The following is a 72,089-nucleotide window of genomic DNA, read 5'->3' as shown; positions in this document are numbered from 1 at the left end:
GCAGGAATCCATTGAGAGCCTGTAGGGGTGGAAACACATACATAACCTCTTCCCCAGTAAAGAACCTGAGCAGGGCTTTGCCACACACCAGTTTTAGGGTCTTTATATGTAACATATACGGGAGGGACAGGTGCGGGGTCCTTCTGAAAATGCATCATGACAGGGGGCACATCCCTGTCAGCAAACAGGCAAAGATGATTTAATACAAACAAAGCCCTAAGCAATCTTTCTGCTGGAACGTGTAGATCGGTATATTTTTCTAAGTACCGCTTCAGGGTGCCATTGGCTCGTTCTACTACTGCCTGACCTGTAGGGACATTAGGGATTCCCCTAACATGTTTAATGTTCCAAAAACTAACTAATTTTGCAAATCTCTGACTGGCATAGGCAGGCCCATTGTCTGTTTTGATTTCTTTAGGAACACCCATAACTGCAATACAGCTATGCAGGTGTCTCTCAACGTGCTTTGCTTGTTCTCCTGACTGTGCGGTTGCTCAAATGTAATGACTATAGGTGTCAATTGTAACGTGAATATACTTCAGTTTCCCAAATGCTGCAAAATGAGTTACATCCATCTGCCATAATTGATTAGACTCCAAACCTCTGGGGTTGACTCCTAGGCCAATTCCTTGGCCTCCATTGTGGAAACTACAAGTGGGACATGCTTTTACTATTGCTCGAGCTTCGTTAAGTGAAATTTTAAACTCGCGAGCAAGTCCTTTGGCATTCTGATGAAAAATGCTGTGACTTTCTTGTGCTGCCGTCGTGCGTGGGAGAGGAGCTGGTTGTTGTATTGCTACTAGTTTATCTGCCCTGGCATTGCCTTCTCCTAAACCTTCTTCCAGTTTATGGCTTCGGATGTGTAGTATGGAGTATGGGTGCTGTCGATTCTGTAGTGTTCTCTGTAGCTGCATGAAGAGTTTTCCTAGCTGTGGGTTGTTGACTTCCTTGATGCTCGCATCTTCTATTCTTGACGCAACTCCAACAGTATACATTGAATCTGAGATAACATTTACGGGCTGTGCAAAAGTTTGAAAGGCCCAAATGACCGCCACTAATTCCAAGGTTTGCAGGTTGTCTTGTGGAGTGGCCTGAATAATGTGATGATGCCACTGTTCTTGGATTTTCCATGTGACAACTGCTTTTCGTGATCGTCGTCCAGCATCAGTGAAAACAGTAAGCGCATTCGGGATAGGCTTATCCTCCCGAAGAGGTTTAACAATCCACTGCCATTGTCCTAACTATTGCAAATGCTTCGGGGCCAGCGGTGCTGAGGTGATGTGGCTAGGAGCATTAAGCAGGGCTTCCGCAAGTTCTGAAGAATTAAGAAGATACCAGTCCACTGTCGCCTTGTGTCGCGGTGCACTCCTGACGTATGTGTCTGGTACGTCCACATCGAAAATACTTCATCCGAGCTCCTGTGGGAGCTGGACGGCGCTGCACTGCCGGGGCCTGAAGGGGTGCAAGGGCAGCTAATACCTGTTGCTGAGCCTGTGCCTGATTATTCAGACCTTCACTTATCTTTTCCCCTATTTTTTCTAATGCCTGTATCATAAAAACTTGACTGCCAGCCGGGAGTGCTGCAGCCTTGTCTAACAAGTCAGGAACAGTCCAATCTCCTGGTGCAGTCGAGATAAGGGACCGGGTGGATGAATTTCCGTTCTGAATAACACATTGTTTCAGGATTGCATCACGCATGTGATCAGCAACGCCTGCTTTGGATAAAGCAGTCATAATCTTATCTACAAATGCACCAAGAGGTTCCTCGCGACCTTGTTTAATTCCCATATAGATGGGGAGACCTCCCGGATCCCGAACTTTATCCATGGCTCTTTTTGCAACCGTCATAGCCTCTCTAAGCTTTTCCGGTCCTAACGCAGCCTGCTGTTCTAAAGGAATGTGGTTACCATCGCCCATGAGCTCATCTAATGTAATTCCCTGAAGAGGATCTCCCGCAGGGCGCGGCAAAGCAACAGAAGCGGCTGCTTCTTCTTTCCAGCGCGCCTCAAAAAGTATTTTCTGGTGGGGGGTATATATTAAACGAGCTATGCCTTTAATATCTCCGGGCAACAAGACCGTAGAATTAAAAAGATAATCTAACATCTGTTTTGCGGGCTCGCTGGTGACCCCAAACTGAGCTACGGTGGCACGGAGCTGTGCTAGCAGTTTCCAATCTAACTGTGTCACGTCCGCTCTTGGGGGCGCCCCTTGCCGCTGGTGAAAAATGACAGGGAACGCCAGCGACATTGCTGGAACTTGTTCCTGGGCCGCTGCTGCCAGATCTAAGTCGCCGTCATTAATGCCTTGCTTAGCCAACGCTGCCCATGCCTCCCTTCTCTTTTTTGCCTTAGCCTCCGCGATATCCGACAGGGCACCGGGGAACGGCTCCGTGGCATTACTGGGAGGGGGGGGTGGTCCGAGCGGAACCGGAACGGCAGATGGGAGTACCGGCGGCAAGCCGGACAAGGCTGACGGTGGGACCGGCGCGGGAACGGCAGGATTATAAGAAAAGGGGGGGGGCTGACGGAGAAGCGGCACGATTATCAGGAAAAGGGGGAGCTGGCGGGGGAGCGGCAGGAAAAGGGGGAGCTGGCGGGGGGGCCTCTGGGATTTCTACCGACGCGAACATAGGGGGATTAGGTGCGGAAGGATCGTAGTCCCGGTTTCGCGCCTGCGCTAACCGAGCGCTTTCCGCCGCTCGTTTTTCCGCCTGAACCAGAAGTAACGCATTCTGCACTACTTTCCAAAATTTACTCATCTTTTTTGCTGGCTTATCATCATCTAACACTAAATCCCACAAACGATCTCCGTATCTGCGCCACTCAGCTAAATCATGAACACTATGAGGGTCTGAAAAGAACCCGTACGAGAGCGCATGCGCCAAAAGCGCTGGCAGATCTTTATCTAAATCTACACCCTTAATATCCCGCTTCCTAAGAAAAGTAGTAAAAAGTTCATACGCCGCTTGCCTGTCCATGCTTACTCGGTACCGTTGCAACCCTCAGGCTTCGGCAGCGCGTATCGGCAGAGAATACCGGTGTATTCCTCTGGGCGAAGTGGCCTGACGACTCCTTCCGATGAAGCAAGGCGCAGCGCCGAGATCCGCCGTCTTAGTGACCCGAACCCAACACAGCTCTTTTAAGAGGGAAAGGGGAATTGGCTATTCGGGCGCCAATTGTAAGGGATTTATTGAGCCGTGGTAGACATGCCTCATGCTTTCATTCTAAAATTATAAATAAGCCTTCTATAATTCTAAAAAACACACTGAACACAAACTCTGTTTGACAATTGTCATGCACATTATTGAGAGATTTGAGGTATTTCTGAAGAGAAAAGGCACCAGCAAAGTTGTTGAATCCAGAGGCACTGCACCGTAGGAACATGTTAGCGGCCTATGGAAGAAAAAGATACATTTCAGTGCAACTATATTTTCTAAAGCTCTAAATTGGGTTGGCTTCAAGATAGGCACATATTCGTACTGCCTGAAATCCCTCACTTCACTGTCACCACTTAGCCATCTCCTTGGAATTTGAAAGGCAGGAAGCCAGCAGCTGTGCAGCAGCAAACTGTCTCTTGTGTAGGGAAGGAAGCAAGTTTTACTACTACAGCACTGGCCACAGTGAAGACAACCACCGGAGAGAAACCATGACAGTGGTCCAAGTAGAGTGAAAAAACAAATCAATCTCCAGGTCAGAAATCTTAGCCTTTTTCTACATATAAAAAAGGGCTACCCAATTTAAAACTAAGACTTGGGCAAGTATTTTGGAATCAAGGACGTTCAACATGTTATTTTGTTCCTTTGTTCAATCATTCAAGGGCTTAATGTGAATATCATGAGTCCCTAGGAACCAAGTTACCAACTTACACAAAGGTTTGAACCGCACTGTTGAAAGACTGCGGCTTCGAGTCATCTGCAAGATGAAGAGAAAAGGAAAATCAGGTGTGCTAAAGAACTGTACCCAAGAAAGCCATCTGGGGACCCATCAACATTCAGAAAATCTGCATGTATCTATCAGTGCAGCTCTACTGTTACAAAGTTCAACAACTTTCTAGGGTTTTTTTCACAGCCTGCACACACACAAAAAATTGGGCCCTACCCAAAGCCTCTCACATTTCCAATATTCCCATTTTAAGTTGAGGGCACCTATCTCCATTTAGTAAGATGGGAAAAGAACTAGAAAAATATACACATTTTTTACAGAAATAATTAAAAATGTTGTGTAACCATACCATATGCAGAACTTGCTAAAGTTTCATATAGCTTAGTTGTACCACCTTCCCTTCCTGCTCACCCTACACTTATTTTCCACTCCTTTGATGCATTTAGAAAATTAGGAGTAAATTTAGGTTACTAATTCTAGGAGGTAGGACCTATGTGTTGTATATGTACTCCAAAATGACTGAACTACTTCTAGATGATCCAATTATTTATTCAGAAGGGCACTAAAACAAGGGGAGTAGGCAGAAACCATTCCAAGATACACAGTTGATACTTTTGAGAATTTAACTATGATCTGCTTCTCATACAGTATCTCTACTGATCATTATACCAGGCAATAACTACCTGTAAGTTCAGCTTCACCTCATTCAAGATCATCGAGCAAAGGCATTTATTCCCAGTGTTGAAATGAATATGTGGCATACCAGCATTTTGAACAGGTTGCCTATATTCCTCGTAAAAATACTTGATGCTGTTAACACTACAAACATTCAGCTGAGGCTTACTTGACCAGGCACAAGACGACGGCCACAGCTGCAGCTTCTGCTTCTAAGTTTGCTTCTGCGATAACACTACAAGAGAAGAGTTTGAAAAACCTCTTCTGAGAGAGAAGGCTTAATAAAGACAGACTCTGCAAGCAGACTTGCCATGCTGGAGACAAAGTTTGAGGAAAGAGAGGAAACACAGTAAGCTTTCTCCTTAGAACAGGCTCTGACAACAACCATACATCTGCATAATTAATACACTAGGGAAAATGGAACTGTTCATCCTATGTACAGGATAAGGCACTAAAACCTAATTGATATTTGATATACTACTCCACCCATATAGGGAACAGTTAAAAACTTATATTTTTAAATTTTAAAAACAGTGTTGAAATCCACTGACTTCCCTTAACGTATTCCTTTAACAAAATACATACCTGAACCATTTTTCTAGTGACTACTTCTCCCTTCACAAGTACAGTACCATTTTCCATCAGAGCAGGCCAGACCACAAAGGGAGCTGTGAAATCTGAGTCACAACTACGATAGTACCTGTTGAAACAAACAGTACAACATATGTCTGCATACAAGTGCCAAAAGACAAGTACGTTTCAAATCATCAGTGCTGATAAAAAGCAGCTACAGTGCTAGTGTCTTTTCACATCACAAAAATACGTATTCTTTATGTGATCCTGTAAAAGAAATGGACTTGGAAGACAGACTTAGCAGAACATACTATTTACTTATACTGACAGACATTCTAATAAAGCCATCTCACACTTCAGAAGGCCACTAGACCTTACTTTTTGCATAAGCCTCACACAAACCAGGGCCTCTCTGTCCACTGACAGATTACACCTTCTGAGCAGCAATTTGGCAGACAGAGTCATCCCCTCTTCCTGTAATACCTTGCTAAAACAAGCTCCCTATAAAGGACATTGCAGAAATACTCAACTATAAAGTTACTTCCTAGTATCTTATGAGACATGAGGCAACTTGATTAGCAAGATCCTCATATATTGATAATGAAACGGTGACATTTTAGCTATGAAAAATTAATTCAGAGGTATGTATACTACCTTTCCAAGTCTGGAATATTGGCTAAATAACACATCTGGCTTTATGGATTCAAACTCAGAACAAATACCAAATAGCAATTTTTAAAAAAAGTTAAAAGCCGTGCATCTATACTTTAGTAATGTATTACAATAGCAAGTTATATAAAACAATGTTGTACCCTGAGGCATGAAGCAAGGCATAGGGTACAATGATGTTTACCTGGCCCTTTATAGAATGCTATCACACAATAAACAGAGATATTTTAATTTCTACAAGTTTTGCTCCATCTCTGTGTGCCATATATACATGCTATACATGTAAAGATACACATATGCCACATTTATCTAGATAGATAGACAGAAAGATGGGAGTATGTGTCTCCCACAGCAGCACACAAAAACATATTAGATGTGTTTTTTTAAGGCCATACACACCAAATAGGTGGAGAAGGCATCCCAAGACTATACCACAGTGTTGGTGCTTTTTAATCAGGCCAATAGCTTTGAGTGTCAAAAGCTAACTTTCCCATATTTGAATAGGATCTTTGAGTAGTCCTGTATGACTTTGCACTCTCCTATCAAGAGTCTACTTTCATCTTCTCTCTTTCTCTCCTTGACTTCTCAAGCTCTTCACCACCTGGGTCCCATTCTATTCTAAATTGTATTACTGGAAACCTCCTTAGTGATGTAAGGTTTTTTGCTTTTGAGAGCCATTTTTTATGACTTATCAATCCCATGAATTTTCTAGACAATATGGAAGCACCCTGTTCTCTGCCTGCTAAAAAAGCAGCTTGATCCAACAGAAAAAAAAACAAACAAACAAACCAAACCTATGCCATGGTGTGAATTTTTTTAAAACAAAATTCACATTTTTAAAAGGCAGATTTGGTTTTGCTCAGCTCTTAACCAGAAGAGGTGGGACCATATTAATACTTGTATGTTATACAGCAGCTGCAGCCTGGAGGTTGCGGCAAACATGTTGATCCCAGTAACATCAACTGCCAGATCTCAGTAAATATGACTTTTACAGAACAGGCCAGTAAGGAGGAACAAAGATGCAAACATCTTTAAAAAGGCAGATAGAGACTAAACAGGGAAATCTGATGATCATTATCTTCTTAAATGATAAATTAAATATGCTCTTGAGACTGAAGTTTATCCAGAAAATTGCTCTGCTGTTCACTAAAAAAATTGTTAACACTTGTGTACATGCTGGCATTTATACACTATCCTAAACCTTAAAGATATACCAAATTCACTACAGGCCAGGGGTTTTTGCCCAAATTAATGTTTAGAAATCTTAAATTTTTATATTAATTAGGAAACAAGTAGGCTACACAACATTTAATGGTAAGAGTCTGACTGAATATAAAGATTTCTTACATTCTCCTGTTGAAAAGTTCTCTATCAACACCGGAGGCAACATCCAGAGGAGGACAGAGTGTCTGCATTTGAAATGCCAAACAGTCATCGTCCTCGGGGAGGAAATCTTCTGGGTCGGGGCTGTCTCGGTCTTCCCAGGGTGGCAACTCTTGCATCTCAATCTCTTCCAGTGGGGGAACTGTTGCCCACACGTTGTTGATGCTGAGGGATGACGTTGCTGCAGTGATGGCTTTTCGGGTGTAGCGGCGAATTATTCCAAATGCGATTCCAATTAAAAATAATAGTAATAACACCAGGAGTGCAGTCTTTATGGCTGAATTGACCCAGCCAGAGAGTCCTCAGTCTCCAAATAGTTGATCAAACCAGTCCTTGGTCTCCTGCTTTATATCATGAACCATGTCCTGGATCTTCCTGATGGATTGTCGGACATTCTCAGCCCTGGAGGACAAATTGAAACAGCAAAGACCCTCAAACTCCTCGCACGTGTGATGGTGGAGGAGTAAGAGGTAGTCTATTGCTGCCCGATTCTGCAGCGTCGCCTTCCTGGTTATTTCCTCGTCGGCTAGGAGATCAGACAAAGCGGAAGACGTAACGTTCGCCTGCTTAGCAACCCAACACTCCAATCGACCTAATTCTCCCAGTGATTTGGCAACTGATACCCAGGGCAGAAAAATAGTGATGGCAGTCGCCTTTGCCTGGGACCAGTGGATTACGTCAGATTCACAATCCGGGTCGAGGTCGGTCAGGTCTCTTTTTTGGATTGTGTGAATTGAGGTATTCTTAACAATCCAATCCATAATCATTGTTTTGTTTGGGGCGAGCAGGCTCAATCTTCCAAGGGTACAAGGACCTCCGAGAAGGCGAGAGGGGATGCCAGTGAAAGCCCTGTCGCCGCATATGAGGAAAAGACCTTTAGGAAGGGTGAGGGGCTTATGGGACAGGGTGGAAGCCATTTTCACATGTGCAGTTTGTTTACACCATGGGTTAGTATAATACACCTTTTTTTCGGGCAAAAAATGATAAAATCTTTCTTCTGAGGGAATGGGAACATAAACAAACTGAACGCAAAATGTGGCCGGGGAGGACCCCAGGAGTTCCAGCTCCTGGGGCTCATCAGGAGAAACGGGGAGGACATTTGACTGAATCCAATTTTTCCAGAGGGTAAAGGGGTTGGTTATTGGGTAGGGAAGGGAGCGATCAACGCTATAATGGCGGCTATACTCTGGGAAGGGCTTCTCATTAAAGTTGGTCTTCCACCACAAGAGTTCAGGGGGGAGCTCTGACTCTTGGGACGGGATCCCCACCAGGCACGACGCTATCGGGTCCTTCGCCGAGCCCTGGGACAGGCAGATGTGATCCTGTCCCATGGCTCGGGCGAGTGTCCTCCAGACATTAGCCTTGGGCTGAGGGACGACCCAGGATAGGGCCGGACCAAGGACTGCGAGGACTGTGGCCAGATGAAACAGGCGTTGTCCTCCTGGGGCTCTCAGGTGGAGGTTGGCTGGGTCCTTCTGCAACTTAAACAGACAAAAAGAAACAAATTAACCAAAAAGCCATTGAGGAATGGGGAAGTTAGGAGCGGACCCTTCTCTCCTCACCGGACGCACGGGCTTTCTCTTCCTCCTTAGGGCTACATGTTTCACTTGCTGGTCCACTTTTTCGGAGGCCTTGGGGATATAAGGACGTACCCACTTGGCCGGAACCCATTTGGGTCCTCCAGGCGACGCAACACAGGCGTATCCGCGCCCCCAAGTGATTAAATCCATCGGTCCTTCTACCCTCATGGTCTCCGGGTCTTTGACGAGGACGGGCGGTTTTGATTCCAATTTCAAATTTGGACTCCCTCCGAAATGTCGAATGATCGGGGGATTCATACATTCAAATGAGCAATTTAGAAAATTTATTGTGTAGAGTGCCCTGGCAAGTCGAATTTGGGGCGTTTCCAATTTAGCAATTTGGCCCTGTTGGTTGAGGACTCTTTTGATATTTTGGTGTATCCTCTCCACAATTGCTTGGCCTGTCGGGGAGTAGGGGATGCCGGTCTTGTGTTCTACTCCCCATTGCTGGAGGAAGTTGCGGAAATCCCGTGAAACATAACTCGGTCCGTTGTCTGTTTTGATGACTCGCGGAATGCCCAGAAAGGAGAAGGCTTGAAGGAGGTGTTTGATGACATCCCCTGCTTTCTCCCCTGCGTGGGCAGAGGCAAAGACTGCTCCGGAAAACGTGTCCACCGAGACATGGACGCACTTCAGCCTCCCAAACTGGGAGACGTGAGTAACGTCCATCTGCCACACCTCGTTGCTGCTCAGCCCTCGGGGGTTGACCCCGGCATGCAAGGTGGGTACTGCATGCTGCTGGCAGCTGGGACAGGTCGCCACTATTGCCCTGGCCTGATCACGGGTCAGGTGGAATCCCCGGACCAGACCTGGTACATTTTGGTGAAACAGCTGATGGCTGAGCTTGGCCTGTTGAAACACGTCAGGCAATGGGGCCTTAGCGACAGGGGCAGCGAGAGCATCCGCCCTCCTGTTACCCTCCGCTATGAACCCCGGTAAGTCCGTGTGCGACCTTGTGTGAGCCACGTAGAATGGTTGCTCTCGGTGGGAGACTAGCTTTATCAGCTTCGAGAGCAAACTAAACAATGCAGGGTTGGACACCTCTTGCAGTACTGAATTTTCCGCTCTAGATACTACCCCGGCAACATAACTTGAATCTGTAACCAAATTGAAAGGTTCAGAGAACCTCTCGAAGGCCCTGACGACTGCGGCCAACTCAGCAATCTGAGGGGATCCCTCCACCTCAGCGACATCACACTCCCACTGCTGAGTTTGAGGATCCTTCCAAGTCACTACCGACTTATGGGATCCTCCGGACGCGTCTGTAAAAACAGTCAGGGCATCGAGCGGCCTTTTGCTCTGAACACTTCTTAAACTCAATTTGAATTGTGAGTCCAAATTGAAAATTTTGTGGGCTGGCCGAGTTATTGAAATTTGGCCAGTGTAGCTGTCTAGAGCGAACTGCAATGCTTTGTTGTCCTGAAGCAGGTGCTCCAACATTGCTTTTGAAATTTGGCCCGTACTTATCCGAATCGGCACGTGGATCACTTCAAAGTCGCATCCGGCCAGGTCTCTAATCCGGACTCTGGCCTTCCGGATCAGCTCCGCCATGAGCTCCTGTGGGCGACTCATCCTTTTGGACCGGTGGTGGCTAAGGAAGACCCACTCAATGATGATGAGTGGATCCCTCCCGCCGCGGTCCTTCCGGGGCATGTTGGTCACCCCGCTGTCCCACTGGAAGATGACTCCGTGGAGGTGTGGCAGGTTACCTAAAATGATAAAACGAAATGGCAAATCAGGACGGTACCGATTTGCTTGTCTGGTGGACAGTAGTTCCTGAACCTTTTCCAGGGCTTTCCGTGCCTCCGGGGTGAGGGACCTGGGGGAACTCAGCCCCTCTCCCCTCTTCAATAAATTGAAAAGGGGCGCCAGGTCCTCGGTGGTCAGACCCAGCCAAGGCCTCACCCAGTTCAAAGCCCCACACAGCTGGTGCACATCCGCTAGAGTCTTGATGTTTGTGTTTATAGCCAATTTTTGCGGAACAATGGTCCGCTTATTAATTTCGAGACCGAGGTATTTCCACGGTGGCACCCTTTGAATTTTGGCTTCCTGCAACTCAAACCCTGCAGCAACCAGTGCAGTCACTGTCAGGTCAAGCGCTTGTGCCAACAGGTCGTCGCTGGGGGCGCACACGAGTACATCATCCATATAATGGTAGATGATGGCCTGGTGTGCGGCTGCACGTACGGGGGTTAGCAAGGAAGATACGTACCACTGACAGATGGCGGGAGAATTTTTCATTCCCTGCGGTAGCACCTTCCAGTGGTACCTCTTCCTTGGGGCCTCTCGGTTGATGTTAGGTACCGAGAATGCAAACCGTGGGGCGTCGTCAGGATGCAGAGGAATTTGAAAAAAGCAATCTTTGATGTCTATCACTGCCAATTGATAATTTTGGGGCAACATGGCGGGGGAAGGCATCCCTGGTTGTAGAGAGCCCATGTCCTCAATTACTTCATTAATTTGGCGAAGGTCCTGGAGAAGCCTCCACCGGGTCTTATCCGCTTTCTGGATAACGAACACCGGAGTGTTCCATGGAGAGTTGGTTTCCTCCAAGTGACCTTTGCGGAGCTGCTCCTCCACGAGTTCGTTCAGCGCCTTCAATTTTTCTTTGGACAGCGGCCATTGCTCCACCCAAACTGGCGAATCAGTTTTCCAATTCAGTTTCTGAGTGGGGCGCTGCTCAATGGCCGCAGCATAAATACATTTTGGGGAGTCCGGTAATCCAATTATGGCCCCCCATTGGGACAGGACATCTCTACCCCACAGGGGTGTCTTGTATTTCAAAACAAAGGGCTTAACATTCGCCAATCGCCCTTTGGACCCCTTAATTTGTACCATGTGCTTCGATTTTTTAGCCAATTGAAGGCCTCCTACACCCTCAACTTGCTCTGCCACAGTTTGTAATGGCCACTGTGACGGCCACAGGTGTTCGGGTATGACCGTCACGTCCGCCCCCGTGTCGAGGAGACCTTTGATGGTGGTGGTCTCCTCACTCACCCTTAACTTGCATACCTCCTCAGGTCGGTCCTGTGTGATATGCATGACCGGTCTTACTTGGGGGTAGCAAGTCCTGCAATCGCCCTCCGGACACACTCTTTCTGGCAGCGATGGTATGGCTTGGGCGATTATTTGTCCCTTTGACAGATATGTGGGTGGGTTCGTGCAGCGAAGCCAGAGTTCAAACCACTCGGGATCCGAGGGAGTGGTTTGGGGTACAATCTCTATCTCTGGCGGGGTGAACTTGCAGTCCCCAACGACTACATATGTTGTGCCAATTTTGTGCCAGGTACCTCTATTCTTTCCGACTGCCACGCGGCGCCACTCGTCATCCCGGATCCACTGTCCTTCCGTAACTTGAAGATGGAACGGGACGCCATCGCTTGTCGTCGTCAGAGAATTGCCTGCAACAGAGATAGGCACATCGGTGTTATTACCAGCAGGTGAAGAACTCCTCAAGGGGGAGTCTTTTGTCACGTCCGGTGAAATCTCCTTCGGACTTTGCAGAGCACTGCCCTGCTGCCCTTTAGAAGAGAAAAGAAAGTCTGTTAAAATGACATGTCCGGTACAGCTCAAATCCGAATTCCCCATTCCCCCTTCCCCGGCTTGGACCGCCCGATTGGGGTCTTCGCACTGGGCGGCCCCGTGCTCCCTTCTTAGTTTTTTTGATGGGAGCCTCCTCCCCTTCCGCCTTCCCCTTCTCCCCCTTTTATCTGTTTAAATTGTTGGAATTCTTGTCTCAGCGGACAAGCCTGCCACCAGTGGCCACGCTTGCCGCAGAGTGCGCACGTTCTGTCCGCCGCACTCCTGGACGGCTGCCTCCATGGTTTCGGTGTTTTGGGTGTTCTCTGCGCATCAGCTGCATTGTCAGGGTTGGTAACGACATCTGTAGCGTTGATGTTCTTCTTTCTGTTCTCCTGGCGGTCAGGCTTTGATGTTGCCATCAACGGGACGATTTCGGTGACCACTTCAATATAATCTTGAAGAGACGGCCTGGGCTTTCTGGGCAGGGTCAGCATGGCCTGCTTGCAAATCTGATTAGCATGCTTAAATGCTAAAGAAGTTATTAACTGCTTTCTGGCCGCCTCCTCCTCTTCCTGCTGCTCGACGGCTATTGTAAGCCGTTCCACGAACAGCAGAAAGTTCTCTTGTGGCCCTTGAAAAATGTCTAGATATGACTCCATGGGCCCTGACGGCCTCATAGTGGAGAACGCTTTGACCGCTAGCTGTGCAACTTTTTTCAACAAAGGCCTTGGGAGACCTTCTGCCTGTTTCTGAGGCATTTCCCAGTCCTTCTCTCCTAATAGATGCGCCAGTGTGATTAAATTCCCCTCGTTATCCAGAGCCGTGTCGGAATCTTCCAACAAACCTGGGAGGGCGTCCTGCAAACACCTTTTCCATGTCGCAAACCAGAGCTGAAACTCAGTCCTGGAGTGCAGGCATCGAAAAAGGTATTTGATGTCGTGAGGGACGACATCACTCCCGGTGATCTGGCCTTCCAACATACCAAGGAAGTATGGACTGTCACGTCCATACTACTTGAGGGCCTTCATTAGATCCCGAACCACGTTCTGAGATAGCTGTTGCCATTTGATCTCTTCATGCCCTCCCCTACCCTTCCTGTACGTCACTGGGGCCAGGGAAGGTGTATGCGGGTCGTCTCTTCCGGAATCCACTTCCTCCTCTTCCGGTTCCAAAGCGTGGGAACCGGAAGAAGGGGCGTGGGAACCGGAAGGCGAGGGGCGAGACCGACTGCGCGTTATAAGGGGGGGTGGCTTGCCGGAGGGAGGCGTGTCGGAGTGTGGGAATGACACGCCCTCGGGGGAATGGTCTGGGGCGGAGATTTGGGAGGAGCGGTAGCTGGGAGGGTCCTGGGAAAGGGGTGGAGACTTGAGTGGAAGGGGAGGAGTTTCAAGAGAGGGGTGTTCCTGAAGGGGAGTGGGAGGAGACCAGAAGGGATTGGTTGGGGAAAACTTGGGATGCTGGGAAGGGGAAGGGAAAATGGCGGGCAGGGAGGACACCGATGAGGACCGCGCCACGCGGTCGGCGCCATCTTGTCTTCTCCCCAACCGGACGCCATCTTGAGGGAGCTCACCACCCGCAACTGAAAATCTAACTCGGGGCTTATTAGGATAACGGGAAAAGGAAAAAGCCTCGGGAGCCTGGCCAGGGCTCCTTCGGTCGTCTCGGACAGACGGCTTTGTCTGATCCGGGCGGGGGACCGGCATCTTGAGGGGGCCAGGGCTGGCGGGCTGGGGTTTGCCCGCTGCACCCCTGAGGATGCCGCGGCGGGGAGAGGGGGAGCGGGACACACAGCGGGATGAACAAGGGGAAACTGAACGAGAACGTGGAGGCTGCCCTTTTTGCACTCCCTTCATTACCATCATTGCGGTCCTAAGCTGACGGGACCAAAATAAATATTTTGCCGCTTTTTCTTCTCCTGAGGCGGCCAAATCTGTGAATTTAAAAATGACAGGCTCCCAATACCGGGGCTCTGTCACTACCTCGGGGGTTGTTTTTGGGAAGTGCAAGAAGAGCTTGCGGACAAACCGCTTGAGCTCTCCATTTGAAAACTTAACTTTATTAACAGTCAAAACGCCAACAAAACACCTATAGACACCTTTCTGTTCCGCACTAAGCCTTGCACCCATCCTTTTCCACCGGACTTCACCACAACGTAAAAAACGAAAGCAACACACAAAAACACAGCACTAAAAACCCCGGTCAGGCAGCGTCCCCGTCGCCGCCTCCGCCCCGGAGGTGCCGGACCCTTAACACAAAACTCCCGTTCTTAACAAAGCCACGGCAGATACCCAATCTGCCAACAACCCCGTCCGCGCCCGTGCACGGACCAACGGGACACCAACCGAAATACAGATAAATAAAACAACACAAGCTCAGGAACCAACAACACCAAAGACCCGCAAGAAGGAGAAAAGCCCCCCTCCGCGAGCACCGCGCGGTTAGCTCCTCCAAGCCAGCCACCTCATACGAGGGCGCTTGGACTGAGCTCCTTGAGGGTAGGGGAGGGTTCAGGGGACTCCTACCTACCCTTTCCCTGGTTCCTGCGTCGAAGGCAGATTGGTCCGGGAACCCACACCTGAAGAGGACCTCCCTGGGTGCTGGAGGCTGCCCTCTTCGTCCTCCCGGGAGCGCACCCGTAAGGGCTGCTACCACCGGGGAGGCGCGACACCAATGGTATATCCAGCAAGGGTCCCGATGGACCGGACTGCCGCAGAGCTCTCAATTCGAGGGCCCTGCGCCAGAGATGTCGCCGCTGAGCTGTACGGTCTCAGCGCGTCCTTGGCTGCCCCACGTTGGGCACCAATCTGCGGCGGTCGGCTTCTTGCCCAAGGAAAGCGGCTCCGGCCAGCCCTGCCGCCACCACAATCCGGGGGCCACTTAGCCAGAGGGACGGGCGAGCGCAGCAAGCGGTGTGGGTGAAGCGGAAAACAGAAAGGCGGGACTCTCAGGTAAGCGAACCAAGGGGATGCGTGTTCCCGAGGCTGCGTCCTGGAGAGACAACAGCTTGGGGGGGTGCCACGGCTTTTTATTGAATCAGAATAGGGGGTGGGATCGAGGGTGGTCTCTCAGGGAACAAATCAACAACTTGGAACAAACTTGAACAGTGGGGTGGTCAAAACTTTAAACCAATGGGAAAGGGGTAGTTATGTAACAGGGGGTGGAGGGATTATATAACTCGGAGATTGACAGTTAACAGAAATGGGGTAAACAACTATTCTGGGATGGAGGTTGGCATGACAACTGGGGAAAGGCGGGAAACTATGAGGGAAAAGGAGGCCATCTTGAACAATGCAAACTGCATATAACTTTAAAAAACATAACTGTATAAACTTCAACAGGAACGATAACGGAATAATAAAGTCGAACTGGAATCACTGGAATCACACGCCACCACATGGAAGCTTTGGGTTCACGTTCATGCAGCAAATAACTTCCTGAAAATAAAAATACAGGGGTAATTTGCACTCGCTAACAATTTTATTCACAAGCAAGTATAGAAATCACCCCTAAGTATGCCTCTCAGCTTTCTACATTTAAAAATCGGTACAAAAAGCTCATGTTGCCCTAGATTATTCCAGAAAACAATAACTTCAGAAAGAATGTGCTGCTACAAACAAACGAGCTTTTACTAAGTCACACATACACTAGTCCTAGCAATGTTGTTCTGGAAAGTAAACTGCTACAAGACAAAGTCTATACAGTAACTTTTTTCTCCTTCAGTTTACATATTCTGAATTTACTAGCTCCTGAAAGAGATCACCACATCACTTTCCCACCACTGCCCTTGACTTACCTGGACACTGCAACAAACATCATACAGCTCCTTGTGGCAAGCTATAGAATTCAGGGCAGAAATTTCAAGTGCTGCAGGTCCCCCGCAGTGATCTATAGCCAAAGTCTCTTTTACATGTATTTTGATCTTCCGGAAGGCTTTCTTTGCTGCACGGAAAGATTCCTGCAAATATAAAGAACATCTAGTTAAACACAGGAGGCCTAGATTAATTTTTATCAGTTATCTGCAAAAATTAATTTAACCCACTATCATCATAATAAGGAGGAATATAATAAACTGCTGTAAAGGAGAAAGTTAACTCATTGGGAATGAATTCTTTGATTGACTGCAATTTATTTGCAGAAGGTACGATTGAAAATCTTCCCACCTAACTTTCTATATTTGCACAGGATTCCATCACACACCCATGATCAATGCAATCACATTCAAAGATATCATGAGTAACAGCATTTTATGTCCCACAGCCCTACATGTAAGACAGGAACACCTCATTTTTTGGGAAAAGAGGATGAATTGGAGCGTATAAACTGAATGACTGTTGAAAGAAAAAATCTTCAATAAGTTAAATGTGCTTGGGATCACACACATTAAGATATGCTGCCTCTCTAACACATGTGTTACATCATTTTTATAGAAAAGAAGATTAAATACAGAAAAAATGAAAACAATTTTCTTCAAACTGAGTTCATGGTAAACGTGGGGTATCTAGGTGGTTTCAAGGGACCCAATTAAATTAAAACAGCACATAGCTACAAGCATAAGGAAAGCATGATATGGGAAGATTTTTAGCTTTGTAGTGTTGTAGTATTTAATGCAGCATTCCCAAAAGAATTTTTCTAAGGCAATGTTGATCACTGCAGGCAGCATCTACTTTTCAGACCAAATTGGTCTTCTTTTAGCACCTGTATAATAAATCACTGACCCTGTTCCAATCTCGGAACACGTCAGGTAGGACACTATGTAAGGGATTTATAGAGCCGTGGTAGACATGCCTCATGCTTTCACGGTCAGCAAGTCTCGTTTTATTTCAGTTGAGTTACATTTTTATACACTTCATAACTAGTTCATACATATTGCAAAAATATAGCTCCTTACTGGCTCTCAGCCAATGACGCACACGTTGCTAAGTACTAATCCCACTGTTAGTGTTATCCTTATCTTTATGGCTCACTCTACATTCCTCAGGAAGCTTCTGCATTTTGTTAACTAAACCAGATCTGCCTCAATGACACTTTGACCTTTTAAACTTTTACTAGCCGCATAGTATATGTCCTTTGGAACGCAGCCATTCTTCAGTCAGGCTCTCTACATCTCCCCCGTTTTCTTTCACAGCAAGTAAGGCAACATTTTTTGATGTAAATGCTGACATTAACATGCGCTGCAAGCATTGCAAAATACAAGGCAAAAGTAACAATAACATAAACAGAATAACTATTCCTACAAGTATAAATTGAACCAAACCCTTAAGCCATCCAGTAAGTCCCCAATCCCCAAGATTAAGTCCAAAAAATGTATCATCCCTGCGTAACAGTGCAGTATGCTGCTGCAATTGTTTTATCTTGGCATGGATGGACTCAGAACTATTATTTAAGTTCATGCAACAGGGGAATGACGTGGAGCTGCACGTCCTCCTCAGATTCGATGTGGAAGGAGATCCCAAACTGCTTCTGTATTGTTAGCAGCAATGGTGCAAGTGTTGTCTGAAGCCTGTGTCGCCTTCTTTCCTCCGGACTGCTCTTGTGGATTTGCAGGACGTGTCCATTTAGCAGGAATCCATTGAGAGCCTGTAGGGGTGGAAACACATACATAACCTCTTCCCCAGTAAAGAACCTGAGCAGGGCTTTGCCACACACCAGTTTTGGGGTCTCTATAGGTAACATATACAGGAGGGACGGACGCGGGGTCCTTCTGAAAATGCATCATGACAGGGGGCACATCCCTGTCAGCAAACAGGCAAAGATGATTTAATACAAACAAAGCCCTAAGCAATCTTTCTGCTGGAACGTGTAGATCGGTATATTTTTCTAAGTACCGCTTCAGGGTGCCATTGGCTCGTTCTACTACTGCCTGACCTGTAGGGACATTAGGGATTCCCCTAACATGTTTAATGTTCCAAAAACTAACTAATTTTGCAAATCTCTGACTGGCATAGGCAGGCCCATTGTCTGTTTTGATTTCCTTAGGAACACCCATAACTGCAATACAGCTATGCAGGTGTCTCTCAACGTGCTTTGCTTGTTCTCCTGCCTGTGCGGTTGCCCAAATGTAATGACTATAAGTATCAATTGTAACATGAATATACTTCAGTTTCCCAAATGCTGCAAAATGAGTTACATCCATCTGCCATAATTGATTAGACTCCAAACCTCTGGGGTTGACTCCTAGGCCAATTCCTTGGCCTCCATTGTGGAAACTACAAGTGGGACATGCTTTTACTATTGCTCGAGCTTCGTTAAGTGAAATTTTAAACTCGCGAGCAAGTCCTTTGGCATTCTGATGAAAAATGCTGTGACTTTCTTGTGCTGCCGTCGTGCGTGGGAGAGGAGCTGGTTGTTGTATTGCTACTAGTTTATCTGCCCTGGCATTGCCTTCTCCTAAACCTTCTTCCAGTTTATGGCTTCGGATGTGTAGTATGGAGTATGGGTGCTGTCGATTCTGTAGTGTTCTCTGTAGCTGCATGAAGAGTTTTCCTAGCCGTGGGTTGTTGACTTCCTTGATGCTCGCATCTTCTATTCTTGACGCAACTCCAACAGTATACATTGAATCTGAGATAACATTTACGGGCTGTGCAAAAGTTTGAAAGGCCCAAATGACCGCCACTAATTCCAAGGTTTGCAGGTTGTCTTGTGGAGTGGCCTGAATAATGTGATGATGCCACTGTTCTTGGATTTTCCATGTGACAACTGCTTTTCGTGATCGTCGTCCAGCATCAGTGAAAACAGTAAGCGCATTCGGGATAGGCTTATCCTCCCGAAGAGGTTTAACAATCCACTGCCATTGTCCTAACCATTGCAAATGCTTCGGGGCCGGCGGTGCTGAGGTGATGTGGCTAGGGGCATTAAGCAGGGCTTCCGCAAGTTCTGAAGAATTAAGAAGATACCAGTCCATTGTTGCCTTGTCCATTGGCAACTGAATGATTGCTGGCTCTGATCCACTCATAGCAACAACACGTAGTCGACCTTTCATGATCAAGTTAGCAAGGCGTTCGATTTTTTGGGTTATTGTTTTTCTTTGTTGTAATTGAGGTCTTAACCACTCCAACACCTTTGTCTCTACAGGACCGTCCTCCCCCGTTTTCTTTAACTGTGTGACTGCTCCTAATAAGTGTTGCTCACTACCCCATATAGTCAAACAGATGGGAAGGTGTCAGAGTCTGTCCGAGGATGTGTTATGCCTCACAACTGCCTCCGATGGTTGAAGACCAAGACCCCCGGAGAGACTGGGGAGAGCCCCTGGCCTGGCTGAGGTGGGGCGCCTGCCGAGGACTGATACGCATCTCCACGAGAACGGAATGCAAGAACAATAGCAGCTCGTTACAGTGGACTGAGCTGACTATACTGACCGTGCTAGAAAGGTACAGCTTGCCGCTTGTTCCTGAGCACCCAACTTTGACGCAGGTGCCTGCACTGGCCCAGTGCCCTCTTTGGCTCCGTTCCACTCGCCTTGGTCCTTTTCCTGACCAGCCTATAAAGACTCTGCAGATCCCGTGCACCCTTTGTGATCACCCCACTGGAGAAGATCGCGTCTATGGGCATCTCTACGTCTTGAGGACCTCCGACTCTCCACGTGGTAGCTATAATCCCCCTTCCCCTCTTTCTCTATCTTTCTCACTATTCTCTATTTTCTCTCCCTACTATCGCATTGTGGGCACTAAATAAAAGTGCATTTTTTGTTTAAGCAAACTGGTTTGTCCCCTGTTGTGTCTTTTGCGCTTTGAGATCTCCAAAACGAACCATCAGGTTCCCCACATATATTTGCGGACCCTGACATTTAAATTGGTGTCACGGACAGGATCTTGATAGACTGTGGAGTTGCGGGTTTTATATAGTTTGTAGAAGGGGAAGGACCCTCGTCTCAGCCGCACCTAGCACGCCACTTCGGTGAGCGCTGTTAGAAAGCAAGGGGGGCGAGGGAAAATTCCCGCAAACTGTATACACCCAGGCGAATAAGCACTCCCTGTCATCAGGATATTTCAGAAACGATCTCACTGTGCAAAAGATGGGACTCTGTGTTTTAAGCTGCTTGGTGTAGTTGAGGAGACAACAGGCGTTTTTTGTGAAGAAGTGCCTCCCAAGCAGCTGGGTCTCCTCTCCCATTCCAGGGAAGCGAAGGGAAACACAGTATTAGCTGTGCCATTGTTTGTAACTTTAAGAATACCTCCCTGAGAGTGGTTTTTGTCCCTTCACAAAAAAATGAGTGAAAATTCTAGTACAAAAGATAAGGATATTCTTTTTGCTTTGTTAACAAAGCATGGTGCTAGACCTTCTCCAGCCGGAGAAGAGTGGGCACAAGATAATTGGTTTAAGTGTGAAAACACTGTAGATAGAATATATTCTATGCAACATGATGCTAAGTATAAACTGGGCAGAAATAAAACCATTCTTTGCTCAGTTTTGGGGGCCTGCCTTTCGGCAGCCATAAAAACCCATTTTAAACGGGTAAGTGAAGAGAGAGCAGAAATAGAATCCCTGCAAAAACAATTGGAACAGAAAAGAAATCAAGAGGGAGAAGTAATAGAATCCCTGCAAGATTTGGTAGAAGCTTTGCAAAAACAATTAGAACAGGAAAGAAGTCGGATTTATTTGCTGGAGATTTCCCTTGCAGAAGAGCGGAGCAAAAATTTAAAACTTGTAGATTCACCAAAGGAAACAGGAGGAAATGAGACATACAGCATTAAGCAGATATACCCTCAGAAAGAATTAGCACACATGCAAAATTGTGGGGAACTCTGTTGCTCCAATTTGAGACCTCTTGTCAAAACAGAATTTAATTGTATAAATGAAGAGGTTCATGACCCCCACATAACCACCAAACAAACACCCAACACAGCCACTGAATTAGCTAAATTAAAAAGAGAATACTCCCGACTTCCTAGTGAATCAGAGACGGAGTATGTCTTTAGAGTTTCACTTACTGGTGGTGACCAAATTAAATTAAGTGAACAGGAAGCAAGTGGCTATTGGGGCATGGAGTTTTCTTAACAACAGGGAATACACGTGCTCCATGGTCCCTGACACAGCGTGCAGCTCACTGGGCAGGGGGACTAAGCCCCCTTGAAAGGGGCGACCCCCTGGCAATAGTCAGCACCTCAGACCAACTCCTAGAAAACATACACAAAGCTGCATGCTTGCAAATGATACATGAAAGAAAATTGATTTCTGACTATGAGTCACCCATGCAACAGCCTGTCAGACCCGAGATTATGACCCCCCTAATTCGAGGTTTGCCGGAGTCTCTTAAACCAACAGCAATTCTTTTTCAAGAAACAATAGCATCTATCACTCCGGTAGATAGGCTTGAAAGATTTCTTGGACACACAAGTGATCAAACCGGTTCCACTGACTCCACTGACTTCTCGCCTTTTGCTACTCCTAGCACACAATCTAACAGCAGTCATAACAGTGGAAAATATGGACCAGTGAAGCACTCAGAGGACAAACCTGAAAAACCCAGAGAAGTCAGGCACATTGCTTCTCCTAATGAAAAACCAGAAAAGGAAAAACAGATCTCTAACCAGCAGCAGTTGTGGTTGCTAGGGCTGAAAAGGGGACTACCTTGAGAAGTAATGGCCAAATTGCCTTATGATAAATTGGTTAAAATAAAATTGCTGCTTTTTGAAGCAACTGCTCACCAAGCCCTTGGCCCTATTCATCCTACAGATCCTTTTCAGGCAGAATGGGGATTTGCCACCTCAGGATTGTCATTGTATATATGGCAAAGGGGTCCTGAAGGCCCAATCAGATCTGTCAGCTCTCGCTCTTGTGGCTTTAAAGATGCTGAAAAGAGGTACACTACCTGGGAAAAAGGCTTGTTTGTGGTTAGCTTAGCTCTCATAGAAGTGGAGAAAATTGCACAACAACAACCAATTGTTTTGAGAGGCCCCTTCAAGGTTAAGTCAGTCACTACTGGGACCCCCCCACCTGCCGGGGTGACCGAGAGGACCTCAGTAAGACAGTGGTCTGCTCAGATTGAACATTATTGTAACATCTTCTCAATAACTGAAGGAGCTGTGAAAAATCTAGCACTACAAGAAGCAGAAAACTTGGATAGCATCCAAGACAAACCTGCCTCAGCCATTACCCCTCCCTTTTCCCCCGAACAGCCAGCAAATCCTTGGTTTACTGATCCTTCTGCCTTTTGCCTGACAGCTTCAAGCATAATTCCCTCACTATGGGGACCAAGTGATTCCAGCAATCCAGCACATTGCCCTGGACAACCTGTTTTGGTGGACCTCCCTACTGTAGGGGAAGTACCACTAGTGCAGAAAACCCCTCTGAATAAATATACATGGGCAGCCTTTGATGCTCTAGGGAAAGAGCATCAAATAAATACAGGATGGGCAACTTTCATCATTTTAACCTCCTGCCTCCTCGTGGCAGATTCTGTTGTGCTTACTTTCCACAGGAGAACTCCGAGGGACATGAAGGCCGTATAAACCATGATAAATATCTTAAACAGAAATTTTAAATAGCATTGATTCAGAAATATTAATGAACAAATTTGTTACCACAATCAAAGATTTGACCAAATTATAACAATCATTATAATTGTCCTTATTGGCTTTGGGGACACTTCAGTGATTGCTATTAAACATATTACCAAATTGGGAAAAGATAAATGTGAATGATAGCAAATTGGTAATTGATACACCTGGTGCTACACAAAACAATGTTTCTTTGGCCCTTAAGCTGCATCCAGGCACAGCTTTGGATGCAGATGGTTGTTGCCACAATTATAAGGCAAGAAGAAGAAGGAATTCTTCCTACTGAAATTTGGAAAATAATTTGGGACAATGCAAATTATTTTCAAAGAGAATTCCAATCCTGGTGGAAATTAGTGAACTTTACCTATAACCCCAATACTAACACAGTTACAGCCTTTGTGTTAACAATAGGTAATGCTTCAGTACATTTGATATTCCCTATCATTGCATTAGGTATAAATCATGATGGAGCTATTCTCTATCCTTCCGAGCATAGAGAATGGGCCCGTCAAACTGGTGAGAAATGGCAAACTGTCAATTTAGAATCTTGTGTTGTTAGAGAGCAGCAAGGTTTCATTTGTGAAAGTAATGCAATCATAGCTCAGGATATTTGTTTAGACACAGAGCAAAATATTTGTCATTTTGAAGTGCATCCTAACGAAGCTCCTGGAACAGTGCTCGTGTATATAGGCAATGGGTGTGCATGCTTTAGGACTGTCTGTGATGTTGTAGTTGTAGAAAATGCAATGGTAGATACTAAAAATCACTCTAATTTTTGTGTCTGTAATTTTACCACAATTACAGGATGTGACTTCTCTTATAAAGCCCCAGTCACGTCCTACCATCTTTTACAATCCAATTTCACACTGATTCACCAGATAATGCCTGTCCCCATTGGAATGAACCTGACCCTAGTTAAGCAATTGTTGCTTCACCAGGACTTAATAAAAATTTTGAAAAAGATCAAGGAAAATGGACAGAAAACTTTGGTAACAGTCCATCATGATGTGAAGGAAATACATCGTGTTATGGAAAGGGTAAAAAAGGATGCTGAATACAGGTGGTGGGATACCCTTTTTGGGTGGTCACCTACTGCTACAGGTATCCTGAACAAAGTGTGTCATCCTATTGTTGTCCTTCTGATTTTGGTTTTGATTGGCCTTGTTTTATCAATCATTTTATACATCCTAAATTGGAAAATGATGAAGCAGTTGACACATTTGGCATCTATAATGAGAACATATGGTTTAGTTAACATCCCCTTTGCAAAAGACACTCCTAAAGTTATTGACGTAAAATGCACTACCCAGACAGCGAAAGTTAAGCCTGTAACAGCAGTTTGATTTGATTAATGTTGCTTTGTCTTAGTCATGTTAATTAAAAATTAAGGTCTGTTTTGTTTTCTTTTCTTTTTGTTTTTGTTTGTTTAGAAATTATTATCATTTAAAAAAAAAATTAAAGAATTTTGTGAAAGAAAATTGTTTTAAATTAAGTATTTGATTGAAAATTGTAATTGTTGATTTTAATTGATGGTATTATATTAATTATTTAGTAATTTGAGTTAATATTTTGAAAAATTGTTATATTAATTATTTGGTACTTTATGTTGATTACTTTGGAAAAATTGTTAAAAATTGTTAAATCAATTTTTTTTTTAATTTTTGTTTCATTTATTGCTTCTATTCCCTTTCCGTATTTTTCCCTCTTTCTGTCTCTGTCTCTGTCTCTGTCTCTGTCTCTGTCTCTCTCTCTCTCTCTCTCTCTCCTACACCCTCTCTCTTGTTTCTGTTTTTCTGGGATATGCTGCCAATGTGGATGAGTCCTGAAGACTTCACGAGACTACGGAACCTGCTGATGGAAGAACACCTTCGTCGTCAGTCGTGAGTCACGGGGTGGTGTCAGAGTCTGTCCGAGGATGTGTTATGCCTCACAACTGTCTCCGATGGTTGAAGACCAAGACCCCCGGAGAGACTGGGGAGAGCCCCTGGCCTGGCTGAGGTGGGGCGCCTGCCGAGGACTGATACGCATCTCCACGAGAATGGAATGCAAGAACAATAGCAGCTCGTTACAGTGGACTGAGCTGGTTATACTGACCGTGCTAGAAGGGTACAGCTTGCTGCTTGTTCCTGAGCACCCAACTTTGACGCAGGTGCCTGCACTGGCCCAGTGCCCTCTTTGGCTCCATTCCACTCGCCTTGGTCCTTTTCCTGACCAGCCTATAAAGACTCTGCGGATCCCGTGCACCCTTTGTGATCACCCCACTGGAGAAGATCGCGTCTATGGGCATCTCTACGTCTTGAGGACCTCCGACTCTCCACGTGGTAGCTATAATCCCCCTTCCCCTCTTTCTCTATCTTTCTCACTATTCTCTATTTTCTCTCCCTACTATCGCATTGTGGGCACTAAATAAAAGTGCATTTTTTGTTTAAGCAAACTGGTTTGTCCCCTGTTGTGTCTTTTGCGCTTTGAGATCTCCAAAACCAACCATCAGGTTCCCCGCATATGTTTGCGGACCCTGACACACGTCATACCACATCTTATCACTGTTAAATCTCTTCAGGTGTCTCAAATTTTTACACTTAAAGTGCAATAAATGCCCACACTAACTAGACAGGATTTTTTCAACTGTATTTACAACAGTTACTGATCTATCAATATGGTATGAAAGCCTATTAAGTGTGACACCAAAGAGGCCTCAATCAAATCTTTTAATCCTACAAATACTCACTGGCACACTTTCAAAATACTGCTAATCTCAAACTACAATTTTTTATTACAATAATTTCTAAGTAAGAATGTATTTAAACAGGGACTATTACTGCCTTGCTAAAGGATACGTGTGCATTCATCCATAAATGTCAATAAAGCCCAGAGGATTGCTGTAGTATTGGCAGTTTATGACTGTTCTGTGCAACTTCTACACTGTAGTTAGAAAATTCAGTTGATCACAAGGATATATTTAAAAGGCTGCTGTGTGAGACTGGCACATCCTATGATTATAGCTATTTTCTAAAATCGTAAATAAGCACCAGTTAATTACATTGCTTTCAAGTAACAGCTAACCTCAACATTCTGCAACATTCACCATTAAGGTTCTATTAAGCATCCTATCAAGATAAATTGCATCATTTGGAATCTGTGGAAGGCAAACGTTCTAGATGCAGTAATTCTATCTCCACCTGCAAGATTACATCATGGGTTCCTGAGAGCTTTGCAAATTTTGCCAAATGATCCTGTACTGCATGAACTTTCTTCTTTTCTTTATATCAAAATAGTTCAGTTTCTAAAATTATAAATAAGCCTTCTATAATTCTAAAAAACACACTGAACACAAACTCTGTTTGACAATTGTCATGCACATTATTCAGAGAATTGAGGTGTTTGTGAAGAGAAAAGGCAGCAGCAAAGTTGTTGAATCCAGAGGCACTGCACTACAGGAACATGTTAGCGGCCTATGGAAGAAAAAGATACATTTCAGTGCAACTATATTTTCTAAAGCTCTAAATTGGGTTGGCTTCAAGATAGGCACATATTCGTACTGCCTGAAATCCCTCACTTCACTGTCACCACTTAGCCATCTCCTTGGAATTTGAAAGGCAGGAAGCCAGCAGCTGTGCAGCAGCAAACTGTCTCTTGTGTAGGGAAGGAAGCAAGTTTTACTACTACAGCACTGGCCACAGTGAAGACAACCACCGGAGAGAAACCATGACGGTGGTCCAAGTAGAGTGAAAAAACAAATCCTTCTCCAGGTCAGAAATCTTAGCCTTTTTCTACATATAAAAAAGGGCTACCCAATTTAAAACTAAGACTTGGGCAAGTATTTTAGAATCAAGAACGTTCAACATGTTATTTTGTTCCTTTGTTCAATCATTCAAGGGCTTAATGTGAATATCATGAGTCCCTAGGAACCAAGTTACCAACTTACGCAAAGGTTTGAACCGCACTGTTGAAAGACTGCGGCTTCGAGTCATCTGCAAGATGAAGAGAAAAGGAAAATCAGGTGTGCTAAAGAACTGTACCCAAGAAAGCCATCTGGGGACCCATCAACATTCAGAAAATCTGCATGTATCTATCAGTGCAGCTCTACTGTTACAAAGTTCAACAACTTTCTAGGGTTTTTTTCACAGCCTGCACACACACAAAAAATTGGGCCCTACCCAAAGCCTCTCACATTTCCAATATTCCCATTTTAAGTTGAGGGCACCTATCTCCATTTAGTAAGATGGGAAAAGAACTAGAAAAATATACACATTTTTTACAGAAATAATTAAAAATGTTGTGTAACCATACCATATGCAGAACTTGCTAAAGTTTCATATAGCTTAGTTGTACCACCTTCCCTTCCTGCTCACCCTACACTTATTTTCCACTCCTTTGATGCATTTAGAAAATTAGGAGTAAATTTAGGTTACTAATTCTAGGAGGTAGGACCTATGTGTTGTATATGTACTCCAAAATGACTGAAATACTTCTAGATGATCCAATTATTTATTCAGAAGGGCACTAAAACAAGGGGAGTAGGCAGAAACCATTCCAAGATACACAGTTGATACTTTTGAGAATTTAACTATGATCTGCTTCTCATACAGTATCTCTACTGATCATTATACCAGGCAATAACTATCTGTAAGTTCAGCTTCACCTCATTCAAGGCCATCGAGCAAAGGCATTTATTCCCAGTGTTGAAATGAATATGTGGCATACCAGCATTTTTAACAGGTTGCCTATATTCCTCGTAAAAATACTTGATGCTGTTAACACTACAAACATTCAGCTGAGGCTTACTTGACCAGGCACAAGACGACGGCCACAGCTGCAGCTTCTGCTTCTAAGTTTGCTTCTGCGATAACACTACAAGAGAAGAGTTTGAAAAACCTCTTCTGAGAGAGAAGGCTTAATAAAGACAGACTCTGCAAGCAGACCTGCCATGCTGGAGACAAAGTTTGAGGAAAGAGAGGAAACACAGTAAGCTTTCTCCTTAGAACAGGCTCTGACAACAACCATACATCTGCATAATTAATACACTAGGGAAAATGGAACTATTCATCCTATGTCTGCAAAAATTAATTTAACCCACTATCATCATAATAAGGAGGAATATAATAAACTGCTGTAAAGGAGAAAGTTAACTCATTGGGAATGAATTCTTTGATTGACTGCAATTTATTTGCAGAAGGTACGATTGAAAATCTTCCCACCTAACTTTCTATATTTGCACAGGATTCCATCACACACCCATGATCAATGCAATCACATTCAAAGATATCATGAGTAACAGCATTTTATGTCCCGCAGCCCTACATGTAAGACAGGAACACCTCATTTTTTGGGAAAAGAGGATGAATTGGAGCGTATAAACTGAATGACTGTTGAAAGAAAAAATCTTCAATAAGTTAAATGTGCTTGGGATCACACACATTAAGATATGCTGCCTCTCTAACACATGTGTTACATCATTTTTATAGAAAAGAAGATTAAATACAGAAAAAATGAAAACAATTTTCTTCAAACTGAGTTCATGGTAAACGTGGGGTATCTAGGTGGTTTCAAGGGACCCAATTAAATTAAAACAGCACATAGCTACAAGCATAAGGAAAGCATGATATGGGAAGATTTTTAGCTTTGTAGTGTTGTAGTATTTAATGCAGCATTCCCAAAAGAATTTTTCTAAGGCAATGTTGATCACTGCAGGCAGCATCTACTTTTCAGACCAAATTGGTCTTCTTTTAGCACCTGTATAATAAATCACTGACCCTGTTCCAATCTCGGAACACGTCAGGTAGGACACTACATTGAGAGTTCAAAGTAGAAGTGTGAGGGGAAGAAAGAAAAATCAAAATAAAAAAAAGGAAGAAAGCTTTTCCTCTCTGGGCTTGACAGAAATGCTAATTTACCCACCATTTAACCCAATGCAGACATAGTGTTTTACAATACACCCTCCAGCCTGTAAAATAAGAAATACTATTTCTTCCTCACCAGAGCTGCAACATATATTATCCTCTGCACCATCTCTATGTCACAGATATATTTCTTCAACAAGATCTCTGCATCCAGGCGATCTTTAGCATAAATGAAGTTAAAGCGAGCTATGAGGCAGGCACGACGAGAAGCATTGGCCCACCTGCACTGGGCAGGTGAACAGATCTTGACAGGAAGACTGCAGGGGCTGCAGGGTTTGCAAGGATTGCAGGGATCACAGGGATCACAAGGATTGCAGGGATCACAGGGAATGCACGGATTGCAGGGATCACAGGGGTTGCACGGAATGCAGGGTTTGCAGGGATTGCAGGGGTCGCAGGGGTCACAGGGAATGCAGGGTTTGCAGGGTTTGCAGGGACTGCAGGGATTGCAGGGGTCACAGGGAATGCAGGGATCACAGGGGTCGCAGGGAATGCAGGGTTTGCAGGGACTGCAGGGATTGCAGGGATCACAGGGGTCGCAGGGAATGCAGGGTTTGCAGGGACTGCAGGGGCTGCAGGGATTGCAGGGATCGCAGGGGTCGCAGGGAATGCAGGGTTTGCAGGGATTGCAAGGATCACAGGGGTCGCAGGGAATGCAGGGTTTGCAGGGTTTGCAGGGACTGCAGGGATTGCAGGGATCACAGGGAATGCAGGGTTTGCAGGGTTTGCAGGGTTTGCAGGGACTGCAGGGATCACAGGGGTCACAGGGAATGCAGGGTTTGCAGGGACTGCAGGGGCTGCAGGGGTTGCAGGGATCACAGGGGTCGCAGGGAATGCAGGGTTTGCAGGGACCCATAGAATGGCCTACTAGAACTGGAATTAAATAAGTAACTGAGCAACAGGGTTTTCTTTAAATTTTGAATGTCACGTGCAATGACAAATCTGTAATTGGTATGCCTGGTGTACTGTCATTTAATTACATTGTTATTTTGTGTTTTGGGGACGTTTTGGCAGAACCCTTCTACTGCATTATACTAGACTCTGACTCTTAAAGGATATCACTTTTTATTCATCTTATTTTAATTGTGAAAGGTTTTGACAGAGCAGGTGTAAAAATGAGAAACCAAAGAACCTGGAGACATCACTCTCAAATCTCAGGATCTTGAAGATCCTCCCCTAGCCTGAATTAGCCAACTCTCTTATTTTTTTCAAAGCAGAAAGCCACAACAGATCTGTCTTTTCTGCCAAACTGTTAGTATTACAACCCCTTCAGTAAACACCAAATACATACGAACTCCAAATATCATGGCAGGAGCACGATGGTATTACAACACACATGAACACTTCTCTTTTTTTAACACTCCAGGAAATAATATAGTGTTAAGATAATCTTAGAGGTTTTTTTCTTTAAAAAAGAAAATAAAAGGAGCTCACAAATTAATGCATAGAGTTTATGCACACCTTCAGTTTACACATGTATTTCCACAGTGTCATTTTTTCTAAAAGAGATATGGCACAAATATCTCATAAACATTTTAAAAATGGCATTTTTATGATGTCTCTGCAAATGTAAATGTAAATGTAAATATCAAATCTTTACCTAGGAGAGGAAAGCAGTATAATAACACAGACTTCTTCTCATACAAAGCAAATTCCTCCACAAGCAACTAAGGATATATTTCATTAAGTAAAATCTGAGAGAGAGGCTAATATTAACAGAAAGTCATTAAAGATCTTCTGCTGGTATCAATTCATGTAGTTCTATTCCCTTAAAATAAGTTTCTTACACACCTGACCTCCTGAAGCAGAACAGCATACTTTTGGCAGGAGACAGCTTTTTACTGCTGGACAGTCTTCTAAAAAAACACACACATTAAGAAATGGTGAGAACACTTACAGAAAGAGCCAGAGTGGGAAAAAATGCCATATGTGAAACATGTTCGTAATTAGACAAGGCACTGATTTACCTTCTTGAGATGTTTCATTGAGAATTGAGAAGAGCTGATTTTGAATCGCAGTGTTCAGTTCTAATAATTTACAGCATCGGCTCAGATTTTCACCACTGGAAATCAACTGTAAATGAATGTGCATTTGCCGCCGTGCGCTTGCCCTGTGTGGCTAGCCCGGAGCGCACGTAGCAGTACACCTGATATTTGTGGTCCTCCACCTAGGCCAACGACCTGAGCTGCAGCCACGAAGCCGGTGATAAATGAGAGAAGGACTCTCCGGGAGCTTGGGGTCAGAGAAGTTTATTCCTGCCCGGGCACTCCAGGGAGAGCCCCGAGCAAACAAATGCACCGGCTTAAATACAACACAGAGTGGGTGTGGGGAAAGCGCAGAACAACCAATGAGCAGGAACCAGGGAGTGGCAAGGGTGAGGGGTGATCCAACCAGGAGTGACCAGGGAAAAGGCGGGAAGGGACCCAGCCAATCCCTAGGCCCAGGCCTCAGGGAGATTGGCATGGGGGGTGAGGGTGATGGACAGGGCCTGTGGCGGGAAGGACGGGCCAATCAGGGACTATCTCCGGGGAGGGTAGGCAGAGGGTTATATAACTTAAGTGGTAAACAACAAGATGGAGTCAGGGGAACAGGGCCCAGGGAAGCCATTTTGGGTACATAAAACTGGGGTACACTAAACTGAAATGTACATAAAACACAGACAAATGTACATAAAACTTTACAAACCCCAACATGCATTACTACACCTGTGTGGGCTTTCTTACTTAAAGCTACAATCACGACGTTTTCCCCCCTGTAATTACATCTTTCCAACCTTTCCTTACTGAATGCATTAGAATACTCATTTTTTAAGGTTCACATTTTTAATAGGCAAATGAACAATGCATCAGGACTTCTATCACTCAGATAATTCACTACTTGAGAAAACATACTCCTTTTCAATTATAAAGATGCTGCAACCACAAGTATCTCTAAAAGAAGAATCATAGAAATTATGAATCTGGGTTAAAATCTTTCAACAGTTATTAAAATAATAATCTAGCAGATTGTCGGATTAAAAGAAAAAAAACAAAATCTGGTTTTCCATATTAGCTGAAATAACACATACAAGGAAAAGGCTCTTATCTTGCTTTGTCAGCAGTCACATGAAGTCTCCACGCAATTTCACCTGATTTTTAAGAGTTACAAACTGAAACATATACTACTGAAGGAGCAAAACCCAGAACTATGCCTAGGAAACAACAAAACTACATCACGTTCAGCAAATGCAGTTTTGAAAATTTTGCAATTTAAACTACACCTGCCAGAAGAATACACACTTTTTTACTTCCTTCCTTAATCTTTATCTGTAACCTGTGTATCACCTTCCACATAGATCACTCTCTAGGTCTTCAGGTTTTAATGACTCCGTATGGTTTTTACAAGCTTCCAAAAGAGCTGAAAATCCCACCCATGTGCCCATCAGCTTGTGTTTTGATCGCTGCAATATGCTCTCCTCGGGCCTTGGGGAGCACTGTCAACCTGCTCACCTTCACAAGAACACAGCTACAAAAGTGCATTTTTCCAGCTCATTACAGCAACATAACACAGTGTTTCCATCTGCCAGCTCCTCTTTTCCTGCAACAGCAGCCTGAAACTGTTCATCTTCATTTTCCAAGACCTGAAAGACTATTCCCAACCAACTCATGATGGAGGGGTCAGCCCCCACTGCTGCTCAGCCCTCCTAAGGTCTACCTCACCATCCATTTGCAAGATTTTGAAATGCACGGCACTGTTCCTCCTCTGTGGTAGCTTTACCAGCTACTCTCAAACTCCCTAAAATTGTCCTTTGTCATGAATCCTGCAGAGAGTTACACTGGCTATGTAACTGTAACTCCTATCCAACCATAAAGTAAAAGAAAATAGCTGATTTTCCCTGGAAACGCTGCATCTCTTTCCTCACCAAGCACAGCACACAGCAGGTGGTTACAGGCTCCTGACCTGAGCACAAGCCCCATCTACATCCTGAAGGTACAGAAACCTGGGGATGCAGGAGTGAAAACTCTGTCACGATTTTCCACTGAGCAAAGTCACACCTGACAAGTTTCATGTTCCTCTGCCTCATCTTTCCCTAATTTCACACCTTCTCTATTTCTTCCACTGTTTCACCTCCTCAGTTTCCTGTCACTCCCTGGATTCCACTACATTCCCTCTGCAGCCGAAACTCTTCCCTCAGTCCCGTTCTGACCCCTCGGGGCCGTGTGGCCTTGCAGCAGCCTCTTTCCCCTCCCAGAAGGGCTGGGGTGCTGGATAGCCCGTTCTCCGCCTCAGCACCTCTTTCCCCCCCGTTCTCCTGCCCGTTTCTGGCCCACGGCCGGTTTCTCCTGAGCACAAGCCCGCCCCGGGTCCTTTTCACCTGCTGCTCTTTTACTCCAACGCTCTCTCCTGTTTAGAGCCAGTGTGCCTCAAACCTCACTTTCAACCTCTGGCCCTTGTTTTCAGGGAGCCTCGCCATGGGCAAAGAGGCAAAAAGCCGGGGCTGGCACTCAGAGGTGTGTGAGGGGCGCCAACCGCAGGGGCGCGGGACGGGGCCCAAACCGGCCACTGCAACGCCCGGCGCCGGCCGCCCCGGCCCGGGAGCGCCAGCACCCACCTCGTAGTCCTGATGCCAGCTCTCCAGCTTCTCCTGCAGCTCCCGGGCGCTCCCCGTGCCCACCAAACTCTTTAAGTCTCTGGCCATGGCAGGATGTTAGCTCGCTCTTGGGGGTGTTGCGTTGACTCGATGTCGCTCCGGGAGCGCTCCTCGGGCGGCGCGGGTCTACCAGCGATGGTACAGCCGGCCCGGTGCCCCTGCCCCGGGCCCGTACGGCCGTGATGGTGATGTACGGCCGGCGGCGGCGGCGGTGCCACGGTAACGGAGAGGGGCAGCGAGGAGCGGGTACGGCCCGCGGCCGCCAGGTGACGCTGCCGGGTAACGGCAGCGGGCGCGGGGACCCGCCGCGCGGAGCGGCACCAGGGGGCGCCCGCGGGCCCCGCGCGGCGGCGGCGGGGCAAGATGGCGGCGGCCGGCCCCGAGCAGGTCCGTACGCGGCGGGACACGGGCACGGGAGGGCGGCGGCGCCGTCCCCGCCGGGGTCAGGGGGGACCGGGCCCGCGGTGAGCGGGCGGGACCCGCTCGGCCGGGGAGGGGAGAGGCGGCCCGAGGCTGCTGTCCGGGCGGGGCGGGGCGGGGCGGCCCGCAGCGGCGCCGTGCTGCCCGAGGCGTGGGTGTGCCACAGACGGCAATGGTGCGTGCCCGGCACTGCACTGAGGCGCAGGGTTCTGGCCGGGGCGGGAGGCGGCGGGTGCCCCGGGGCCCGCAGGTCGTGTGTGCTCTGCAGGGCCACACGGGGCCCGAACATTTCCATAAACTTGTCAGGTCAAGCACCTTTCTCAGTACTATCTCTTAGCTCTTCAGCAGCAGAAGAAAACACGGTGTTGCTACTTCAGCGTAGACGTGCAAGTGCAGTCACTTAAGTGTAGTTTTAGGATTCAAGTGAACAAACTTAATTCCGTCCAAAAGATCAAGCTTCTTCTTTGAACATGTGAATCCCTAAGTAACAAACCGTTCCGTTTTGGACAGCTACAAAAATACATTAAAGATTTATTTTCACTACGAATATGTACAAGAGTTTCCTCTATTAATTTGTTACATTGAGAGGAAATCCCTTACAATGTCATAACTTCAGATTATTACACGAAAGCCACTCCGGCCAAGTTCCCCATGCCAGGTGTGAAGCCTCACAGTATCTTTCTCGATGCTGCATGCAAGCAACAGGAGTTGAATGCAAACCCTGTACTGTCAAACTAATTTAAAAACTGTATCCACCATGCTCTTCTTGAATAGTCACTGAGAGTCTATCACATATGAGCACGGAGGGAACTAAAATCCTGTGTACTGGCAGATGACGTGCAGGATTATGTCCTGTATCATCTCTGAGAGGTAAAAACTTGATGAATTTCTTGGTAGCTGGTTTTAGGTTTTTAACTGTAACAATATAATTAATAATTCCCATCTGCCATGATAAATATTAAAGTCATATATTGTCTGAAAGTATCTGGATTTTAAATTTAGTCATTATGTTAGCAGAGGTTGCTGTGGTTCTAAGTGTGTATTCTGACAGCAGGGTGGCAGACGGAAAAATTATTCTCAACATAATATCCAGTATATTCCACCAGTCAGTTTACATTGTTTGCATACATATGTGTGTGTCATTGTAGCTAATTTACGTGCCTTTTGAAGCTAACCCATGCCCTGTGTTACAGCAAAGCTCTAACGGCCCGGTGAAGAAGTCTACGCGAGAGAAGGCTGTGGAACGCAGGAACGTTAATAAGGAGCACAACAGCAACTTCAAAGCAGGATACATTCCAATTGATGAAGACCGTCTCCATAAGACAGCGTTACGTGGCAGGAAAGGCAACTTGGCCATATGTGTGATTGTTGTTCTTTTATTTTGGCCGTCATCAATCTGATTGTGAGTATAATAGCTATAGCGTAAGTAACATTAGGTCGTGTTTCATTCTGACAGTTCACTAAAAAAATAAAACTTCCAGGATGGCCAAGGACTTATAATGTACTGAAGGAGATTCCCACTTTTCTCCTTTCTTTTTAGTTCTTTTGTAGTCTGAGCAAGATTAGATGGAAGAATGGTGTAAATTCAGGCACGGTTATTTCGGTTATCATGGTCACCCCATGAGAAGTGTTACTAGTACATATGAATTCAGGATATATGGCATATAAAATATGGTTATATTTTACATTACAGAGCTGTATGTGAACATTTAGAATTAACTAGGTACTGCACTTTAAAACTTCATTGTTCTAATAACCACATTTTTATTGCTTGGTCAATGAGAAATAATAAATTATTTTTTGTAATTGCACATCCATCTCTGAGGATGCATTCTTGCAGTTCAACGTTAAGTATATACCAAGCTGAACTGTTCAGGAAATCTGTTTAGTCAGTGGTTACCCTTAAACAAAAGAAAGATGTAACTGTGGATGCAATTTAACATTTTATATATATAGAAATAATTTTAGCTACTGTTTCTAATAAGTCTAAAAATAATTTTAAATGCTTTTCATAATTAAATGTGTTATGATGTTTTCAATAGGAACAGACTACAGTAAACTCATACTTAAACCTCACTTAAACATTGACATTAATAATTGTTCAAATAAAACATCTAATTAATACAATAATTGTGGTAGGAAGATCCGAACAATCAACATGATGATTGAAAATGTGTTTCTCTTTCAGATTACCCTGGTTATCTGGGCAGTGGTAAGAATTGGTCCCAATGGTTGTGACAGTATGGAATTCCATGAGAGTGGCTTACTGCGGTTTAAGCAAGTGTCTGACATGGGTGTTATACATCCCTTATATAAAAGCACTGTAGGAGGGAGACGGAATGAAGACTTGGTGATCACTGGGAATAATCAGCCTGTAAGTTATAACATGAATTGAAAGTTTGTGAGCAACACTAGAGAATTACACTCACATTGCTAATTTGAAACATCATTAAGTTCATGACTTTGTTTCTGAAGATTGTATTTCAGCAAGGAACAACCAAGCTTAGCGTGGAAAAAGACAAAACTTCTATTACCAGCGATATTGGCATGGAATTTGTTGACCCACGAACACAAAATACTTTGTTCAGCACCGACTATGAAACCCATGAATTTCATCTGCCAAATGGAGTTAAAATATTGAATGTACAAAAGGCCTCTACAGAGAGGGTATGTCTCTTATCTTTTGTAAGTAATAAGAATACAGCCCATTGTTTGTTTGTGTAAAAGTAGAGTTGGGTTAGTGGTTTTATAGAGGGTTGAGTGTGCCTTTGGAAACACTGAGCAATCGTGTTGCAGAAAAACCACTCACAACTATGAATACATAGGAGGAACAGGTTAAGTGAAAATGAGGGGTAAATTTACATCATCTGTCTTAACAGGAAGCCTGTATTTGGTACAAGTGTTAGCTGTGTATCTCATAAAATTGTCATATAAATTGGGTTTTTTTTATACAAGAAAAATTAATTTCACATACCTTCCAAAATTCACTGATCTTGTTTTGAAACTGAACGTGGGAAATAACAAATATGCAGAAGCTAATGGCAGAAGGGCAAAAAGTACATTCAAGGTTTTTATTACATTGCACAGCACTACTCTTAAGGTAATTAAAGTTACTCAGACAAATGCAAGTAGCACATTTTCATTAAGGTGTAATACAGCTTTTTTGGTTATGTTCTTAGATTACCAGCAATGCAACCAGCGATCTAAACATAAAGGTTGATGGTCGTGCCATTGTCCGGGGAAATGAAGGTGTTTTCATCACAGGCAAGACAATTGAGTTTCGAATGGGTGGAAACATGGAACTTAAAGCAGTAAGTATTTCAAATTAAAGCAATTCTTCTAACAGCTTAGTTTCAAATCTAGGCTGATAGTAAACTGATGTAGCTTTATGTCATTTCAAATTTTATAAAATTACTCATGCACAGAAGTCATTTGGATTTAAATAGATGGTTTATTACTTTGCAGTTAAGTAGTGGTTGAATAGTTCCAGGTAATATTGATTTACCGCTATTAAGACACCAAAAACCTACAATGCAGTTAAAGCTAATATATTGGCCTCTGTACTGGCATGAATACCAAAAGGAAGTTAATCTCCTCTGAAAGCTTAACCAGGGATGGCAATGTTTGCCAGAAGAGCAGAGCATATAGTTTGGAGCATTCTGTGCTGCTGCTCTAAGATTCACTGGCATTTCTTTAAGATTTTTGGAGATTAAGATGGTAGTATATATAGAACGATGGAAAAAAATGATAAAAATAAAGGTATATGCACTTTCAAATGTGAATGAATTTCATGCATGAATTCAAACACTGTTTCCTGTTTCATGTCCATATTTTATATTTACTGCATTTGCTAATAAGAATGTCAAGTGGAAAGTCACCCTACTGCTGTCTTTCTCAATATCGATACACCACTGAAATAGCAAAGTACATTGCTGTATATAGTCAAGAAATCCACAGGCATTGCTGTAATTGTTATTAAAAAATTAAACATTTGCATACATACCTTTTTTTTACTGTTGATTCTACAGCCATCCTAGACGTGTTATTTATCCATTAAACCAGCTTGTCCTTCTCAAAAACAATATGCCTTATTTACATTAGAAGTTGTAATTCTACAACTTCTTTTTTTTTTTCCTGTCTCCTTACTAGGAAAACAGCATCATCCTGAACGGAACTGTGATGGTCAGCCCGTCACGACTGCCAAGTTCTTCTCACGGGGAACAGTTCAATAACGGCAACTGGCTGCGCTTCAAGCTGTGCATGTGTGCGGACGGGACGCTGTTCAAGGTTCAGGTGACAGGGCACAACATGGGCTGCCAGACCTCTGTCAACCCCTGTGGAGCCACGCACTGAAAGAAACTGCTGCAGGGACAGGTCTCCTCCGTGTTTACACATATTTGTATGAAGTAATTGCATGCCTTCAAGGGTTTCTTCTTTTGCAGCAGTTTATGCTAACATTTCTTACACTGTATTTTTAAGGAAAGGCTGTTACAGTCAGCAGTATTAGGTCATCATCCTGTTAGCTGCAGTACTGGCACTGAATCTATAAGCTTTCAGTGTACGTGCATACTGAAGTACCTTCTCGAATTGGGATCAGTAGAATATATGTAAAAGAACATGATCTTGGCAACACCTCTACTGCCTACAGTAGTCTCTTGAGGAGGTTTTTGTCCTGTCTCAAGACCTTGAAGACTGCTGAGAATATAACCACAGTCTGAAGTACTTCAACACGAATGTCAACTTTTTGTTGAAAATAGATTCTCCTAGGATGGCTGAAGTGGCAGACTTTTCTCTGCTTTCTTGTTGATACATTGATTTACCCCAAACTTAGGTGGTTTACCAGATGTGTACTGAGGGGTAATGCCAGATTCACTTAAAAATATCACATGATTTCTGCCATGTATTCTCATGTTATTAAAAAAACTGTGCTATCATAAATAATATTTGCAAAGTAATACTGAGTATGGAAATGTAACTTGAATTTTGAAGTAGTCTTGCAGTTATTGAAGTGTTGCTTGAACTTCCATTCTGTCTGTGCAGTTAATGCATTCTGCAGTTGTTTAATTTATGTGAAATACTTACAAAATGTGTTTATATTAGAAGTACGTTTTTAAAGATGTACTTACAACTTGCTTACTACCCAAAAATAGTGTTTTCCGAGGTGCTCTAATGTGAACAGTGTCTGAGTCCATTACTCGATAGGTAATAATCTAAGCTTAACTGTTGCAGCAGTGTCTGAGGTCAGTTCTCTCCTTCCCCATAATTTTCAGTACTGATGCATTACTGAAACATCGGAATTAAATTCTGAAGTTAAACTGCAGTTTTGTAATTCTAAACGTGATGGGAGGACATCAGACTATGTGTATCAGAATTTGTCAACAGTGAAACTATGGTGAACTGGGGCCTGCTGCAGCCTTCCAGTGGCATTTGCAGCAGTGATGTGTTTTGAGCTAAAAATAAACCAGCTATTTATAAGATTCTTTCTTTCCCCACCCCATGTATTTCTTCAGTTTAAAATAGCTTGGTTTAGCAGTAGCGTCAAGTAATCTTAATATTGGAGGTCTCAAAAAACTGTTTGTAACAGCTTTTTGACAAGATTTTTGATAAGCACACCCTTCATTACCTTCAAGTTGCATGAGTTTTGCACATTAACTTCAGAACTGATTATTTGTTACATGAAGGTAAACCATCTACCCTTGTTTTACAGTGCTTAAAGTACATAGGATTCCATAAAATACAAATCAGCTCCTGCTGTAACAAGAAATTCAACTCTAAGGCCCCAATTTCTGAACTTCATGGAAGGCAGTAAACGCTCATGCAGAACGTGTATGGGTGGAAGTGGTTGCTGGAGGGATATTCATAAGTCAGGCATTACAGCACATGGGGGAGGTCAGAGGAGTTGTATTTCTCTCACTGCTCAAAGGCAGATTTTGATGCTCAGTAGTTGTTGGGGGTTTGGGGCTGGTCAGCAGTGGAGCCGTTCTGACAAAATCAGAATAAGCAGAATATAATGTAGCAAAAACCACTGAGTTCTCACACTAAAGATTACGGGGAAGTACTAACATTTTGCATACTGTCTTTATGGACCTCAGACTTTTATCAGAGATAATAGTTACTAAACACTTTAACACACATTTTGCTGCTTTACACCCATCTTTGCTGCTAAGCGGTAACTCAATTTCTGTTACAGTTAAAAGGAGGAAATAAACTAACATTTTTCAAATTGTCACTCATGCTAATGGCAGCTTGTCACTTTCTGTATACAAATGGAAACACAAAATATAAAGAGCAGTATCCTCAAAGCTGACATACATCTTGAAAATGCCTTGGTCAACTCGATTACACACGTATTAAAGCTCTTCTCTGATTAATACTGACATGTCTATATGCTAGTATTGGATTCCCATAATTATCAAGAGTTCTTTTTAAAATACTGTGTGCAATGTACAGCTGAAAGATTTTGTCACAAAGGTACTCTTAAATCATGATCTGCAGAATTTTTTTTCAAGTGTGGATTTTTTTTTGTCAAAATGTAGCAAAACCAGTCATAAAAATACCAAATGAAATAAATTATCAAATTTGCTAGCCACTATGTATTGTTAATATATTTTACATTTATATTACGCAGTTTGATAAACGTTGGCACCACACATGCCTTCTGTTGAGCATTTATTTATCTTCTAACTGCCTAAGGTACATTTTTCTGTATGTATTAAAAGCATAGAGTAGAACACTGTTTATTTCAGTCCCACAGATGCACTTAAGATTTTTTGTGTATAAAGTGCATTCTACATGCCTGTGTAAAATGCTATACTGGGTACGCTGAAACAACTTGCATGTGAAGAGTTCTCACCATCTCTAAGTGTGGTGGTTGTTCCAATGGGTGAAAGGCTGTAGAATTTCAAACGTTTGTTTTGAAATAATAAATTTTACAATGCAGCTGCTGTTCAGAAGTGTTTATTTTAAGAATATGAAGAATGTGTAAGAAACTGGAAGTATAAAAATTGTTCCACACCCCTTTGTCATAGATTGTATGTGGTGGACTTTGCTTAGTGTAATTGTGTGCAGTACCTGAAGCAGAGTTCAAAAGTCTCCACTGTTGTTAGATCTCAAGCTCCCAAGAAGCTGTGTTTCTCGACAAAAGGCTGGAAAAGAAAAAAAGGTTCTAATTGTTTTTTGGGATAGATGGAGGGAGGGGGAGGTTACCAGTTTATTAATGTACTTTTTGAAAATAAGACTCCATTCTATTTAATGCAGAATGTTGGTAATGCTGTGGTTATTTGGTGTTGATTTTTTAAAATGTTTTTTTAAATGTCAAACTACATTTACTTTCTGTTCTTGTTGTGCTGAATTTAACCATAATTCTACATTTTAGATTTAGATACTATGGATAACCTTCACTTGCATGTCATAGCTGTGGTCCTTTACTTTAATCTTCCTGGATCAGTGGGAACCAAGTCACAGCGTATTCTTCCTGCTACACATCACCGTTCAGAGTGCCACTGGGATGGGCAGTTCTTACTGAATTGCTCTTTTACCAGAATATCTACTATTCCAGAAGATACACCAAAAACAGCAGTAACAGCTGATTTGAGTTACAGTAATATTAGAACTTTTGTGTGCTCTGATGGAAGAAATGAAGAGTGGATGCTAAAACACCTGAACCTCAGTAACAACCTGCTTTCCGAACTCACTTTAACTACTTGTACAAATTTACCCATTTTAGAAACTCTAAACCTCAATGGTAATGCCATCCACACCCTCACACTGGATATGCCTACACCTGCACACGGGTCTAAAAAGTACAGCATTGTTGATCGTCTCCTGCCTGCTTTGAAAGTACTGTCAGTTGAAAGAAATAATCTTAATACAGTTCCAAGAGGTAAGCATTTCAAAAATCTTTAAGGACTTGACTCCCAAGGGGTAGGTTGGTTTTGGATATAATTTCTATACCTTACTGAATCTAGAGTGTGACTTTCCCAATTTATTATGCTTAAGGTGAGGGAAAGTTTCGCTGGCAAATATAGAGGTAGAAGTAAATCAGTTGTTTGTTTACTTTATTAGGTTTTTTAATAGTCTTAGCAACTGTACTGTGTTAATAGTAGTCAAATATAACTGGAGCAGTATTCTTGCTTGTTGTATAGAAAGGAGAATAAGGATCTTTGGAAAAACATCAGCCTCCACATTCCAGTTGTGAACCTTAAAGGTCAAAAAAATTACAGACTATGAATTTCATACTACCCTTCAGAAGGAAATCAACACTATTAAATAAAACTTCCTGCAGTTTCAGTATTTCAGAGACAGGAAAATATATTTTGTTCATTCCAAACAATTTTGCTCAGTACCTTTAATACTCAATCACAGTGACACCTTGGTGTAACAGGAGAGGGCTGTAAGGTTTCAAGAGATTTTGAGAAAGGCTTTGCTGGTCACTGAACTATGCTGGGAGCTTAACCTTTATGCAGGGATGATTCATAGTGGCCAAATTATTTAAATGAAGCAGAAGCTACCAGATGAACAATGCTGTCCTATACAATATGTTGAATTTATTGATGTCTGATAACACCATCAGATTCATTAGAGTTTGAAAATACAGGACAAGTGATGACAAAAATACCACTTATCCCACAAAGTCACGCAAAGATGATAATATATTTTCCCCTACACAGGGTCATAAAAGTTCTGTTCTCCTTTTATGCTGTTAAATAATTCTCTGGCACAAAGAAAACCCATATCACTTAATGATTTTGTAGTGCTTGTACAGACAAGGTATCTATATAGACAGTATAAAAACCTTACATTATAAAATACATTGATGAAGATTTGATTTGGTTTTATAGATAAATATGACTGCCCATTAAAAGATGCCTTAGAAGGTCAGTCAGATGAATCCTCTTCTATAAGAGACTCAAATTTTTTAAGTTCAAATTGCTGTGCATGGTACCACCATACTTTAAGTTATACTTTAATCCTATATTCATTTAAATACATGTTCAAAACATTCTTCTTGTCCAGAATACTTCACTGAAATTCTGAGGTTTAAGATCTGGAAAGAAAACACAAACAGCAGTTCTACAGCAGAGGTTTCCCACAGAGAAACCCTTCTCCCAGCTCCCCAGGAGTGAGGCTGCTGCCATACCAGTGTATATTTTTGGCACAAGCTTAAATTCAGGGAAGTAGCCACAGTACAATTCCTCACACAGGTGCAGTGATGAATTTATGAACTTACAGAACTTCTGTATGCCTTTCCTATCACCCACCTCTAGTTTTATACCAGGAATGAATCATTCCCTCTGCTTTTCACAATAAACCCGAAGATCAATTACTCTGCAAACAGAGCTGCTGGCTGAGAAAAGCTAGTTCTGGTAAACAAGGTGACACCAAGGGCAAAATTGTTAAGAAGTAGCAGCTTCTCAACAATGCCCAAAAATCACTTTAGAGTGACACTGTGGTGCTGAACACTCATCATCAGTGGGAATGCTGAGTGTTCAAACGTCTGCCTCTCCCTTGGGCTTTGCAGGCTGGAGCTTCAGGGCTGCCTTCACAGCACCTCAGAAAAATGAGGTGTCTCCAGCTATCAAGTGTTCTGATGTAACGTGGATGTTATTGTAACTAGGATACACTGAAGATTATACTGCCATGCTTCATAATTCACAGGCAGACGGGCACAAGCAACAACATGGTTTTGTTTTCATTTCTTTTACATCCTAAGAATATAGTTCAAATAATTCCACAGATGAAAAACTCCCATGAAACCACCCATGCAAATGGATAGGAGATACTGTATCACCTTTTTCATCTTTATCTTTTACTTACAATTAACATATTAGGAACTTGTCAACTCAATATATTTTACCCTTTTCACATTCCTTTCCTACCTCTAGTTCTCCAGAGAAGCTTGCGCAAAGTACGGAGATCAAAATAATTTTGATAGCACAAAGAAATGCTAGTGCTTTTATGAAAGTGTCAGTTTTTAAGACATTCATTAACGGAATATTTTAATGTGCTAGCTGTTGATTCTATGCAGCTTTTAGAATGGGACAACCACTGATCAGGAAAGGCATAACACAAAGGCTGCAGCTACTCATTGCAATAGTGGAATGGAAGGAATTTTGTTGCAAAGCATTTTATAAAGACACTTGATGCAGTTGGGAAAACAAGACTATAAAATGTAAAATAGGTTTTTTTTCTTCCTAGGACTAGGCCTCCTGCAGTCTTTACAAACTGTCCATATGTCATCCAATGCCATACAACATATTGACCCAAAAGATTTTCAAAACCGTTCACAGCTGAAGGACATTGACCTGCGAAACAACAAGATAACTAAAATGCATCCAGATGCCTTCAGAGATCTCAACAAATTACAGGTTGTAAAGCAATACAACTGTTAGAATATTTTATTTTAATCATTAAAGATATTATTTACCAACTATTAAGCATGATTATATGATTCTTATTATAATACTAGTGTATAAATAAAAAACTAGAGCAAATGGTGAAAATATTTTTTTTATATTTGCTTTTTACATGTAGGAAAACACATGCTAAAATGTACAAGATACAACCATAAATTCACAATTTCTCTATGCCACAAACCAATCTATAACTGCCTTAAACACATACATGTCCCCTTCTACCTCCATCCCTTCCATGGCAAGAGCCCTGCAGCTCCCTATTCACACAAAGGTAAGTCTACAATGGGAGAATTCTAAACACCACAATTTAAACTTTTCATCTGCATTAAAAAGCTTAGATCAACATTATTGAAATCCTAAGCAGATGTATTGTTCATAGAACTACAGAAGTGCTTGTACACTAAAACACTGTTGTAAGATGTTGGAATAAGGATTCCATTGTGAGCCTTATCAAATTAATTCTGAATTATTTCCAAATAGGTTTTGGATCTCCGTGGAAATGCTCTGACAATCCCTCTACCACAGATACTACTCAGTTTGAACTTTTTTCAACTTGAAGTGTATTTGTCAAAGAATGCCTGGATATTTAACTGCAGGCTAAATGCTTTTAAACATTTATTTCATTTTGTCTTTGACTCCACAAGGAAAAAATGGAGCCTTTCATACAATAAGTCTGCCAACAACTCCCAGAAACCTCTGCTGTATCTTTCAAGTTTCCATTTAAACTGCAGGGACGAAGTTTTGGTCAAAAGGGCCACAGTCCCAAAAGGGACATCAGTGCTGACCTGTAACTTGGACAACATAAGAGGTATGTATATCAGGCACTCCATCCAAATGCTGCTAAAATCCAAATGAATGCAGAATAGTCAAATAAATCTGGTTTTTAAAAGTATGTTTCTAAAGACACTGTTTAAAAATTACTAAGTAACAGTTTAACATGCAAAAATATTTCATAAGAAAGTAGTATTCTGCTTAGAATATTTTAAAGTTAGGTTTACTGACTCTTGATCTCCTTCCTTACATCAAAGGAGGAAGTGATGCCAATTAATATACAAGTAAGTTTCAGTAAGTAATGCATTGCAAACGTATTGGTTCATTTTGGACTGAACAAAGGGCCAAATAATGGGATGGCACTTCTGAAGCATGTAGAAAACCAAGAAGGATGCAACAGTTTTCAGTGTTCAGCTAGAGCAAAATAAAATGAAAGTTTATTTGCAGAGAAAAAAGATTTCTATTTCTTCTAAAAACATACAGCTACCGTAGCACACACTTCGCTTACATTTAAAATTAATAGAGATCATTGAGGGTATAAGTAACAAAACCTATAGAGCCAAGACTTACCACACAGATTGAAAACTAAGACCAAACTTAGACCAGAAGGTGTATTTGTCACGAGCCATAAGGCAAAATGGTTTAACTTTAAAGGGCTAATAGCACTTGGAGGTGGTAAGGCTTTCCCCTGGGAATACTTCATCCCCAAAAGAAAATATCAGAAATGCCACCTGCTTTGTCTGTTTACAAAAAGAGTCACAAAAACCTGGATAAACATCAGCACACTGGACTGCAGCAAAACTTAGCTGGGAACAAAAGCTGTTCCAAAGACAAAGCCAAAAATACAAATTGTAAAGTCTGCAATTAAGACCCCGTATGTAGTGTGTTTTTAGATGGCAGGCAGTGGGCACAGGCCCGCGATATGGTTTAACAGGCTTTGTACCATGTCAAATTATTCGGGATGGATAAAAGGAAAATGGGGTTTATAATAAACGGTTAAAATTATGAGAGATAGTCCAGTGTACATTCTTAAAAACATCACTGGACCCTGCAAACCAAGTACACTATGCTTTTAACAAAGACTGAGTTTGTATTTTCTTTCATTTCAGGCAATGGAATCTCTTGGTGGACACCTAAGGGCAGAATTTCAAAAAATCAGAGTCTTCCTCATATGACACTGGATAAAATGAATAATTTAGTGATACACAATGCTGAGAAAACTGCTGAAGGATTATATTTGTGTCTTTTCAACACAAGAAAAGAGAAGTATCTCATTTACAGTATAGAGGTGAACGAAGAAGTTTCAGCATTGTTGGTTAGAAAAGCCAGGGACACTAACACTGGTTTTAGGCAGAACGAAACACAGCCAAACTTTGCACTGGCTGTCTCCCTCTCTGTGGTCATTACATTTCTTTGTGCTTTTTGTCTGGGTGCTTTTGCTAGACCCTACCTGGAAAGACTTTGGAGACTCATGCGCAGGAACAAAAATTCAGGTTCAGAACAGACATATTCTAATCAGGCTTTTTCAGATGAAACCTTGAGCAGAGAGCCTTCTGCAAGCAAGCCAACAAATACACAGCATAATACATTGTTTTGTGATGAGCATTCTTTAAGAAACACACAGATTTTTCCTACAGAAACTTCTACTGTGTATCAAAATTTTTCTGGCAATGGTGTACATTCACCAAATCCCAAAGCAGAGTACCAGAAACCAAGCAATATTGAGATCAACATGAAGAAAATAGCAGTGTTTCCAAAAGTCCAAACTAGTATAGACAGTAATGAAAGTACAGATATTTATGATACTGGACTATTTTTTTTAAGGACAGATTACCGGAACAGCAATGCACAAACACCAAACAGGAAAGTAAGAAACAACTCTGGTCTGCTGCAGTCTGAGATCACAAAAGCTACACCAAGTGCTCCAGAAAGAAAAGGTATTGTTTCACATAATGAACCCAGGCACACGAGAAAATTTAGGCAGGGAATGCAAAGCCGTGAAGAACAACTTGGTCTAAATGGCAACAAAAGTATACCTAGTGATATTGTACATTTTATTTCACCCAGTAGCTCCAGAAGAGATGCAGATATTGAGAATTTAAGCATCTATGAAATAATAGAAAACTCTCCCCTTACAAAGCATGACTGTAAAACGATATATTCAGATGAAAAAAATGCTTCAGCTGATGTATTTGGTGACAGCTCTTCAGCTGAAGGGATTCCATTCACAATGAGTGACTGTAGTTCTTTAGCAGACTTTGAACTGGAACAGCCTGATGTTAGTGACAACCTGCCAGTCTATCAGTCATCACTAGATGAAACGAATACAGACAGTGGAACTGAGAAGTTCGCAACACCGCCAGAGTCTCCAACCATTACTGCTGAACTTCAGCAGATTTGGAAAAATCAAGAAGAGAACAGTGCCTATTTTGAAACCACTATTAATTATGGATCAGACACCACCATGTATGAAACAGCATCCCCTCATTCTGATAAATGCAGTGGTCACATAAGTGTGTCAGATCCAGATACAGTCAGTTCTTCAAGTCAAGAAATTCCAGATACATTTGATTATTTTACTAATGCAGAGTCAACAGCACAAAACTCTATTTCTGATTCTCTCTACTGTCAAAGTACAGATTTTGGTAACACGGTACTTAAGTTAAAACATTTTCCCACATATGACACAGAGAAAACTTCTGAAGAGGATGGACTGCAGCTGTCTCTGCTTCCCAGAGAACCACAGCATTCCCTCAGCTTCAGTCACACGGAACAGAAAGACAATGCACCAGCAGGAAGTACAGAAGACAATGCACCAGCAGGAAGTACAGATGAGGACATAGCCAGGAAGTCCCCTGAAAAGAATGATGGCGAAGCAGACATTACATTAAGAAGAAACATGAGTACATCTGAGGACAGTGGCTTTATTTTTGCTCCTATTGATACTGGCTTGAATGAAGTTGTAAAAGAACCATCACCGCTACATTCCAGCAAAGAATCATCTCTTCAATTGCTACCTGAACACACATTTGAAAAACATTTCATGTTTGTTACAAAGCAAGATGACTTGCTACCACAGGTGAAGCAGGCTTGTGCAGATAAAATGCAAGGAGGTTCTGATGAGAAAAATTCTGATGGATTCACAGAATTACAGGATACCAGCAGCTGCAGTCTGCCTGATGAAATGCAGACTTGTAATCCTACGGCAGATCTGCTTCATCTTTGTAATTCTTCAGAATTCACAACAGATGATCACTTCCAACTGGATCAGAGTGATGATGAGGATACATATTCGTTCTCAATCCCACAAGGTTTCTTCAATGAAAGTACACCATACAGTTCATGTTCCTTCCCACAAAAGCCTACAGGAAATACAATCTCTGAAAGCACTGATTCCAGCAAGATGAAGGATCATACTACTTTGACAGAACTGGAGAACCATTCTGATACAACTGTAGAACACATCCAAAATTCCAGTGAAAATCTCAACCAAAGAAGTCAGACAGATTCAGGACAGGAACAGTTTTTTGTTAAGAAGAAAAGAGCATTTGATGGATTTGCTAATATTTTGCAAAGCAGAAGAACAAACTTCAATAGTTGAAACACAAAATGGTAATACTAAGCTCCCACAGTGTTTATGTCATTACAGCAGGTGCAAACATTATTTTGTTTTAAAGTGAAATTACTTCTGTTTAGAAGGGTACTCGTAAAAAACCCAATAACAGACTTTATAAAAAGCTACTCTAGAATATTAATAAAGCTGTTGCTGAATTATATTTACTTTCTCATTATTGGTAGTTGATACTAATATATCACTTCCCTTGGAATTTTCTTCAGATACTCACTCTTTTGTCCTTTTGTCTAAAATAAATGCAAATGGAAATATACATTATATACTATTGTGTTTTCTTATGGGACTCAACCTATACAGTGAAATGGTACATACTACTGTCTCCTGCTTTTTGAGACAGATTTGTGGATTGTCTCTGAATTCCCAGTGTTGCAAAGATAAATAAAGTCCAATAAGTATTCAATTACATTTCAAAAATTTCTTTTTAATCTGGCAGAAGAGAGAAAACCACCTTTCTCAAAGAAACAGAATAGAATTCAATTCTTGCAGAAACATCAGTTATAGAAATGTAGCTATAATGAGACATCACCCAAAGTTTGCAGATGTGGTGACATAGGCAGGATAATTTAAAAAAAAAAGACAAAGGATCCTATACCCACTTGAGAATTTTACTTAAGAGAGGAAAATCAAGAGCAGTTCAAAACTGCTATTTTAGAACATCAGTAGCCAAAAGATAGCAAATGTAAGGTAAAATTATCTCTGTATATAGCCCAAGGCCCTTTCAACAGACTCAGTACCACTGATGCAGTCCTTGAAGGGAAATGTCATCATGAAAGGGAGCAGACTCAGCTCTAGGAAAATGCAGGAAGCTGGCTACAACTCTGGGAAAACTCTCACAGAGACACAATTAACTCCTAAAACTCCAAACAAAAGGAACACATTTCAATTCCATCACAAGACGAGCAAGTCCAATGGCACACTACATCACTGAAACTACCTTTAAAGAAAAAACTAAGAACAAAGAGCCATTGCCAGCTTTCATTAAAGCTCATTATACACACTAATTCTTTGTGGTCAAAACAACTTTAAAAACGCAATGCTTGAAAAAAGCACTGACTTGGTATTTTGGTATCTATGGGTCTTCAAACACCATTAACAGTTTTCCAAGGCCTGTCACCTTTTGGCTGTTGCAGCTGCTAACATGTTAAGAAATCTAACTATACAAGTAAGGCAATTTTGTGAATCACAGGGGAAAAAAATCCACTCTAGTGCTCTATTGATATCTCATATACTGAAATGTTTTGTCATTTCCTTGTGCAACAGTCCAACAGGATTTCAAAATATATACTGGAATATTATTTTTCTCATCTTTTTCTGACCATGAGAATGCTTCAGAGGTGAGGCAGACAGTACACCACTTGTGAGAAGCTGCAGGATTTCTAAGATTCCCTTTATTCCATAAAGTTTACTTTGTCAGACAAAGTAAACTCACTCCTTTATAGTCGGATTTTAACATGTGGCAAAGTATTCATTCGTACCTGTGCCTTATCTTGCCACTGTCCTTTGCTACTCATCTCTCCATTATTACCACCACATCTTCATTCAAATCCAAACATTCCGCTGCTTCTCCTTCATATTAGTTCATTTCATTAGCAACTGCTCTTTAATACAAAACCTTTGTATTTTTTGTGACTTCCACACAGTATTCATCATACTCTGCTCCTCCCTACCCACCCCATGTTCGCATGCCCTTCTATATCAATTAGTTACACAGTCTCACACAGACGGACCCCAAGACTGTATCCTCAGTTTTCTTTCTTTACATTTCATCCACTGTATCTTGTTCACACTGAAAACTGGTTAGCTTATTTGGCCACTGAGAATTTTCTAGGACACCTATACTAGTAGGAATCCCATGATCCCACTGGTGCTACTACCCCAGTTGACTGTGGGTAAAAAGTCACAAATAAGCTCAATAAAAAAAGGTGCCTGAATGTACGCTGTATATATTTGTAAATGAAGCATGAGGAATCAGCCAAGAGGATGTTGGCAATAGTCTGAACACACCCTTCTCACAGGGCAATGGCCTGCCGAGCTCCACAATCAACAGGACACAGAATCCCTCATACGGTGAATCAGGACAGGAAAAAATACAGAAAAGCATATCAAGAACTTCAAATACAGTAATCAGAATGAAGTAAAAATCTCATTTTCAAACACATACTTATAATAGTTTGATAATCATCAAGTTACTTGCTGTAGGTACAAAGCATTTCAATCTTTCCTGAATATGCTGATAATTGGGCTGGAAAATAACCCTAAAATAAAAGGAGAAGACAGGTACATTTAACCTACACATAAACCAACAAAATAAACTTTTTTGAATAGTAGCAGTAATTTTTTTCATGGTACTGTGACTCACCCGCTCAGAAAAACAGAGATAAGCAACAGCCTTCATCAGAAACAAATGCAATGAAAAACTTCTTCAGGATCAGTTCTGCATTACAATATTCTAATTGCAATGTATATACATTCATTTGAAGTAATTTTAAGCCAAGGTTGGAAGCAGTATCTGGAGGTCACCTAGTCCAATGATCCTGATCAAGCAGGGCCACCTAGAGCCAGTTGCTCAGGACCATGTTCAGGTGGCTTTTGAGTATCTCTAAGGATAGACTCTGTAAAAATGCATGGCAATCCTCACAGAAAAAGAGAGCAGTTCCTGATGTTCAGATGGAGCCTCCTATGTTTAGTTTATGCCCATTTGCCTCTGGTCCTGTCACTGGGCACTGACTAAAGAGTCTTTGTTTTCTTCACACCCTCCCTTCAGATAGGTAAATACTTTAGTAAGACTTTCCACAGCACCACCTCTTCTCCAGGCTAAACAGCTCTAAGCCTCTCCTCATAGGAGAGAAGTTGCCATCCCTTCATTATCTTCATGGCCCTTTACTGGACCCTCCTCCAGAATGTCACAGTGTCTCTGGTACTGGGGAGCCCAGAACTGGACACAGTACTCAGGTGTGGCCTCACCAGTGCTGTGTAGGAGGGAATAATCATCACTCAGCCTGTTGGCAATACTTTGTCTGAGGCAGTCCAGGAACGTTCTTCACAGCAAGGACTTGTTGCTGGCTCAGCTCTGACTTGGTGTCCACCAGGACCCCCAGTCCCTTTTCTGCCAAGCTGCTTTCCAGCTGGGTGACCCTCGGTGGACGCTAGTGCGCTCCAAGTGTCCCTCTGAAGGTCATCCTGGAGCCCAGGAGCCAACAGGGATCCTGAGCCAGCTCCGCTGCCTTTGGCAGCACTTTGGCCAAGGAGCTGCAGCAAGGGGGAGGCAACAGGGACTGGGACTGCTGCAGGCTGGGCAGGGAGGAAGGGCCAGGGACGCTTGTGCTGACATGCTCCACAATCCACAGGGATGGGGGACAACTGGGAAGCAACAAGTTCTCCCAGGCACGACAGGGATGGAAGCCCTTGGGGTGGAGTTCCCTGCAGGAACTGCCAGGGGAGTTGCTGCTGGGATCAGCAGCAGCAGAAGGCAGCAGGATCTGCTCCTTTTCCTGGCTCTGTGTGCAGGGCACAGGCTGTGCTGGCCCTGCTCCCACAAAGCCCTTGCCCATGGAGGCTGCAGGCTCAAAGCAATCTCAGTGCAGAGAGAGGCTTTGCAGCTGAACTCCACTGCCCTTGTGTTTGGGGCTGGAATGGCTCTCATGCCAAAGCACAGCAGGGAACCAGGGCTTGGGGAGGCAGAGCCTGTAGAGGGAAAGAGAGATCAGGCACTCACATGCCTCCAACTCCTTCAGCTCTCTTCTTTTGGAGAATGAGAAAGAAGCAAGCTGGGGAGGGGCACCTGCAGTGCTTTGAAAAAACATGGTGTCTGACAAGTCCTGTGGGAGAAGAAAAAGAGGGAGCAACCTTGCCTTGTTTTCATAGCCTGTGTCTTCTGCAGAGGAGACAATGGGATGTGCAGGAAGGGAGGGGAGGAATAACTGTGATGACCCAGTCTGCCTTGCTGTGCACTGATACACTTTGCAGCAGTGACCATTAGAGGTAATGCCAGATTCTTATTTAGCATCATGACACGCTGCTGCTTCATTGCAAAACTGCCTCAGTGTGGAGAAAATCAGCCTAATTTCTTGTTAGTTTAAGTAGATGTGGTGAGAAACACACATTAAAACAGACTTAAAACAGAAACACAGATTAAAACAGGTTTTCTAACCTCATCATCCAGAGGGAATTTTGTGTTGTCTTTTCTTCATTGTATGCACAACATTGTTGAGTTGTTCTGTATCCTTCAGGGAGCTATTCACTAGTGACTGAAAAAAGAAAAGGAGGATTATGGCATTCATTCTCTTTTAACACACACTTGCACTAAGCTGTAGCTTCAACTTAGGAAGGAAAAGGAGAGATTTCCTTTAGTCATGCAGTGTGGAATAAATGGTGTAGGAACGGCCACAATCCCAGCTGTAAGAACAACGTGTTCTGGGTCTTAACAGGACATTGTGGACAAGAAAGCACCACAATCTTCATGATTCACCTCTTAGGTCAAACCAGAATGGTTCCTGGTGTCAAAGCAGCAGGTGATGGGAATAACAAATGTCCCTCGGCTGAGGCAGAAGCCTGGGAGTCAAAGGCTTGGGAAAAGAGAGCTGGCAAAGGCAGGCCGAGGTGCAGGCAGGCATTTGGCTGAAGGCAAGAGGCAGCTGGTGCTGCCAGCACGGGAAGGGACTCCAGGCACAGGAGCTGCCGGCGGCAGGAGCAGCTCCTGCTGTCACTGCCAGGGAAGGACTGGCAGCAGGCAGGAGCAGCGGGCACATTGCTGATGGACAGCTGGCAAGTTGGAGCGGCCAGCCCAGGAACAAGAGAGGTGCTGCTGCTTGGAAAAGTAGTTTATGCCATGGCTGGATCAGCCTCACCAAGGTCAGGCTGTTACAGTCCGGGCCATCATGCAAAATGCCTTCCAGCACAGAGTCCCCATGGCCCAAGCAGAAGCAGCAGCAGCAGCCCCGATACAATGAATTCTATTCCTAAATCATCCAACCAGCCACAAACACGATGCTGTTCCTGTCTTTTTGCACCTCTCGTGGTCTAACACAGTTGTGTGACAATGGGAATCATTTCTTACACAAGGCCTGTGCCTACAGCCTATCTATTCTTTCTGACAATGTCAGCAATACTCTGTTAGGTTTATATTATATCTAGGACTTTATTTTGTAAAAGGTATTGCTGCTGAACTTTAAACTGGACTTTAGGGCTTTTCTATCAATTAATACGGTCTCTTATTTGCTTAAGGCACTTAAGGCATATCTTTACTCACCTAAAACTAAAACTCACATTCTCACTTCATGTCTGTGTGACTTTATGGATCTCAGTTTCCCTGAGGGTTTCAAAGCAGCCCCTGCATTCTTTTCTGCCTCTAAGCCTGTGTGCACGGGGTCCTGGGAGATTTCTATCTGCTTTCCAACAGGGCTGGGACACGACTCCATGGGTCCCTTCTCTCCTCCTTCCCAGGTCTCCACAGGGTGCAGGTGGTTTCCAGCTGTGACCTCCTGTCCAACGGAGAATCCATCCCCATCACCATCATCAGCATCACCTGGGACCCCCAAACCCTCCCGGGACCCCCAAACCCTCCCGGGACCCCCAAACCCTCCCGGGACCCCCAAATCCCCCCTGGGACCCCCAGCCCCCCCCGGGGCTCCGCTGCCGGAATCACCGGGAGTGGTGTTGCCCTTTGAAGGGGAGTTTTCCTGGGAACCCAAAACAGGCGCCTCTTCAAGCGGCCATGGCAGAGAGAATCCCAAAAATCCACCCCGGCTGTGCGGGGGGGGCAAAACATCCCCCAGAGGGGCTTGGAACGGGGGTCCCCTATAAAATGTCACCTGCCGGGGGTGATGAGGTGCTCCCAGCACAGCCCAGTCACTGCCAGTCCTGGCATCCCCCTGGGCCCTCTCTGCCTTCCGACCTTTCCCGGCTCCATCCCCGCTCGTCCCGCGGGCTGCGAGGGGTTCGGGAACGGGGCAGGAGGAGGAGGGAGGGAGGAAGAGGCGGAGCGGCCGCGGGAAGCGGGAGGAAGAAGAGCAGAGGAGGGAGCGGGCGGCTCCAGCGCTCCCTGAAGCCGCAGCAGCCCCGGGACCATCGGCCCCATCCCGCAGGTGCCCGGGGAGGGGGAGCTCGCCCCAAATATCCCGGGTTTGGGCTCCCTGGGCTTGGGGTTTTTGGGGGGATGTTTGGAGCTGGCAGGGCTCCAAAGGCGAGGCGCAGATGGCCCTCGGGGGGACATGGGGGGGTCCCCGGGAGGTGGTTTTGTTTGGTTGGTTTTGGTTTTGGTTTTGGTTTTGTTTTGGGGTTTTTTTGGGTTTGTTTGTTTGTTTGTGTTGGGTTGCTTTTTTTGCGGGGGAGGGAGGTTTATTAGTAACCACACACCCCCGTGTGGTTCCAGTTTCCTTGGCACTCCCAGTATGAGCCAAGTCATTCCCAATTATTCCCCAGTATGGTACAATTTTCCCCCAGCAGGGTCCCAGTTGCTCCCAGTTCCTCCTTCTTTTGTCTGCTGTGTTCCCAGTTCTCCCAGTTACCCCTAGAAAACCCCCATCACTCCCAGTATGATGCCAGTCTCTCCCAGCAGGGCCCCAGTCACTCACAATTGGTCCCAGTTCCCACCAGCACATTCCCAGTGGCTCCCAGTGTGATCCCAGTCACAACCTGCATGGTCTCAGGTACTCCCAGTATATCCCAGTTGCCCTTGTAGTCATTGCCAGGCACTCCCAGTTCCCTCAGCATGGTTCAGTTGCCCCCAGTTTTATCCCAGTCCCTGCCAGTACCTCCCAGTTGTCACCAGTATGCATCCTGTCATTCCCAGTTGCTCCCAGTGTATTCCCAGTTGATTCTCAGTATGGTTCTGGTGGCTCCCAGTAACCCCAGTCAGGGTCCCATCACAGAATCACAGAATGTGTAGGTTGGAAGAGACCTTCAAGATCATTGAGTCCAACCCAGCCCCGACACCTCAACTGGATCAGGGCATCGAGTGCCACATCCAGTCTCTTCTTAAACACATCCAGGGATGGTGACTCCACCACCTCCCCAGGCAGACTATTCCAGTATTTAATCACTCTTTCCGTGAAAAACTTCTTCCTACTATCCAACCCATATTTCCCTTGTCACAGCTGAAGACTGTGTCCTGTCCTTCTGTCAGTTGCTGCCTGGACAAAGAGACCAACCCCCAGCTGTCTGCAACCCCCCTTGAGGAAGTTGTAGAGAGTGATAAGGTCACCTCTGAGTCTCCTTTTCTCCAGGCTAAACACCCCCAGCTCCCTCAGTCGTTCTTCATCTGGCTTGTTTTCCAAGCCCCTCACCAGCCTCGTTGCCTCCTCTGGACACGTTCCAGCGTCTCAAGGTCCTTCCTAAACTGAGGGGCCAGAACTGGACACAGCACTCAAGGTGTGGCCTCACCAGTGCTGACTCCAGGGGAAGAATGAGCTCCCTGCTCCTGCTGGCCACACCATTCCTGATCCAGGCCAGGTGCCATTGGCCCTCTTGGCCACCTGGGCACAACTGCAGGCTCATGTTCAGCCGCTGCTGAGCAGAACCCCCAGGTCCCTTTCTGCCTGGGCACTGTCCAGCCACACCATCCCCAGCCCAGAGCACTGCAGGGGTTATTGTGGCCAAAGTGCAGGACTTGGCACTTGGACTCATTAAACTCCATCTTGTTGCACTCTGCCCACCCATCCAACCATTCCACGTCTCTCTGCAGAGCCCTCCCACCTGCCAACAGATCAACAAATGTTCCCAGCTTAGTGTCATCTACAAATTTACTAATGAAAGACTCAATACCCTCATCCATGTCGTCAATACAAATACTGAACAGAGCTGGACCCAGCACAGACCCCTGAGGAACACCACTGGTGACTGTCCCCGGCTGGATGCAGCACCATTCGCCACCACTCTCTGGGCCTGGCCATGCAGCCAGTTCCTAACCCAGCAAAGAGTGCTCCTGTCCAAGCCCCGGGCTGCCAGCTTATCCAGGAGTGTGCTGTGGGAGACAGTGCCAAAGGCCTTGCTGAAGTCCAAACAGACATCCAGAGCCCTTCCTGCATCCACCAGGCAGGTCACCTGGTCATCAAAGGAGACCAGGTTGGTCGAACACGACCCACCCCTCCTAAACCCGTGCTGGCTGGCTCTGACACCCTGGCCATCCTGTAGGTGCTGTGTGATGACACTCAATATAAACTGCTCCATTACCTTTACCAGGTACTGAGGTCAGGCTGACTGGGCTATAATTACTGGGATCCTCCTTCCCACCCTTCTTGTGAATGGGTGTCACATTGGCAGCTTCGAATCACTTGGAACCTCAGCAGTGAGCCAGGACTGTTGGTAGTTGATGGAGAGTGGCTTCACAAGCTCATCTGCCAGCTCCCTCCTCACCCTGGGGTGGATCCCATCTGGGCCCAGAGACTGATGAATATCCAAGTGGCTCAGCAGTTCTCTGACTGCCTCCTCCTGGATAACAGGGGCACCATTCTGCTCCCTGACACCATCTACCAGCCCAGGAGGGCAGTTGTCCTGAGGACAAGTCATCTTCCCACTGAAAACTGAGGCAAAGAAGGCTTTAAGGACTTCTGCCTTCTCCTCATCTGCAGTTACTAAGTTCCCTCCCTTATCCAATATAGAACAAAAGATGGCCTTGCCTTTCCTTTTACCATTAATGTATTTATAGAAACCTTTTGTATTGTCCTTTACATAAGTTGCCATTTTGAGTTCAAATTGTCCTTTGGCCTCCCTATTTTTTTCCTACATTCTCTAGCAGCCCCCTTAAATACTTCCTGAGAGACCTGGCCCTCCTTCCAAAAATGATATTTTATTTATTCCTGAGTTCATCCAAAGCCTCATTGCCCATCCAGGCTGGGCATTTGCCTCGTTGACTCATCTTTTGGCACACAGGGACAGTCTGTTCCTGTGCCCCCAAAACCTCTGTTTTGAAGAACACCCAGCTTTCCTGGACTCCTTTGTTTTTAAGGGTTGCTTCCCAAAGAACTCTCTGAATAAGTCTCCTATATAGGCCAGTCTTCCCTCTGGAAGTCCAATGTAAGAGTCCTATTGATGTACCTCCTGATTTCACCAAATATCAGGAATTCTGTAATTTCATGATCACTCTGCCCCAGTCGTCCTCCAACCACCACATCTCCCACCAGCCCATCTCTATTTGTGAACAACAGATCCAACATAGTCTCTCCCCTGGTGGGCTCACCTACCAGCTGTGAGAAAAAGTTATCACCCATGCACTCTAAAAATTCCCTGGACTGCCTCATTTCTGCTGTATTAAGTTCCCAGCAGATGTCTGGCAGGTTGAAGTCACCTACAAGAACAAGGGCTGATGATCCTGAAACATTCTCCAGCTGCTGATAGAATAAGTTGTCCACCTCTTCCTCCTGGTTGGGTGGATGATAACAGACTCCCAGTAGGATGTCAGCCTTGTTGGCTTTCCCCTTATCTTACCCACAGCCATTCAACTGAATCTTCATTAGTTTCAATACCTATTGCATCAAAAGCCTTCTTAATATAAAGGGCCACCCTCCACCTCTTCTCCCTTTCCTGTCTCTTCTGAAGAGCCTGTAGCCATGGAGTGCAGTGCTCCAGCTGTGTGAGTCATCCCACCACATTTCTGTGATGGTGACTACATCCCAGCTTTGCTGTTGCCCCATGACCTCCAGCTCCTCCTGTTTGTTACCCATGCTACGTGCATTGGTGTACATGCCCTTCAGCTGGGCTACTGATTTCACCCCTAACTCAGGCTTAGCACCCTTGGGTCTTCTTCCCGGCAGCCCAGCTGCATCCCCTTTCCCCCTTCAAACCTAGTTTAAAGCCTTCTCAATGAGGTCAGCCAGTTCCTGAGCTAAGAACCTTCTACCCTTAACAGAGAAGGAACCATGAGGTTGAGCACTCCCTGAATTCACAGCCCCCCACCCGTGGGATCATCACCCCCCATCCCACAGGTGACCAGGGAGGGGGAGCTGGGCCCAGATATCCTGGGGGGTCCCTGGGTTGGGTTTTTTTGGGGGAGGGATGTTTGGAGAATGAAGAACTCCAAAGGTGAGTGGAAAATGCCCCTTGGGGGGACATTGGTGGGTCCCAGTGGCAGCTGCTGGCAGAGGCAGCCTGGAGGAGCAGAGCCCTGTGTCCCCCAGGAGCCCAAAGTGGGGAGCCCAGAGAGGGGGGAGCGCCGCGATTGGCGGGACCCTCAACAGGCTGGAGAGGGGCAGGGGGGACTCCTTGGACCCCCTGCACCCCAAAGCAGAGAATAAGGGGAGAAGGGACCTTGGGATCCCAAAAACCTCCTGCATCCCTGTGAGGAGATGGAAAAGGGGGGAACTTCTCATATTCCTGGGACTCCCAGCAGCCGGGGGAGGGCAGTGACCGAGTAGACGGGGGACCCCCAGTTCAAGTGTGACCCTCAGGAGCTGGGACAGGGGGAACCCCCGAACACCAAAGGGGAGAGACCCGAGACAGGGGAACTGCTGGGAGGCATTTTCAGGGCTGAATGTTGATGTTTGGGAGGTTTCTCTGGACCCTAGATGGGCAGTGACCTCTAGAGATGGACTTGGGCAAAACCTTAAACTCAGCGTGCTGATCCCTTGTTTTCACCCCAAATCAGGACCTCCCATTCCAAAGCATTGGCCAAGTGGAGGAGGAGGCTGCAAGGAAGTGGAAGATGTCCCGGGACAGCCAGTCAGGTGAGGAGAAAGTCAGTGCCCCTTTCCCCCTCTCTCCTGCTCCATCTCCCAGTCCAGCACGGCCCCCGGCTGCAGGACAACCGCACTGCCAACACTGTCCTGCCGGGGATGGACTGAGGGGATCCCCTTCCCCTTCCCTCTGGCACGGAGGCAAATCCCATCCTCTCCTTGTCCTTCCTCCCCCAGACAAGAAGCTGAGAATGGAGACCAGGGAGGAAAAATTCCCACACCAGAACCTTATGGAAGAGACTGTTTTGAATGGCTCCACATCACAGGAATCCAACAGGGAGGAAAAGCCCTGGAGATCCCACAGGAGAAGGGGCTCCAAACCCATCCCAGGGGGCTCTGAGGAGGAAAGACCCTCCCTAAGCCGGGAAGGTGGACAGAGCTTCAGCCAGGGCTCTGAGCTGGTCCATGAGCAGTTTCATGATGGGGAGAAGCCCCACAAGTGCTTATGGTGTGGGAAGAGCTTCAGCCGGAGGTCATACCTGATCAGACACCAGAGGATCCACACTGGGGTGAGGCCCTATGAGTGTCCCCAGTGTGGGAAGAGGTTTAAGACCAGCTCCAATCTCCTCAGGCACGAGCAGATTCACACTGATGAGAGGCTCTTCCGCTGCCCTGACTGCAGGAAGGGCTTCAACCGCAAATCCAACCTCGTCACCCACCGGCGCATCCACACTGGGGAGAGGCCCCACGAGTGTGGGGAATGTGGGATGAGCTTCAGTGACAGATCCAGCCTGATCCGCCACCAGAGGATCCACACCAGGGAACGGCCCTACCAGTGTGAGAAATGTGGGAAGAGCTTCAGCGACAGATCCACCTTGATCCGCCACCAGAACACCCACGCTGAGGAAAGGCCATACAAATGTGGGGAATGTGGGAAGGGCTTCAACCAGAGGTCCCAACTGATCAGACACCAAATGAACCACACTGGGGAGAAGCCCTATGAGTGTTCTGAGTGTGGGAAGAGGTTTCAGACCAGCTCCCATCTCCTCAGGCACAAGCAGATTCACACAGTGGAGAGGCCCTTCCGCTGCCCCGACTGCAGGAAGGGCTTCAAGCGAAACTCCACCCTCATCAGGCACCGGCGCATCCGCACTGGGGAGAGGCCCTACGAGTGTCCCCAGTGTGGGAAGAGCTTCTCCAGGAGCTCTCACTTGACCCGACACCAACAGAGTCACCGATAAGGGAATGGCCCTGTGAATGCCCCAACTATGGGAAGAGCTTCATGGTCTGCTCCTCCTCCATTCCCCACTGGAGGACCCACGTAGGTCAGAGCCCTGGTGACCAACATTCACTGTAATCTCTATTGGGAAGACACGAGGCTGGTGGTCTTTGTCTTTGGTTGTCCCTAATATTCTTTTGATTCATCTCCATGCCTTTAAAATATACAAATTTTGATAAAAATCAATAAACTCATCAAGGGCATCTATAGCCTCACTTTTTTCCAGTGTTTCAAGAAAATCTGGGATTCAGAGAGATACTTTGGATCATTTGAGGGTGTGGGGGGTATTTGATGTAATTTTCTCCATGTCTTGGTGTTCAAAGAGACAAGGGGGTTTGATCTGTCACCTCACAACCACTCAATGTCACTGAAAACTACTCAATCCCACCCCAAAATACTTGATTCCACAGCCCCCGAGGGTGGGATGGGGTTGGAAGAGGATTGGGCAAAGTGGGATGCAAATAAGGAGGGGTGAGTGGGCATTGGGTGGGGCAGGATGGGTGAGATGGGGTTTGGGAGGTGGGAAATGGGGGAAATAGGGCTTGGGAAGGGGGTCTTGATGTCCAGCATGGGTTGGGATGGGTTTGGGTTAGGACTGGAAAGGTGGGGTGGGGTCTGGAATGAGACAGCCAAAGGCTGGGGATGATGAAAGGAGGAGGAACCGATTACTGAGGGGTTTTGGATATTCCATACTCCATGGAGTATCCCATGTTTCTGAGGCACTTGTAGAGCACTCCCCAACTCTTTGGAGGGGTTTCCTGAGAGCAGCTCCCTGCAGCCCCATTGCCAGGGGTGGTTGCCTTGGGCACCAGCTCAGAGCTGCAGCCACAGTCCCTTGCCTCGGTGCTGGAGAGCAGAGAAATGATGAATGGCCCCAGACATCTCCAGGGTGTGTTTGGGGGCCAGGGCAAGTTCTGCGTAGGTGGGGCAGTCACTGCCCCAGCCACTGCAGCCTCTGCTCCAGCCCCAAAGTGGCTGCCAAGCTCCTGGCACCCCAAAAACCCCACCTGTGAGAGGGGCCAGAGCAGGTGAGGCTGTGACACGGGTGTGACACTGACATGTTCCACAGCCCCAGAGCTCCCAGCAGCTGAGATGGTGCTGGATCCAAGGGGGACTGTGGATCTTCCCCTCTCTCTCTTTTCTCCTGACTTCCTCTTCTGGAAATCTGGAGAACTGTAAGTAGGACAGGTTAGAGTTTGCTCAGTCAGTGCTTTGTGAAGTGATTTACTGGAATTCCTGATGCTTTAAGATTTTCCAAGTATCTCATTGCCTGATGTTTGCAAGTTAAAATTTCGTCTCCACCCTGGTGAGAAGTTTGTTGTTTTCTCCCATGTGCCCCCTGAGGGGATCGAGGTACCTCAAGTCCCTTTCCAACAGTGGCCGAGCCAGCTTGGGGCACAGCAGCAGGAACTGCAGTGCTGAGCAAGGCCTGCCTTGGCTGGAGGGAGCAGAAAGGCCAAGCCCTGAGCCCAGGCCTGGCACAGCAGGGCCTGTCCCTCCCGGGTGCCTCGGGGCTCTTTGTGGGGCACTGGGATGGCAGGGGCCGCAAGGACAAATGTCATCAAACTGCAAGCCCTGCCAGCCTTCTCAGGGAGGGGCCAGGGAGGAGCAAAGTGCAGGCCCTGAAAGGAAAGTTCCTCCTGTGGGGCCTCCAGAAGCACTGCCAGAGCCCAGGGGACAAAGGCCTGGGTGCCTGTGGCCCTGCCAGCCCTGCCCAGCCCTTGGCCATGTGTCCTGCAGGCTGTGCCCCCTGTGCGTGCTGCTGCTGTGCCCTGGCCGGCTGCACACGCCCATCTCGCTGTCCCCTCCAGCATTTCCCAGCCCAGCATTTCTGTGCCCTCCCTGGGCTCCCTGCACCCAGCGCTGCCGGCTCCTGGCACACAGAGCCAGGCCAGGAGCCCACCCTGCCAAGGGCCTTTGGAGCAGCCTGGTGCCTGCCATGGCTCCTGACCTCAGCAGCTGCTCCTGGGATGCTTCCATGGAACCCGAGCACAGCAACGCTGCTGGGCATTGGCCCTGCTCAGGCTCACACACTGTCAGGGCACATTCCCTGCCTGGAGGATTGGTGCCTGACCCAAGCCCTGCACTTATGGCTCCAGCATTGCTTTCCAACAAGAACAGGGGAAGGCAAACTGTGTGTAGCTCATGGTATTTTACAGTCTCTAAAACTTGCTAAGTCATTGGTCTTAGGGGTGAGATCCATTTGGAATGAATGGGATGGAGAAGTATGATGACATGGAAAAGGGGAGCATGAAATCAATAGCAGAAAACGTCTTGGATTGTTTCTTTCCATTTTCATTTCACTTCTAGAAAGCTGTTTCAGTTTTCCCACAATCTTCTTCACAGTCTTGTCTGCTCTTTTCAAGAACCTTCCCTGGAGAATGAGGTGCAGCTTCCGTCACAAAATGTGGCACCAACTGCAGCTTCTCTTGGCTTTCCATACTGTGTGTGCAACACGATTCTTGCAAGAAAGCAGGTCGAATGTTTGGAAAACGTGACAACTTGTCCTTTCTTTTCCTTGTGGACTGGGGAGTTGCTCCATTAGTTAGGTTTTCATTGTTACTGTTCTACTCTAAGAATATATGATGCAGTACCAGGAATTGTTAGGGAATGCAAGCCTGGCTGAATGCAGCGAAAGAATCTCCAGAGGCTGCAGCCAGGAGTGGAGAGCTGTGTGATAATCATTCCAACATGCCCATGGACACCTGGAAAGTGACCTAGAGGATGAAAATGGAATGACAGAGGGAGTTTGTTTCTGTGTTCAGTTTAGATGATTCTACATCTCATGCATTGATCTAAATCAAGAGCAATCAGTTCATGATAAGCACCAGAACAAGCTCAACCACTCTGAAGAGATGACTGAAAGAACCCGAAAAGGAGAAATTCAGAAGGAGAATGACTTGGTGAACTTTGTCTGGAAGAAGGGTCATTTTTTTCTAACCACTTCTAATCCATTCCCTCTGCTGTTGTGTTTCTGAAAAAGACCATTTTCATCCCAGATGCCTCATGAAATGAGAAGCCTGAGCTTGTGGAAGTGCCTGAAAGATGCCCTGTTCCTCTGCAGGGACACTCAGGCTGAAACAGGAGCATGAGGCCTGTCTTGGGAAGGCTCCTGGGAGCTGGAATTGGTGGCGTGCTGGGAGAGGAGGAGCAGGGGGAGAAGGATGGGCGCTGCTGTGTGGCAGGAGCAGGAGGTTTGGGCCGCAGGACATTCCGCCTGCGCCGCTGCCCCGCAATGGGCGGCCGTGCCCGGGGCTCTGGGCCTGGCCCCGCCTGTGCTGAGCTCCCGACACTGCGGGAGCTGCCCGGGCTGGGCTCAGGTTCCCGCTGGCCCTGGGCAGCAGGCTGGGCTCCAGCTGGGATCAGCAGCAGCTGCAAATACCTCTGCCCATCTCCACTTGCTGCTGCTGCTGCTCGGAGGAAGCAATGCAGCCAGTCGAGGAGTTCTGGTTTCTCTTTCTCCTGGTGGATTTTTTTCATTTTATTTGACATTGCAGAGGCAATTTCTGTGATGGCCTCTGTCACTTGATTCTATTTTAGCAGCAGCAGCAGCAACAGGGCTGTGTTTGAGTGCTGCAAATGTGGCCTGTGTGGCTTTAATTCTCCTCAACTTTGTGCTTGTTAGGGACTTGTGAACATTTGGAGATCTGCTGCTCATGATGCCAGAGTTTCCTATCATAAAAGCACCTCTGGGTGGCACTGATCAAAAAAGACAATTGCAGTTTTACTGATAAAGTTCAAGTGGCCACCAGAAGAGGGGCAAGAGCAGCCATGATCTACAATTGCCAAGGCAAAGGCAGAAGCAGCTCCTGCTGTCACCTCAGGGGGAGTAAAACAGTGCTGAAAAGAGCGCTGGAAGCCGATCCTTTCTTTCTCTGCAGGCTGGGTCAGGGCAGCACAGGCGGGCCCTGAGCAATCAGGGCTGTTGGTGGGTGATTGTTGCTCTAGTGCCGACTTGAGGTGGACAAAGGCCTTGGAAGGCGAGGCAGGAGCAGGTGGGAAGGGGCCGGCGCTGCTGCTGCTCCTGCCCGGGAGCCCCGGCTGGGCCGGGCCGGCGCCCGCTGCGCTGCGGCTCCTGCTGCTGCCAGAGCCGGGCGGGACTCGGGGACAGGGAATGGACACGGGGGGACACCAAAGGCCTGCGGGGCTGCGGGGATGTTGGCGCTGGGGCCAGCGCCAGCACAGAGCTTCAGCCGCAATGAACCCCGAGGGAAAGGCTGGGGAAAGGCTCCATTGCAGCCTTTCTTTCCTCAGGGCTGGGAAGGGACCGAAATGAAAGGAGAACAAGCAGGGCCCGACCCCTCCTGCTTTGGGAGGAGCCCCATGCCTGGGGCTGTGAGGGGCCATGAGGGGCTGTGAGGGGCCATGAAAGGATGTGAAGGGCTGTGAGAAACTGTGAGGGAGTGTCGAGGCTGTGAGGGAAAATGAGGAGCCATGAATGTCTGTGAGACGCCATGAGGAGCTTTGAGAGGATGTGAGAGGTTGTGAAGGGCTGTGAGGGGCCATGAGGGGCCATGAGGGGCTGTGAGAGACCAAGAGGGGCTGTGAGGGCTGTGAGATGCCATGAAGAGCTTTGAGTGGAAATGAAGAGCCATGAAGGGCCGTGAGGGGCCAGGAGGGGCCAGGAGAGGTTCTGTGGGGCCATGAAGGGCTGTGAGGGGCCATGAGGGGCCAGGAGAGGTTCTGTGGGGCCATGAAGGGCTCTGAGGGGCCATGAGGAGCCTCAGCCCTGGCAGGAGAGGGGTCCCACCATGTCCCCAGGGCAGGGCAGCCCTGAGGGGCCGCCAGTGCAGACGTGGCAGCAGAGCGGGCTTGGGGCACCTCCGGGAGGGGATGAGACCCTTCCCCAGCTCCAAACCACACCAAACTCACCATTAACAGGATTTTCCACCTTTCGAATCCACTGGCTACTTGGAGTTGACTGTACAGTTTAATCTTGGTTGGGAAAACCAAGGGAATTTTCCCAGTGAGTGACATCTAGCCATTGTTAATCATGTCTAAGATTTAAAAGTCTTACCAATGAAAAGTAATACTAATGAATAATAAGAACAAGAACAAGAAATAAACTTCCAAATCCCAACACCCAGCCCCACACCAAAATGACAAACCTCATTTTTCTTTACCATCACAGGGTTCATGAAAACAAAATCCTATTAACTTTCTTCACCTCGCATCTTCCCCATCAGATAAATGAGGCTATTTGCAGGGTTTAATACATGTTACAATTGAGGGGTGGAGGGAAGAACGGGGAGACACTACCAATTTCCATGTCAAACCCAGCAGGCCAACTCCAAAGTGGAGAGAATAAAATGGAATGGGGACAGGGGCTGGTCAGATGTTCCCCTAAAGGATCCCAAAATCATCTCCAAGTGAACAGGAGGGGAAAATAAATCCCTATAAACCACCGTGTGTTTTCAGGGACTCAGCTGTAAGGAGCTGGACATGGACAGAGGCATCTGGAACAGTTCTGTCCTCAGGCTGAGCTCTCCAGCCCTGCCCTGAAGTCAATCAAGTGCTTTCCCAGAGGATTCCATGGTTGCCAACCACCCCTCCAGATGTGCCTCACAGGAGCACAGAATCTCTTTTTCAAGGTCAGGAAGGCAGAAAAAAATGACAAGAGATGATAAATTCTGTTTAGAAACCTGGAAAAAACCAATTAGTAGTTGAACTCTGAAGCCCAGCTGTGGAGCCTGGAATCCAAAGGAAAACTGGAAAGGCTTTTCACAAGGACTGACACTGAAGAGCTAACAGATGAATGTGCGTGGCATTTTTAGAGGCTTCCAATTTTCTACATTTTTCCTTGAACTGTTGAACTTGACTTTATCTTTGCCTCCTCTTGCACCAAAGGAGCCTCATTGCACCAGCCAGGAAGGCAAAGCTCATTCCTGGCCCTGGCTGGTGCTGTCCCTGCAGCATTTCCATCCCTCCCGGGGCCTCTTCCCTCAGGGTCCCCAGCAGCAGCTGCTGGAGCAGCACATGGAAGCTGCAGATGGAAGTGCTGCCCAGCCCAGGCTGAAGCTACAAAAGGATCCTGCTGACAGGAACCCCAAGATTCCCTCCCAGGGGCCCTGCAGACACTTCCCCATCTGTTCTGTCTGCTCCATGCAGACATTGCAGGGCAAATCCTGTCTCTCCTTTGGGGCAGGGCCAGGAGCCAAAATTCACACTCCAAATTCTGGATTCTGTCCCATTTCTGCATCTGCTGAGATGGGCTCCAGCATTATCCAGAGAAACTCACTGTACTTCATCCTCCACCTTGAAAACCCAGCCCTTGGAAAGGGTTTTTATAAGGAGCACAAGTCATAATCCAAATAAGATTAATTTTAACCTGTTACCCTTCATTCTCTGTGGTAGATTCTTCTATTCTATGCCATGAAACTCATCTTCAATTCGACTGCAAGGAATGGGTCTGAAACCTGCAGTACCAGAAGAAAACAAAGCCAGTCAGATTTCCTTATGAAAATGGGAAGACATAAAAATATTAAATGTGTTTCTCTTCGAAACATTCTTCAGGTAAACATAACACATAGAAAATAAGGCAAATTCACACTGTGTGAATATTCTAAAATTGGGCAATTTTTTGAGGAAAGGTTAAGTCTAATACCAAATTAACTAGTTGAATATAAAATAAACTTAGCATTTAAAACCTGCCTATGGTGTCTACACAGGGTGTTTGCTGGCTCCTTGTGGCCTGCAAGGAGCAACTGGAGAACAAGAGCTGGCCTAGAGGAGACAGGACACGTGGGTGGAGAGGAGATGCAGCACTTGAGAACAGCTTTCTGTTGGCTAGTTAGGATTTTTTCAATAAAAACTATTGAATCTGAACTCGCTTGCAAGTTTCCCTTCTTTCCCGGTGTGATTCAGGTGCCTGGAGCAATGTGATGGGCAGCAGGCCCAGCGTGGCCGAGAGCTGAGCCCCAGCAGAGCCCTGGCAGAGCCCAGAGCAGCTTCAGCAGCCCCAGAGCCCGGCTGGAAGGAGGCACTTGGAGCAGGGAGTGGCAGCAGCCGGCCCTGGGTGCCTCTCCCTGGGACAGGACTCACCAGCCCATCCCGGAACCAAATTGGGCGTGGGCTGCTCCCGAGGGGAATGGTCCCTGTGCTGGGGAATGTGCAGCCTGGGGGGATTTGGCATTCCCGAGTCTCCACAGGGGCAGAGCAGGGAGAACAGTGCAGTGGTGCCGTCACTGCTGAGGACACCTGCCCTTCTGCCAACCCTCTTGTGGCTCCTGGGGGAGCTGGGAGTGCTGCAGCCCTGTGGGCAGAGGGGCAGAGAGCCGGGCTGCTCCACAGGCTGGGGACAGTCTTTAAATAATAAAGCAATGGGAAAATCTTTCCAGGGTGTGAGCAGCTTCAGCTCAGAAACATGTTTTTGTTTGTAATAATAGATTAGTACTAAATAAATGAATGAAATAGATTTCATTCATAATTCAGATGTATTTTATCCTTTTTTCAAGCTTCTGGTCCCCTTCCTCAAGGGTAATTTCCTTTACTCACTTGCTTTCTAATAGTTAGAAGGGAGTTAAGCACACAGGAGAAGTCAACAGCTCCTGTTTCAAAGGGAAGCAGCCACCACTGCTGGGAACCTGAATTGCCCCCAGGCACGTGTGTGCATTTGAAGGGTGAGCAGGTGCTGGGACAGAGATCTCACACAACTTCTAAGGCTGTGAGAAACCCACAAGTGGCAAAGTATCATTGTGGGTCAACTCATACTGAAATTCCATTCCCCCACAGCCTCAAAATGGGCAGGCAGGGCTGGGCTCCTGCAGGGTTCAGTTTTGAGTGCCTTGTGCTCCCTGGCATGGAAGTGATCATATGAACTCTGGTACTGATTGATTGGGGTATGGCTGCCAAAGGAGGAGGGGGAATCTCGGGACACAGGAAAGTGTCTTCTCCTTTCTCCCTGCAGAATGCCCTCTTCAAAGAGCAATGCCTCTGCTGGGTTTACATGGGACCCCTTCCCTCAGCCCAAGGTCTGACCCACTGTGTGCTCTGCAGGAGCCAAACCCAGAGGGGTCCCAATATCAGCCTTTGCTTTCACTGCCCACCTCCCCCTTACCTCGCCTTGCAGAGCCATCCCTTGCCTTGCTTCTCTTCCCCTCCTCTGCCTTGCCTTGCCTTGCCTACCTCTCATTTCTCTTCCCTTGCACACCCTCCCTTTCTCTGCCCCCACTGACTTCCTTGTCTTGCCCACCCTTTTGTCTCCTTGCCTGCTCTACCCATACCTGGCCTGGCCTTGCCTTCCTCTCCTTTGCCTTGCCTGGCATGACCCTGCCTTGCCTTGCCTTGTACACACCTCCTTCGCCTTGCCTTGCCTGCCCCTCACTCTCTCCCATGGAGAACTGTGAAAGTTGCCATGCCTTGTTCCTGGAGTTCCTGGTGGCATTGATGAGTTAGGATGGGGAACCAGCTGATGGGCTGCGTCCTGCTGCCAGATTTATCCTGCTGGTGCTAAACTGCCCTTCTCCCTTGCTTGCCATCTGAGACATCTCCTTTTTCAGGGATGTGCCTTTCCCATTCAGACTGTGCAGATTCCAAGGACTGTTTGGCCTTGAAGGAATGTCTCTCCATTTGATTCTGTTTTCATTTACAAGTAACCTGGGAAAAAGACTCAGCTGGAGTCTTTTCCATGAGGTGATTTAGCTGTGCCCATTGATCTCCAGGCCACGCATTTTATCTTTGAGCTCCCTTGTCCTTGAGGAACTGTGGCTGCTCATGGAATACGTGGACAGAGGCACTTTAGAGGATGTTGTGGCTGAAGGAGAGATGGCAGCTGTCAGTCAGGCACTGAGGGATCTCTCTGGTGCTTCCCATGCCTTGGACACACTGGCCCTGGTAAACAAGTGATAAGAACAAAAAAATACCCTAATCTGCCTTCACTTAGAAAGATGCTCCTCTAATGGTGTTGGAGCAGCAGCTCTTGCTCTTGGCCACACCATGTTCTGTTATACTCACCATTCCCTAGGACAGGAAATCTCTTGGAGCTATTTCCTTTCTTTCTGGGATGAATTCAGGTCTTTCATTTTGACCCTCTTTTTTCTTTGTCCTCTATCAGAGCCTGCAGGCCCTGGATTTCCTTCATTGCAGCCAGGTCATCCCCAGGGAGGTCAAAGGCTCCAGCACCCTCCTGGGCAGGGATGGATCTGCCAGGCTGGGTGGGTGTTTTTGGTCAGGGGCAGCGTTCCCGGGCTGTGGGCTCTGGGGCTGCTCCTGCGTGGTGCCAGTTCCCCAGGAGTGGAGCTTGTGGGAGTGCAGGGAGCCCTGCTGCCAGCTGAGAGCAGCTGCCCCGTGCCCAGAGGGCCAGAGAGGGGTGTCAGGAGGGGCTTTGGTTTGTGTGTGTCCCTTCCAGAGGGACGGAGTTCCAATGGAAAACTTCCAGGGAATAAATGAAAGCCATTGCATGAAACTTGAGGGTTTCTTTAAGGGGCCACTGTTCTTTCCTTGGCTCCAGCTCTGAGGAAACAGAGCCCTGAGCCAGGGGCTCTGCTCTGCTGCCCTGGGCACCCCGGGGCTCCTGCAACACCCCACGGGCAGGGCGGGCCCAGAGTGTCACAATGTCCCCTTGGTTCCAGCAGGCCCCGCAGGGTCACAGTGCTCCCTGTGCACCCTGAGGCCCCACAGCACCCAGCCCAGGCCATTGCCATGGTTCCAGTCACTCCCACTACGGTCCCAGTGACTCCCAGTCTCTCTCAGTACATCCCAGTTGCCCCCAGCATGCTCCAGACACTCCCATTTCCTCCCAGTTGCTTCCAGCATGATTCCAGTTGTCCTTAGCCACTCCAGATCACCCTCAGGGCAGTTCCAGCTGCTCCCAGTATATCCCAGTTGCCCCCTACATGGTCTGAACTGCCCTCAGCCTGCCCTTGGTCACTCCCAGTATGACCCCAGTCCCCCTTTAGTGTCATCCCAGTCCCACCCAGTATGATCCCAGTGGCACCCAGTTGCCCCTAGTATAGTCCCCGTAACTTCCAGTAGGATCTCAGTGGCCCCAGTACAGACACAGTCACTCCCAGTTTCCTCCAACATGGTCCCAGTTTTTCCCAGTGTTGTCCCCTCCAGAATCATTCCAGACACTCCCAGTATATCCCAGCTGCCCTCAGCATGCTCATTCCCAGTCACCCCAGAGTCCTCAGGGTGGTTCCAGTTGCTTCCAGCATGATCTCACTCATTCCCAGTATATCCCAGTTACCCCCAGCATGCACCAGTCATTCCCAGTCACTCCCAGTCACTCCCAGTAGCCCTCAGTGTGGTCCCAGTCCCTCTCAGTATTTCCATGTCCGTGCTCCAAGTGCTGTTCATGGATGGAGGCACTCTGTTCGACGCTGTCAAGGCGTTCGAGATGACAGAAGACGAGATCGGAATCGTCAGTCGGGAGGTCAGTCAGGGATCCCAGCTGTGCTTCCCAGGGCTGGGGCAGGACTGTCTGAGAAAGGGGCTCAGAACAGGAGACATTCCATTGGCCAGGCTTGGTTTCTGTGTCACTGGAATGCTCTGGGCAAGCAAGAGCATCCCACGTGAACTGCCTGCCAGTGCCCCTGCACTCACTGCACTCTGTTCTTGTCCTCTTCTCTCCTGCTGTTGCATTCTCACTCTGGCTCTTGTATTTTCTCTTCTCCATCTTACCTCTCTAAACTTTGGCCTGCACTGCATTCCTTGCCTGTAAAAGCAAAGGTGGTGGTGGCAGCATTTGAAAGGAACAGCAAAGAAAAAAAGAGAGACTCATTTCTCTCAGTGCTCAGCTGAAAAGGTTGGCAGTGCAGCCAAAATGCTCTTGACTTGTGAGCACCTCCACTGCAGGAGCATCATCCTGGCTGGTTTGCAGGGCAGAGTCTACACCAGCAGTTGCTGTTGCTCTTTGACAAGCTGACCTGCCTTTCTTTAGAAGGGTGCTGCTCTGCCAGTGTTGGAGCAGCAAGCTCTTCCTCTCAATGGCACTGTGTTCTGCCATTCCTCCCCATTCCCCTGGAGAGGGAATCTTGGAGAGCTGTTTCCTTTCTTGTGTGATGAAATCTCATCCCTGATTTTTGCCCTCCTGTTTCTGGTTTCTCTCTCAGTGCCTCCAAGGACTGAATTACCTCCACTCCCACCACGTGATGCACCGAGACTTGAAGAGCCCCAACATCCTCCTCAGGACCGATGGCTCTGTCAAGCTGGGTCAGTATATTCTTGGTCAGGTGCAGCATTCCAGGGATAGGGGGGTGTGGGGCTGCTTTGGAGTGACTGCCAGCTCCCCAAAAATGGTGCTGGTGGCAGTGCAGGGAGCCCTGCTGTGAGCTGACCACACGGTTGCAACGTTCACAGAGCTATGGCAGGGAACAAGCAGTCCAGAGTGGCTTTGCTCTGTGTGTGTCCCTTCCAGAGAGAGGGAGCTACAAGTCTAAAGCTTCAGGGCAACAAAAGCCACTGCTGGAGGCAATGTAAAAAATGTGGGGAGTTTTGAAGTAGCCAATGCCATATTTCCTTGGCTAAAGTCCTGAGGAAACAGAGCAGGGACTGTTGCAGGAGATTCAACAGCACATTCTCCAACTTCTACTGGGCAATTCTTTTGCTTGCTTTCCTAATTGCACAGGATTCAAATCAAAACAGTCTTTTGCTTTCTCCCCAGCTGATTTTGGCTTGTCTGCTCTACTCACCCCTGAGCAGAGTAGACGCAGCTC

General features: G+C 45.9%; 3 protein-coding genes and 1 pseudogene across 4 annotated transcripts; 3 read left to right on the top strand and 1 right to left on the bottom strand.

The window, feature by feature from the left end:
• Positions 1-15,663: 15,663 nt before the first annotated feature.
• On the bottom strand, positions 15,664-33,357 carry LOC310923440 (uncharacterized protein; the record flags this gene model as incomplete). Its single annotated transcript, XM_083885445.1, has 5 exons — positions 15,664-15,717; positions 16,077-16,238; positions 28,756-29,359; positions 30,740-30,846; positions 33,271-33,357. The coding sequence occupies 5 exons, from the start codon at positions 33,355-33,357 to the stop codon at positions 15,664-15,666; spliced, it is 1,014 nt and encodes a 337-aa protein (XP_083741571.1).
• A 134-nt stretch (positions 33,358-33,491) lies between these two features.
• Positions 33,492-39,958, top strand: LOC310923439 (beta-sarcoglycan-like; annotated as a pseudogene). Its single transcript has 6 exons — positions 33,492-33,884; positions 34,923-35,131; positions 35,918-36,103; positions 36,205-36,396; positions 36,909-37,040; positions 37,879-39,958. The product of its transcript is annotated as a beta-sarcoglycan-like (transcript).
• Positions 39,959-40,725: 767 nt separating this feature from the next.
• Positions 40,726-44,120, top strand: LOC310923438 (leucine-rich repeat-containing protein 66-like; the record flags this gene model as incomplete). The annotated part of the gene is made up of 2 exons (XM_083885444.1): positions 40,726-41,611; positions 43,927-44,120. The coding sequence occupies exons 1-2, from the start codon at positions 41,116-41,118 to the stop codon at positions 44,118-44,120; spliced, it is 690 nt and encodes a 229-aa protein (XP_083741570.1). The 5' UTR covers positions 40,726-41,115.
• A 232-nt stretch (positions 44,121-44,352) lies between these two features.
• On the top strand, positions 44,353-49,101 carry LOC310923437 (uncharacterized protein; the record flags this gene model as incomplete). The annotated part of the gene is made up of 3 exons (XM_083885443.1): positions 44,353-44,415; positions 44,625-44,952; positions 46,025-49,101. 3 exons carry the CDS (start codon positions 44,353-44,355, stop codon positions 48,514-48,516), a joined length of 2,883 nt encoding a protein of 960 aa, XP_083741569.1. The 3' UTR covers positions 48,517-49,101.
• Between the last annotated feature and the right edge of the window lie 22,988 nt (positions 49,102-72,089).

Source organism: Zosterops lateralis (assembly GCF_965231275.1).
Source record: "Zosterops lateralis genome assembly, contig: HAP1_HAP1_SCAFFOLD_55, whole genome shotgun sequence".
NCBI lineage: Eukaryota > Metazoa > Chordata > Aves > Passeriformes > Zosteropidae > Zosterops > Zosterops lateralis.
This window is presented reverse-complemented; position numbering and strand designations above follow the sequence as displayed.